The sequence below is a fragment of the Microtus oregoni genome, unplaced genomic scaffold (assembly GCF_018167655.1).
Source record: "Microtus oregoni isolate MIOR12 unplaced genomic scaffold, Mior012 000005F_ref0000423, whole genome shotgun sequence".
Classification (NCBI taxonomy): domain Eukaryota; kingdom Metazoa; phylum Chordata; class Mammalia; order Rodentia; family Cricetidae; genus Microtus; species Microtus oregoni.
The window spans coordinates 63,125,352-63,197,440 of record NW_024543064.1 but is presented as its reverse complement, the minus strand read 5'-3'; the positions used below and the strand labels follow the sequence as shown (position 1 = coordinate 63,197,440).

The 72,089-nt window shown below is 44.9% G+C and overlaps 1 non-coding gene across 1 annotated transcript; it reads right to left on the bottom strand.

Moving 5' to 3' along the window:
• Positions 1-65,327: 65,327 nt before the first annotated feature.
• Positions 65,328-65,498, bottom strand: LOC121448969. Its single transcript, XR_005974437.1, has one exon. It is a non-coding gene; the product is annotated as a U1 spliceosomal RNA (small nuclear RNA).
• Positions 65,499-72,089: the final 6,591 nt, after the last annotated feature.

The window sequence follows — 72,089 nt, the reverse complement described above, 5'->3', positions numbered from 1 at the left end:
ACAGTAGTGGCTTGTGCACAATGAATCTGTCTTCCTGGGAGCTGCAGATGGCCAGGCTTCCTCTCAGACTTCCCTGAGAAAGTAGCAGATCCCACAGAACAGGCCTGCTCTGGCAGGGAGACTGTTTTCCCTTTCTGGGAAGCCCACAGCCCTCAGAAGCCTTGCCACACTGGCCTCTGTCACGGAAAGCCATCAAAGCTTAGAGAGAGGCTTTGGAGACTGATGGGACTGGGTATAGATTTCTGCTCTTCCACTTACCAACCATGGTACCTAATCCATGAACCTGCAAACCTCAACTTCCTTATCTCTGCGTGTAGACAGTTGTGGTGTCTCCTTATATTAGGCAGGGTGAGCAATACTGGCACCCAGCGCCAACAAACAAGTCTCATCGTCTCATGGTGAGGAAAACTCACTTCTCCTTCATTCACAGTTGAACAAAGGGACTCCGATCAGCAGCTCTTCTGGGGACGTCCCCCAGGAGGAGTGATTCCTCTAGGGTCTATACTCCCATCGTCTGGGGACCTGGACACTATATTTTCTATTTTGAATGTGATGGGGGCAGACTTTGACCAACAGTCTGGAACAGTAGCTGTTGGACCCTTTGCTCACAAGACGTAAATAAATCTAAGAGACTAAGGAAAAATTGTCCCCAAAGATTCGGCAGCTGTGGAAGTATTTACACTACAGACATTGGCAAACACAAGTCAGTCGTCAAGTCCCCTCAAAATACTGTTGTTTAGCATTTTCAAAACTGGTGTCACTGGGATTCTCTGGATCTGGGATAGCTGTCCCTGCAGTTGTATTGGCTCCTTAGCCCCTCTGTGAGAGATGGATGGGAGAAGAAAGTAGCCATTTTATCTCTGACCCTCTCCAGAGAAGCCCTCAGGTCAGAGGAGGAAGCTGCATGAGTTCAGTGACTCTGCCGGGATTCCTAGTCAGCTCTGCAGCCGTAGAGGCTGGGTAAGCTGCACTGTCTCCTTGTCCCACCTTCTCACACCACAGTGAATCGGTAGATCAGAGGTGCTCTCATCCGGTCCGCCTTCCCCTAAGCTCTCCCAAACCATTGATCTCCTTCCCGGTTGTACTTTTGACAGAGAACCGGGGGCTTTCATGGAGCTGCGAGAGCTTGACTCCAAGAGGCTCTCCCTCACAGGAGCCCCATGTAGAAGAGCTGGCGCCTGGGGCCATTAATCCTCACACACAGAGTGCACTCACCCACGTTCATGCCCAGTTTCCTAATATTTACACATCTGACTTCTGCCATTTCCTTTTCTGGGGCCTCTGGGAACTGTTAACAGGCTTTTCCTGCAATGTGGAATTTGCAGGGAAAGGCAGATGGGCCCAGAGTGGCCCAGGCCCAAGTGACATTTGGAAGGATGTAGCAGAATTTGCTACTGGAACCTCTGCTTTTCTTACCTGCAGCAGGCATTTGTCACCATTTCCCCCAATCTTAGAACCAGAACAAAGGCTCTGCTGCCTCGGCTGGACTCCTGTGCACTAGAGGAGTGTGGGCTGGCAGTGGGTGAGGCTCACCTTGCTCGTCATTCCTGTGGAGGAAGGGCACACTCAGTGCATCTCTGTTTGTTTTTACAAATTCGGCGGGACCACCTCCACACCACCACCACCACCACCTCCCAATTTGCAATCAGACCTTTGCCAGACTCTGGAGCACAGCCCGGCATGGCCACAAGCTCCAAACAGCAGTCCATGAATGGCGAAGCCTGCAATGATGTCAACAGCTTGTGCAGGAGCCAAGGAAAATACGTGGGGGCCCTCAGTGGCTTCATCCCCACGCTTGTAGCCGTGCAGCTGCGAGTCTTAAGTTTTCCTTCTGAAAAGACCACAGGGCATCTGGAAGGATTCAGAACCCAGCTCTGCTTGTCACACCTCGGGATGTCCTCCCCTGCCCTCCACCCTCCTTGAAGAGCCAACGTTTTTAAGCAGGGCCAAGAGAGACATGGGCTACAAAAATGTGGGGAGAACCAGCATGTTTGACAAGTATTTAAGTAAGAGCTTAACTCGCAGGGTGGTAGGCATGGGGAGGGAAGAATGGGCAGACAGAAATATCAGGGATGTCAGAGAGGGAGTACCATAGCCACAGTGGTTCTGGAAGCAAAGAACTTCCATCACTCAAGTCCCGGGCCTGCTGTCTCCTGACTCACAGAGGTCCCTCCATCCTGCTCCGTGCCTTCCAGAAGTCAGAGCTTAAGTTGCCAGCACTCATCCTTCCAAAATTCCACTTGATCCCACCCGTGGAAACGCAGCGAGAGCCTCCTCACACTCCTGCCCAAGGCTGCAGACCTCAGGGATCCCGAGGACCCAGTTCATCCGGCGGGCTCTTTGATGGTGTGGCCACCTCCATGGTCAGTAACTGTGCTTTTGAATCTGCAGTGCACAGATGCCGCCCCAGGGGAAGTCTTAAGTGCCCCCACAGTACATTTTATGGGTCAGATGACAAGTCAGGGGAAGGAGTATTATTTTTCTGAGTCTAGCAAGGCTTTGCAGCCTGGAAGAGGGAGCGGCTAAGCATAACTCCCTAGCCACCGCTGCTGCCTCTACCTCCTCCTCCTCCTGCCCCTCCTCCCCACTGCCTTTTTTTCCTTGACCCTTTCTAAATTGCTCCAGCCAAGTGAATGTGGGGGAAGGAGGGTCTGTGCATCCTGACAACATGATGGGACACAGGGCCTCTCCTCTTTCACATTGACCCCTGGGCTAGGCTGGGTGCAACCGGCCATCCCTGACACTTGGCTTTCATTTTACAATTGTGTTTATACAGAAAATATACTTTAGGAAAAGAACTCTCCCATGGCTGCTGGCCATACCACTTTGTGATTGTAGAAGCCAAGTAGGGCTGGATCTGTTTGCTAGGATCAGAGCCCACCCAAAGAATGGACACTCTACTCTGAGCCCATCTGGATGCTTACATCCTGGCATTTCCTCTTCTGAGTCCCCTTTGTGAGGAGAGGGGACATCGGGTCACCAGAGAAGAGGTAAAGTTGACCCTGAAGTCCATAACAGAGTGCACATTTGCCCCCCTTCTCCAGGAATAGAAAACAAAATATGCTCATAGCTACCAGCTTCTGAGCTTGTGGTCAGGGGATGCTTCCCAGACTCTGAGCCTCCTTATCACTGCACTTCTAGGTACTGTGTGGTTGTTCTGCTTCTCCCCAATTCTTAGACCAACCAAATGAGAAAGGTACCACCTCCCTATCTTATAAAGGTCTGGCTCAGAGAAGCAACTGGCTTAACATCATAAAACAGAGGCACTGCCACCGTGCTTGAGGCCGTCTAACTTCAGACTGAAAGCCCTTTGTAAGAAACCCCAGTTTCTCGTCCTTATCATCATCCCCATTTTATTTTATTGTTTGTTCCAATGGACTGTATTGGGACCAAACACAATAGTGCTAAGTCTTCGGGTGCCCTGGACCTTTGGCCTTTTTGAAAGAGATGCTTGTTCCTTCTCTCTCCTCTCAGCCATTGGGCCTCTGTGACTCTATAGAGAACCCCTATGTGACTGAGCAAGTTCTGTGAGGAGCAGTAGTAACCCTTTGGCAGCGCGTCTTCCAAATGCTCCTTCTGGAATTGTTGACGTATCAGTCACGGGTGGGGCTGGCTTCCTCTACAGAATGTGACCTTTTGGGAGTGGCCTTCCCACCCAGCTACATCTTCCAGTCTCTCCCACCTACACTGGGTAGTGGGTCCCCAGGGCTCAGTAGGCTAAGTTCACACAGCTGTGGCTCTTGGGGAGGTCATGAGGAGTGAGGGTAAGAGGGGAAGCAGGACGATGTTTGCTCACCCAGAGAGAAAGGGAAGAATGAAGAAACAAGATGACTATATACATACATACATATATGCATACATACATACATATATGCATATAAAATAAAATGCTACTCCGTCTTAGAAAAGAAGGAAAACCCATCATTTGCAATAACATGGATGAACATGACAGACATGTTAAACAAAGCCAGGCACAGAAAGACTTTCAGATTCATCCACAAAATAAAATTTATGAAACCATGAATTAAAACTAATAAATTTTTAAAAAATTTAAATAGATTATGTCAAGTGTCCTGTCACAATGCCAGAATGTCTAAAACATAGCTATTCTCCTTTTCCTTCTAAGAGTTTGACTTTGAAGTCTTTTAAATTTCAGTCCGCGTAGCTGGCTCCTGTTGCTGCTGAGGCTCGAACGAGGCAGGGGCATGAGGCAGGGACATGAGGCAGGGGCATGAGGCAGGGGCATGAGGCAGAAGTTGGAGTGTGGGTGAGGTGGGGCAAAGCTGTGGTTTAAATACATTGTACTCACATAGGAAGTTATCAAAGAATAAATCAGACATCTTTAAAGGGAACAAAGTTTCATTGAGTTCATATTGTGACCAGAAGTGGGCTTACTCGGTATTGTATCTGCTGTATTCGAACCGCAGAACCTATGGGGCTCTCCAGGTAGGTGGAGAAAGAGAAAGACTAATTTTAAGAAGTGGTTCACAAGACCACAAGAATGGCAAGTTCTACGTCTGGCAAGGTAGAGACCTACGGAAATGCCGCTGGTGTCTCGTCTCAAGACCACAGGACGCTGCATTTTTTCCTCACTGTAGAACTACAATCTTTTCTCCTAAGGCCTTCAACTGACTAGATGTGGCCAGCTTAGATTATAAAAGGTTATCTGCATTGCTCAAATATACTGGTCTAAATATTTATTTTATCTACAACATATCTTACAGTGATATCTAAACTGGTGATTAACCAAAAAAGCTGAGATCAACCTTCAGCCAAGTGAGCGCATAAAATCAGCCATCACACTCACTTTGTCCCTTTTAATCCTCACAACAGCCCTGTGAAGTAGTATAATCCTTAGACTGGGGCTAGAGAACTGAGAATAAAGAGCATTAACAAGTTGCCAAATATAACACAGCCAGTTAATTGGCCGAGCTGGGCCTTGGGTTTGAGATTGTTTGTTTCTGAAGCCCAACCCCAGCGTTGCGTTCCTGTCTCCCTGGCTTTCATGCTGGAGCCTCTGTTAAAAACACAGAGGCTTGGGAGGGGCAGGGCACTGGCGAATCCTCAGTCGGCCCTTTGCTCATGCCTTCTGCAGGACCCTGGAGAGTCTGTGGTGACAAGCTGTCAAGGCCAGTGAAGCCCTGCAACCAAGCCTCTTATGAAAACACTCCCTCCCGTGCCCTGGTCAGGGGTTTTCAGCGCTTCCTGTCTTGGAGCACCACCTCTGACTGGTGGTAGTGGGCACACTCTGCATTAGGGACAGTGCCCCCCACACTGTGGTTTCTCTACTCTTCCTTTCTGCGCTCGCTCCAAAAGCACTTCCCTTCTCAGAGTACAGCCTTTCTGAGACCCCTTCCCAGAAGCCTACTCACTCAGAAGTCTCCAGAGGCCATCAAATTGAATTTGGAGTTTCTGCTTTCTCCAACCAATCACCATGGCTGTCTGAGAATCTGTTGCTCAGCCTTTGGGACAGCGCTGAGCCTGTCCACTTCCAGAGGACCATGCACCTGCCTTCACCGTTGTCAGGAGCTAGGGCTTTATCCGGGGACCAGCTTGGACTTGGAAACATACTGTCAAAGGCAAAGAGAGATAAGGAAGAAATGTATGAATTCTCATTAAGGAATTTAAGGGAGGATGAACATGAATAGGAAAGGGGATGTTTTCTTAGCCTCAAGCTTCGGAGAGAAAGATGGAGATCCAAGGAAGTGATGCAGGGAAGAAAGACTCGTAGGATTCAGGGACTTGTGGCCATGGCCGCTCCTGAGGCAACAGTCCTCCCCTCTCCTTTCCCTCTCCCTCTCCTTTCCCACTCCCAGCCCGTCCTCTGACCCTACTTTTGTGAGAAGCCAAGAGAGAAAGGTCAGGAAAATGAGTCTGTCTCTTATTCACCAACATCCCTCAGACTGCACATAGCAGGACACGGCAAACCTCCGCCATCCCTGCTGCGGAGGAATGGATCTGCCTTCCACTGTGTGAGAGGGGAAAGTTCCAAGCTTGCCCATGAATCCCACAGGCTGAGAATCTGGTGTTTGCCTCCTTGCTCGCTCTCTATGACACAGGCAGAAGTGGCCACCAGGCTCAGTGCTGCTCCCTAGCAGTGCCACAGCTGGAAGGAAGGGAGGAAGGCAGGTCGATTTTGCTTCTCTGCTTTCAGAGTTCAAAGAATGATGAAGATCATGAGGTTTAACTACCGTAGGTATTGCATGGAGCCCAGAGGGTCAAGTTACATGGGAGACAGAACCTTATTATATGAAGAGACCAGAGGCGCTGTGTGAGTGTTTGTCACTTGGGTCTGAATAAGTCAGATGACTCTTTTCTCGGAAAAGACATCTGTCATTATTTTATCAGAGAACTGATTAGCACAGCATGGTACCCCAATTATAATGTGCCCACATCTTCCCCTCTGAACTGCTTTCATTTGCAGGATGATGTCACCACTCTTAAATATTCTGGTTTGCATTCTTTGTGTGTGACTTTAAGAATCAGAATTTAAAGCCAAAGTGATCATAGATAATTTGTATAGACTAATCTCCTCTGTCTCTCTCCCCACCTCTCCCTCTCTTCCTCTCTCTCTGATCAAACCCATAGCTTTTTCACATACTAGGCAACCACCATGACCTGAGCTATATTCCCAGCCCTTTGGCTTTTTAAAGACAGGGTTTACTATGTACCCCAGGCTGGCCTGGAATTCATTATCCTTTTGCCGTTGCCTCTTGAGCACTGGGATCAAAGACTTGGCTCTCCAAGTCAGACCCAATCTCCCTCCTTTTTAACAAATGAAAAAAGCCCAAGTCAGAGAAGCATAGATTGTTTAAAACCATCATGTAGAGAAGGCAGTTCCCAAACTCTGGGTCTGGGAAAGTCCAGCTGCAACTTGTGACTGGGGAGAAGGTTTTCGTTTTCCTTGGAGAGCATAAAAGGCTTGCAGAGGTCACCACCATTTCCAGGGCCTCCCTTCCTTTCACGTCTCTTCCTGGGTCTCTCTCCTGTCACCTCTTGCTCTAAAGACAAAGCTCTGAAGGTATTCTGGACTTGATAGAAGACTCAAACGTGTGTCTATGTTGGGGGAAATGTTCTAGAAAGTTCTTAGAAGAAAAACTTTCCCTGGGAGAAAGAGAGAGCCTTCATAAAAAATTTTATCTTTCCTTTGAAAATGGCTTGGCATCAACTCAAACGGGCAAGGAACCAAAGCACCCAAAGACTCACCTTTAGTTAGTGCTCAAGAATGAGGATGCGACAGAGGTCCTTTGTCATCATTTTCTAGAGCATTTAGGGTAGAGATACTGGAGAATGATATTGTCATCCACACTTCTCCATGGAGCCCAGGAATTCCTACACATATTCCCAGCTGCTTTTGGAACCATCTTTGATAACCTGGTTCTTGGATTTTATTGTGGCGTTTCTGTGGTGAGGGTTTGAGACAAATGGTGGTCACATAACAGCAAGGCTCTAGGTGAGAATTGAGTGTTCCGGACCACAGCGATCGCTTTTCAATAAAATGAAAGTCCATCTATTGTCTCAAGCATGAAGGACAGAGTGTATATAACTAGGAATACCGGGCCCTGGAAAGTCACTGTCCATCCCAAATTAGCCATGATTCTCCATCCCAAAGTGAGGATTTGTTTTAAATTTTTGTTCAAAATTTAATCCTGAACACACCATCCTCATGCTCAAAGTGGCTTTCATTCCTTTTGAACAAAGTCCTCTCCGTGGATGGCATCCAAGACCCTCATGACCTGACCCCTACCTACCTTCACAGTTTTATCTCCCAACATTCCTCATCCTTTATTTTACTCTAACTGCTTGAGAATTCTTGTTTGTCTAATACTCCAAACAGTCTTTGCCTCCTGGCCTTTGAGCATTCTGTTTCTTCTTTCTAGAATGTTCTCTATCCAATTGATTCATCTAGATGTCTCCCCAAAAAGACGATCTCTGATGTTCCCATCCTTAGCCTCCCATTTCCTTGTGTTACTTTCCTCTATAGCATTGCTCTACATATTTGTTATTTGTTTTCTGTCTCCTGCATTTAAATATGGATGCCACGAGGCTGGCGGTTTTGTCTGTAGCTCTAGACAAGTTCATAACACATAGTAGACACTTAATAACTATGTTTGGAAGAATGAGTGCATTCATATTTAATGTACAAATCTTTTTCTTTTTTTTCATAATACACGTATCTACCCCCACTTAATCTATGCAAGCCCCAAATACAGCACATCTACTATTACAGTGTAATCAAACTTTCAGTATATCGGGGTTAAATTCATCAAACACAAGCTCATTAATCGTTAACTGAACACCTTTTTCTCATGCAGAGCCCTCTTCCAGGCTCAGATGCAAGAGAAGAGTCCTAGAAAAAGAATAATGGTTGGCACTTCCAGCAGAATTCCCCATTTGCACCAACTTTTAGCTAAATCTGTTTTATGTTTTATAATTTCAACAAAAGTTGTCAGAAATTATTTGTTTACATGTGCATATGTTATAAAATCATGTGGCATTTAAACATGCCATTTCTTTCATATTTTTTTTCATTTTTTAAGTCATTGTATCTTTGGGATTATAATTATCCTTTTACACTGAATTGCAATTTTGGAATTCTTGATGAGGAATAATCCCAGTACTAAGATCACACGATTAACTCTTCAAAATGAGATTAAAAACCGTGCATTCTGGAAGAGACCCCATGTCTGGTGGTTAGTTGCCTGGAAGAGCTTGTTACAAGCCCAAGAGGAGCTGTCATCCTCTTGACGGTTTCCAGGGACCAAGGCTCCAGGACCTGCAGTAATTTCATTTGTCATCATTGCAAAACCAGATGGTCACGTGAGCTGCCAAAGCCTGCATCCGAGGAGGTTCACTTGCCAACTGTCCTTAGCAATCAGAACGCGAGGTAGACAAGGCAGCTGTTGGAAAGGAATTACTTCTAGCAGTTGCATTATCATCATGAAAAACAGAGGCAACACAATTGGTTATACTTGTACAAAGTCCCAATCTCTAGGCAAAACCTGTAGTGATGAAAACACTTCTCGAAATCACGATGATAACCATGCCCACGGATATCGTGAAGGTGCTCCAAAAGAGTTTTGACCAGATAGGGTAGCAACCCTGTGCATGAGGAAAAAACAGTGTGACTCTGGATGTCCTTGTGTGAGCTGAGGGGATGCACCCAGCAGGGAGACACAGCTCTTCAGCTGGACACGCTTTCCGAAGGGTGTCAAGACACACGCGACACTGAATCCGGAAAGACTGCCAGAAAATACGAGAGAATCATGACCTAGGACAAGGAGGGTTGTGCTTAACTTTGCTCGGTCTGTTAGTCTGTGGGCCATAGAAATGTCTCTAACATGGGTTCTAACATGGGACCTGCGTGTTCGAGTCACTCAGGAGCACAGGCAGATGTGACAGGCGCCATCTCAGATATTGCCAGCTACCCTGTCTGAAAGAAGAGAACTTCCTAGGTCTTATTTCAGCAATTAAATGTTCCATCTAACAAGTGACCCACATAAATTCCATTCACCGCGCGATTCCTGGGGCTAGCTAGAAAGCATAATCTTACCAAGTGGGTGGGAAGGATGGCGGTGAGCTGGAGAGTCATGGTGAACAGCATTAAGGGCAGGAACCATGCCTCTCCGCCCTACAGGGGATCCCTGGCTCTGACAAGAACATTACCCAAGCTAGAGCTGAGATCAAGGGTGTTGAAGGAAATGGTCGGGATGATGAGAACTTGAGAGCCAAGGACCAAGCTCCAAACCTGAGGCTCCGTCCTAAAAGTAAAGCAGAGGAGGCGAATACAGTTTTGACAGGCAGGTTTCAGGTTAGGGTCCTTTTATGGCCGCCATTCAACGGTTGACTACTTAACTCCAGAGACATCCTCTCCCAGGGGGTCAGTGAGGTCACAAAATGACTGCTCCAGGGCCCCAGGAGTTTTTCCATCAGAAAACCAGCTAAAGAAACTGGGGCCTGGAATGCGAGGGTGAAGGGAGTGGGCTGTCTGACACCTGGCTCTCTTCCTCCTCGGCTTTAGATGCTTTTGTTTTATTGTTAAGCAATGTTCTAGTGAGTCTCAAATATCCTCAGGAATAGATGGAACGCAGAATGTTGTGCTGAAATTCCTGGACGTGTTCCTTAGGGAGGTGAAGGACTTTTGTTTGCTTAAGACTCTGAAGCCGTTTCACAGAGTGTAGTTCAAGGCCACCTGCTCTGAATCATGGGGGAGCTTGTCAAACATGGAGTTCCTGGGCTTCTCCCCAGGTTTGTTAAATAAGAACTTCTGAGGTTGGAGCTCATAAATTTGCATATTTGACGAGTTTCCCTGATGCAAATTAAGGTTCGAACACCATTGCCTTACATGGCGTAAGATGGCCCTTGGCGAGATGCAGTTTGACCCTCCCTAGAAAGAGAAAGGCAAGCCCTTCTGGCTTTGCCGCCTCCTACTCCAGGGCAGCAGTTTAAAGATTCCAGTGGGTGGCATTAATTGGTCCTGTTTTTCTCATGGTTCATCACCCCACTCTGCCTCCAACCTCTGTACTTCCCAGCTTTCGCTCGTGTTTGTCTGAGCTACCGGTTGCTGAGATGGGAAAGGCAGGTGGCTGAGCCACAGGGTAGGGGGTCTGCTCTCCCCGGGAGACAATTACATGCTCCGAAAAGGACAACCATGGCTTGTCCTAGGCAACAGAGGGGAACTCTTGTCAACATTTTGAAAGGCTGGCGCCATGCTTGAAAGAGGCTGACGGGAACCACTGATGGGTCTGGCTGCAAAACAATTGTTTATGAGGAGGATCAGTGTCATTCCTGAAGTGAGCCATGCTCGGATTAGCACCACTGTGCTAACAAGCAGGATGAGCAGGGCTGGGATGACATATCTAGTCAGGAAGGGGCCGCTGTTTAAGGAAAAGACTCTCAGAGAGTTGTGCAGGGGACTTGGATGAGAAATCATGGGCGCCTTGTTTGCCTGGCTTATTAAAAACTCGCCAAAGTTGATGTTTAGTTGAATAGCTCATTTTCTGAGTTGCTTGTGGGGTTTCCATGATCCCACAGTAGGTGGAGCACTTCAGGCTGGATTGCTAGACTGTGTCTGTCGTTCACCTGCGTCCAGGGTGTGCGCAGCCTTCATATGCTCCACAGCTTCCAAAGGTGTTTTTCCTGCTGAACTGCAATTTCAGGTCTTACAGACCTTGGGGCTCTCTTAGCCTTGAGGGATCATCTGCCCCCAGCACGTCTGCTGCCCCACTGGTGTCAGTGGTGTGATAGTGGGTAGTAGGAGCAGTTGAGGGAAGGGTAGTGTTCTGTCTCTTACCCACTCTTACTCTTTTCCACCCTATTCTGTTTGGATCTTCCATGAGATCAAAGGCTCTTCGGGAGTTACATCAGCTGTAAATTTCTGTAAATTTCTTGATTAACATAGCTGCTCCTACCTCTTCACAGAGGGGAAGCTTGAAATGAAGCTTTTGTATTGGGTCTCCTATGACTGCCTCAATCTGGGCGGGTGGGTGGGTGATGGACATGGGGCAAGAGGTTGACCATGCTACTGATCATCCCCTCCTAAGCCTGTATTTGCTTCTCTTCCTCCTGTAGATACTAAGGAATCGATAGCTCCTTTAAGGACGAAATAGAATCTCTAAAAAGCCCATATCAGTGCCTGCCCCTCTCCCCAAATCATCAGCATGTAACACGGGTTTCTGGAACTTAATTGGACAATTTTTATTAATATTGAAAATGATACTATTATGATATTTGCCTTATATTTTGAAGTTGCATCAATTCAACTTCTACATCAGTCACATTACAGATGCCACAAAAGGCAGCCTTTTTATTCTCTGTGGCGTACGGAACAAGCAGCTATATACTTGTCTTAATTTAGGAGAAAAGTAGTTCTGCCTCTTTTCTCTTGAAAGCATTCTTTAATAGAACCCAGAGTGCGCAGCTGGAATACGCTGTCGGGTCTGTAAATGGAAGAGGGGGCTGCCGCTAGCTTGCCACATGAGTGTGCCCACTAGAGAGGTCATCTTCTTCACCTTTGACCCATGAAATGGGGACAGTGTCCATCTTCCCTATGTTTCTTTGTCGCTCTGCTATAAAGATGAGTGAGAGAAGATCATCAAATGTTTCCAAGCCCTCAGGAGGAAATGGTTGCTTCAGTAATCCAAAGATTTTGAGGAGAAAGACGAGTGAAAATCGTCCATTTAAGTGGTGCTTGGAGCTTGCACAGAAAGCAGGAATCACTTCCAGAAGGCTGTGCAGGGTGTGGTGGAGAGGGAAAGCTGAGCACAGCTTCTCAAGGCTCGGCCATCTGGCCTCCCTCCTCCCTCACCATCCTTCTGTTGCCCACCTGGTGGAGGTCCTGCTTGTCCACCGTGGTGGGGTTGGGGGGCAGGGGAGGTGCTCTAACACCACACTGGTGCTGCCACAGCAATCCAGCCAAGAGACACGAGAGCCCATTAATTGGCTAATTTTGCTTATAATGTCTGGTCACTGCTTGGCAGGAGCAGCTGTCTGTCGGGCCATATTTGTTGGGGCTCATGTGGAGATCTGGCCTAGCTAGAAATGATTCTTTTTGTTGAGTGGCCCTATGCTCCTTCTATCTGCTCCACTCTCAGAACAACTTGTGGTCCCCTGTAAATCTGGACAAGCCTGAATAGAAGAGAACGTTTGCGAAGCTCAAACATGCCGCTTCTGTCTGACTTCTGAGTCTTCCCTGGGAGGGGGAGGGAGCAGAAGGTAGCTGGAACACTTAATGCCACAGGCTGCCTGGAGAATTTTCCGGAAACTAGACCCTTCAGCCAAGCATGCCCCTCCTGATGGACATCTCATGGTCTGAAGTCACCCTGGTCCTCGAGTGGAAAAGGAAATGAAGCACTCTGAGTGTGCTATAATCTGAACATTTCCCCTGAGCTCTGTGTGTGTGTTCCTAAATTATTTGGCTCTTAGTGGAAATTTACTAGGAATTGGTGACTTAATGCTACACTGCTCATTTCTACTTTTTATCTGTGCTTTTAGCTCACTGACAGTTTGTTATAGATGTTTTTCTTTTGTTACAGTGTCGCCTTTCTTTTGTTACTTCCTGCAGTCCCTGGATACCATTTTCATGGTTCACCTTTAGACTGAGAGACAGATCAATTTACTATCAACATCACGATCTTTAAGAATGTTCTATCCTTCTCCTTCCTTACATCTCCCCTCAAGAAAATGCTGTCACCCCAATCCCGTATCTGAACCAGCTTTGAACCCCCAGTTTGCCTAGCTCTCACCTGCATTTGTCAATGACTTTCTGAACTCCGTGTCCTTTCAAGGACACTCTCCCCATGGAAAGAGTGCTGCTTGCTTGGTGCTCACACAGGAAAGTTCTCTCATCTTTCTGCGTGCTCGATACTTGATTGCAACTTTTTGTGGCATCTCAGCCTCTTGGGTATCCAGGGAGTACGGACCTCAACATCAGATGTTTTCTTTGCCTAACTCCCTTGGATCTCAGCTATGGCTGCAGGTACTTGGGATAATTTAATTTTCTTGCCTGATGATGAGAGCTCTGGCTTGCAAAGGGGGAAATGAGGTGCAGATAGATTCCTCGGAACAGATTAGTGGGTTGATTGGACATGGAGTTCATCTTGCTGCGCGGGAGCCGTTTGGCCGCATCCTCTAGAGCCCTCATTCCTCTCAGCTCCCACGTGTGCACGAGGCAAGAGGCCATTCTTTAGTCTATGCTCCATTTCTCCTAGACTTTGAGGACATTTTGCAAATGATACTTGATAAAAATGAAAAACATTGTGTTACAAAGAGCAACAACCTTTATCTTATTTTTCAATTTCTAATAAGGTCTCAGAATGTGGCTTGTTTTTCTTGGGAAAATAATTCCGTCAACAGTTACGCTTCTCAAGGATGAGGTAGAGCTGTTGAAATCTAATTCCTGTTGACTTTTTAAAAAACTGAAATTATGACTCAAGGGTTGGTGTGTGTGTGTGTGTGTGTGTGTGTGTGCGTGCGTGCATGTATGTGTGCATGTATGTGTGTGTACATGTGTGTGCATGCGTGTGTGCATGTATGTGTGTGTACATGTGTGTGCGTGCGCATGTGCGTGTGTGGGATTCTGGTAAAAAGAGCAAAGCTGCAAGTATCTTGGAGGAATGTCCACGGCAAAACTTGAGGTTAAGAGCAACTTTCTGGAGCTCAAGTTTCGCTGTACACCCTGAGTCCCGGCCAGATTCAGTAACAGGCTGATTTGCGGTTGTGACCCTTGAGGACTGGCAAATTTGATAGTTCGTCTGGATTGGTTTCTTAGGGACCCCAGCTAGTTTGTGGGAGAGAATCTGTGTCCAATTTGGATGCGGTACACAAGGAGGTCTTACTTTTGCCCTCCAGAGAAATCTAGGATTCCTCTGCAGGAAGCCATGCACGGGCTCACGCACAGGACAGATCCCACGCATTCGCTGCCGTAGCTGGGCTTTATGAGGGTTGAGTGGAGAGACTTTTCCGGCTGCCCTGTAGTTCAGTCTGATGTCTTTATTGTGCGTTGATTCGTGCTTAACAAAAAGGAGGACATGGTCTGAGGAAAGAATCTTAAAGTCTTCAAACGAGGGAGAGAGCGCTCTGCACCCTCCAGAGTGGGCGGCAGCCCACCTTCACCTTTTCACCAGCCGTGCCCTCCCTTCCTCGGGCGCGGGGTGGGGGGTGGGAGGCAGTGCCGATCACCAGACCTCCCTCTGGACCCGAACTTGAAAGAATCATTTCTGATGCATGATTAATTTGCAAACACCAGAGCTGGAAAAGCTGGGGTAGCTACCCACTTATTAAGCCCCATCCGACACTTCCGTTGCTTTCTTCCCCGGGGATCCTCGCACATAAAATAATTATATCTGCCTATGTATCTTGTCACCAATCAAGTCATTGCTCTCTGTTAAAGCAAGACAAATACAAGCCTACGGTTTCTTCTGGAGGGAAACAGCATAAGTGAATTATTTTGAAAATTCGATTGTGAGATATGCCTGTTTTCTGTAGGGGGAGGTGCACGAAAGCACAGCCTTGTTCTATGGAACCCCAACTCGGCTGCAGTGGAATAAACTTTTCGTGTGTGCTGATGAACGATGGTAGAAGAGAAATAACACCCAAACAAAACAGGTCAGCAGGAGAACGGAATAGAATCTGTTTCCAGATAGTACCTGGGGGAGGAATGCAAGCACTTCCTCTTTCTCCCGGGTGCCCGCTGGAGTTTCCTCTTTGTTTCTGTCCAACCTTAGTTTCTCTGCCCCTGGCCTGGCAGCAAGAGAAGCTCCCACCACAATGCTGATATCATGTACACAGCATGAGTTCAGAGGGCCTTTCTGCTGTGCTGGAGGGGTGATAAGCAGGGACAGAGCAAACATTTTGTGTGTTTGCTCATCACATTTTTTTTTATTTAAAAACAAAAATCCTGTATGTTTGGAAACAATCGAAACCCCTGCATAGTATTTAAATCAATAAATGAAAATACACAGACAACCCAAAGGGCAACCAAAAAGCACATTAACATAAGATAGTATAACCAGTGACTCATTGGCTTCTGCTTTCTTCCCAGGTAGGGAAGACACGTGTGTATAGTGTGGTTTCCAGGGCCGTCTCTTTGTAATGTCTTCAAAAAACCTTATCTTATCTCTGGCAACTCCAGCCTCTACCCTGTGTCCCACGTCTCCAGGATAAGAACGGTGAATGCGTCTGAGCCCAAGAAAGCAGTGTGTTAACTGCTGGGTGGAGGGAGACATGGGTGAGCGTGCATTCTGCATCAGAGCCGCGGAGCGGCAGGATGGATGGGTGCCTTTATGTTGTCTGATAATGCGGCTCTTTGAAACGTTGCTGGCGGACTCTCTTCACATCCTGTCACACAGGACGGGAAATGGGACAGGCCCTTTTGCTTCTCGATTCATCGACCTGCCGTACAATACAACAAACCAGCTTTTTTCAAGACCCCTGAATGAAGGCCTGTGCCTGCAAGGGGAATTTAATTGGATTTCTTTATGGGTTGCAACAATCCAATGAAACATTATGTAAGAAAGGCATGATTCCGTTTCAGCATGCACTTGAATAATAATTTTTTTTTTATTTATAACAAGAATTCTTTAAAAATAATAGGCATTTTTTTTTAATGGAAACACCCTGTAACAGCACTTTTCGGCTCAACTCAACCAGGAAGCCCAGCCTTATCCACAGCAGCTTGTGTTCCATGGACGTCTGTGTCATTGTCCCCGCTTAGAAGATGGTTTTAAATGTATAGATTGCAAAATGTTCAGCATGAAGCCAGAGGCTTTCAGAAGCACTTGCTGTGCTTTCTGGAAGAGCGATGCTGTTTTTAACAATGCCCCCTGCTTTGAGCCAAAGTGCATTCATGCTCCCTGGAAAGTAGGAAGATGGCCTCCACCCCCTCCGCTCTTTCGAACTTTGTCATTGAGGAAGATTAAGTTCTCCGTGGCATTTTGACATGTCCGACTTGGTCGGGACGACATTGGAACTGCTTTCTTATCGTCCTCTTGGAAGTGCACAAGTGGTAGTTTGTGCCTGAAATCGTTCGTGATGCCCGCTCGCTAAGAGTCTTCCCCTTATTTCCATACTTTCAGGTGTTATTTCTGGCGTCCTGGGCAGCAGATGGAGTTAAAACATGGCTCAAGACAGCCACCTCCACCCAGGATTATCCATATACCCGAAACCTAAGGTGGCAGAACTTCCGCTTATTTCTTTGTGACCTCAGCCACCCCATTCATTTGCTTTCTGTTTTTATCCTTAAGATCTGAATATATCTTTTTCATCAAGTTCAACTCAAAAGTCCACATTTATCCATCGTGTGTTCAACAGCCGTCTGCTCTGAAAGGCTTCCTGCAACACTGCATGCATTCAAAGTGAGAGGCCCGAGCTTGCTCCCTGGATTTGTGCTGCCTCTGACATGTGTGACCTCTCTGTTATTGCTCATGTGATGTTGTCATGGCTGCTCCCTAAATAGACGGGTAGGGGAAAACAGAATCCCTGACCCTGCTTGTCGTTGTGCCCCCAGCACCCATGACAGTGCCTGCCATGCATAGGAATTTAATTAAACGTCCATAAATATGTGAATAAATTGACAATATAGGCATCTCTCATATACACAGTCCTAAAAAATTGACAATTTCGAATTTTTCCAAAGAAGCAATTTTGCGACATTTTGAAGACATTTTTCAATATTTTTCAACCATTTATTTATGGGGTGGAACATGCACATACGAGTGCAGGTTACTTCAGAATCTGGAAGAGGGTATCAGATGCCCTGGGCTGGAGTTCCAGGTGGTTTCAATCTGCCCGATGAGGGTTTGGGGAAGTGAACTTAGGTCTCTTGGAAGAGCACCGACTGTGATCAACTGAGCCCCCGCCCCCACATGCAGAATTTTAAACTTCTAGGTCAGGAGTCCATGCAGAATTTCCATAGACATGGACTAGAACCAATAATACCCACTCTTAAGAAACAACATGCCTCCTGCCCTATCTGCACAATGGAAAACTTTCAAATACATCAAGAAATTGGTCGAGCAGGACAAACCAGCAATCCAGTCCCTGGTGTTTACACGCTGTCTTATAATATTACTAGCTAACACTAAAATGTGCTTTGCAGTTTTCAACTTTTTACCTCTTGTTTTGTATTCACTCAGCAAACACCCCAAGTCTAATGTTGTAATCAGGCTGTGCCACATAGTCAGTCCGATGGAGGAGGCAAATTCTACATCGATTATCATGCAGATGACTATAACCGCAAACACAGGTGCTACACACGAAAGCACTGGTGACCAGGGAGGTGTGGGCGTCATTTAATCGTACTTGACCTTTATAGCTTTGTGGAGGCTGTGGACAAGTGTCTGTGATCCCCTGTTGAAGCTGGGATAGACATTTACAATGGCTAGCAAGAATGGAGGAAGGAGAGAACCCACCTCTTCTAAGTGAGAATGGCTCAGCGTTGAATGGCTTGAGCTGTTGGCCCGAAGGCCTGGAGTTTCCTGACAGGAGATGGTGGTAAAAGCGTCCAATTTTGTGAATGAGAAGGACTTGAAAGCCAGTTAGCAGGCTTTTATCAGAGTATATGCTACCTCAGGGTCTTGTTGGTTCTATGCAGCACATGTGTGTGTGTGTGAATGTGTGGGCATGGGTGCGGGAGCGTGGTGATGGCAAGTAAAAGTCAAATGACGTCCTCCAGCCTCCTGTTCCTGAGATTGCGAGCGCTGCTGCTGGAGCGTCCATAGCTTCCCAGACATGACGGAGCTCTCTCTACAGACGACCGAATGTGTGCTGTCTTGACAGGCGGTGCTTCGCTTGACTAAGAAAAGTTGTCCAAGAGCATGGAGCTAGGAGGCAGCAAGGCTTGTATTTAAATATGATTTCGTTTTGCTTGTCCCAAAACTTGTATGTTGGCAACATGTTACCTGCTGTGCTTTCTCCCGGCTGACCTGTAGTCCTCATGCTTTTATGAACTTGGTGTTTGCTGCTGCATGGCTTCCCTGTTCCCTTCACTCACACTTGTGCATAGGCAATGGAGGGTTCAAAGAGCAATCAGACCATCTGTGTTTATGCCATGTAGCCTCAAAAAAAAAAAAAAAAATTTCAAGCCTTGGTTAGTGCTTCCTGCCAGCACACACACAGACACAGAGATGTTTGCACAGTGGTTCTCAACCTGTGGGTCATGACCCCTTGGGTTGTATATTAGATATTTTCATTACGATTCATAATAGTAGAAAAATAATAATTTTTATGGTTAGGGGTCACCACACTATGAGGGACTGTATTAAAGGGAAGGTTGAGAATCCCTGCTCCGCAGCTTGACTTAACTCTATTTTCTTGCCACCAAAAGAGACTTCAAATGTGTCCAAGCCTCTCCGACTTCAGTGGGTCCCACATGTGCACATCTGGAGACAGCATTTGGCTGGAGGAGGAGAAGTGGATTGTCATTTTCAGTGACCATAAGAGAACACTTGATGGAACAACCCCTTTTACCATGGGAAGCAGCTTCGTTGGTAACAATCCTAATCTCCCTTTGTGGCGGGTGAACAGGATAAGGATGCTGGCTGCCAAGGGTCATGGGGAAGGGTGGCGCATGGGGAATCACTGAGCATTCATGGGAGGAAATACAATCACAGAGCTGTAAAATCGCTGCCATTCAACCCCACTCCCGACAGCTCCAACCCCTCACATTTAAGCCGCTCATAACTTTACGACACATTCTCCTTTTGGGATAAAACTTTCCAAGTTCAGTGTCGGCTCCCCAGAGGCCAGCTCTTTATGGGAAATTTGTGCTAAATCAGCAAAGCTGCGTTCAAGTTGGAGAAATTCAAGACAATTTCTCCCTGCCTGCTTGAGAGAGACAGGGAACGGGGAGCCTCCCCCGAGGTGGCTGTCTCGGGTTGACTCTGGTTTCTCAGCGTTCCAGGCTCAGATGTGATCAGAGTGAAGATGAGAACGGTTTCAGAGCTGTCTGGATCAATGACAGAGCCAATAAATGGATATTGTCAGTGAGTGGAGACAAGCGAGAGAGGGCTGAGAGGAAGCAATGAACAGACAGAGATATTATGAAAGGAAAATAATGGCCAAAAACTTCTTTGATTGTGGGGAAAACCAAAATAATTTCCGGATTTAAATAGGAAAGCATTCTTCTAGAGAGCATCTCTCTGTACCCAGGAAATCTTGAGGCAATCTCTTAAACGGTATTGCTAACATCTATGGGCGATCCACTGAAAGACATGACACAAAGCCATTGGTGTCTTTTTCTCCTTATTCTCCCTCAAGACAGATGTGCAAGAGAAGCATGTTTATTCATTCTGCCAATTGCTTATTTCCCCTAGAAAGTACTATGTGTTTAAGATGGAAAACAAGACCACAATGCCCCTTCCCTGGGAACATCACATCCTTGAGGGTCATGGAAAGGGCAGGCAGCAAACAAATTGGCAGAAAAGACAATAAAACAAGTCTGAGATAGAATCTGCTGACCAGAGAAGGCCCTCCAGAAAAGGTGACATCTAAACAAGCCTTTGGGAATTTGTGAATCTGGGGAAGAAGATCGAGGACAAAACCAAGTGCAGGAGCCACTCAATAGCAAGGCCGTGTAGCGTTTGAGCCTCGAGGAGGCTTTAGAGCTTTTGTTCTAATGGTAGAGGCAAGGCATTGGCAGGTGCATCTTTAAGCACACCAACTTCCATGACTCTTGAGTGAAGTGGAATTCTAGTTCTCTTCCATGGACCATCCAGAGTTGCGATTACAGACTTGTGAGGGTGTTTCTGCTGCTTCCTTCCCTGAGGTGTGATGGTGAGCAATGACCCATTAGGAAGAAAGGGAGGAAGACAGTTTTCCCTTCATTCAGTACAAGATTAGGATACTATAAATAACACTCCTGTTTGTAACCCGTGTGCCCCAGCCAGTTCTGTCCACATCAACTGCAAGAGGGGCTGGAAAACAGAGTCATTATTAGTCATTAGCAGAGAAGGGCCTGGGGTCTGGCATTAAAGGAACAAAGGGGGCAGACACTGAGGAATAACTAGGGATTCGTCTCAGAAACCTTTGAATGAAGGAGCAACACAGCCTGCCATATGTTTTAAAGACTCGGATAGAGAGGATAACAGCACCAAAAGATATTGGTACTGTTAGTAACCCTGGGGATGGGATGGGTTTAGGTGAGGGGAACAGGGATGATATGAAGTGGAGAAATAGAGATGGGTTTAAAGGCAAAGCTGGAGAGATTTCTTGAAGATAAAAAAAAATGTGAAGTATGAGAGAGAAATAGATACCAGGCACAGCTTTTCAAAGAATGAAAGGAATGGACTTGCCATCTGACCACGATGGGGAAGACTGGAGAGAAGCAGGTTTAGGAATGAACTTCAGAGCCAGTTTTTCTTTTTCTGTTCTCTTTTCTTTTTTTGTTTTGTCGAGTCAGGGTTCCTCTGTGTTGCTTTGGAGCCTGTCCTGGAACTAGCTCGGTAGACCAGGCTGGCCTCGAACTCACAGAGATCCACCTGCCTCTGCCTCCCAAGTGCTGGGATTAAAGGTGTGCACCACCACGGCCAGGCTCAGAGCCAGCTTTTCAGGTATGGAGTATGAGGTGCCGGCCAACATTCAAATAGAAATTTCCAGACGGAATCTGGAGTCGAACCCTTCGCTGTAGGAGGAGGGCTCCGGAGCTGTACCCACTGGAAGTTGCTGGTGTTGAGATGATTTTACAACTACGCAGAAACTCAGTGGACAAGGGGCCAATCCGGTCTAGACGAGATGCGTGGGAGGGTCCCGTGTGGACGAGATGCGTGGGCCAGTCCAGTGTGGGTGAGATGACCAAGTCCATTCACCTATGACAAAGCCTGTACTTCCCTCACAATGCACACAGGTAGAGGCTTTCTTTCACTCAGGAACTGCTGGTCTGACCTTGTAAACCCATCGGGACTTCATCTCCTCTTCCTCTCCCTCTGCACCATTTCGCCTTTAATTGTGCCCTGATCACTTTAGTCGATGCAGACCAGGCGTGACCTTCCCTAAGTCACTCCAGATTGTGTAAAACCGCTTTCTGCCTGGCTGTGCCTGGCTCTGAGACACTCCATTCTCTTCACAAGTCACATCTGACTCCATTTTGAGAGTGGAGGATGACTCTGCACCTCGGCGGAAATGTGTTACCACCGTCTGTTGGTACCACCTATTAGGCACAGACTGATAAATAACTTATTCCTAAAATAGGAAGGTAAAATCAAAGCAAATATCAAAGTAAATTGGGAATATAGGTGCATGGAATGTATTAATATTGAATCAGGAAAGCCAGCTGAAAAAACAGACAACTCAGACTGAGGAAAAGACAGCTACTTCACCTGGGCCCTATAAAGAGGAGGGCACCTAACACGGTTATGGTGTTGGTCCCACTGTCCTGTCACTTTTAACACTCAGTGTGTTTATCAGAGATCAATAGGCAGAGAACTCCCAAGTGCCTTCGCTGTTGGGCTTGACTCAATCCCAGCTTTGACTCAGTCTACTGGAGACGCCATCCCTCCCCTCATCTGCTTAGCTCCACAGAGCTGACACCAGTCCATCTGCCCATTCATTTCCTAGACTTGGGCCTGTACTTCACCTCTCCAGTCTCCACCACATCTCACTTTGCAGCAGTAGCAGCAGCAGCAGCAACAACAGCAGCAGCAGCATCAACAACAGCAGCAACAACAACAACAGCAGCAGCAGCAACAACAGCACAGCAACAGAGCAGCAGCAGCAGCAGCAGCAGCATCTCCATCAGATCTCCAGCCTGGCTTTAGCATCTACCCCTGCAGGTATTCTTGGCGTGTCATTCAGATTCCTTACCTCCTAGGTTTCTTTGAAAGTCCGTGAACTCTGCTGTGGCCTCTTTAACCTTTTGTATATGTTCTGTAACCTACACATGTACATTTATAGAGATTGATTTACTGTGTGATGTATAATGTGTGATCTGAGGGTCAACATTAGTGATTAAGATTGGAATAAAAGAACTTATGTTTGCTTCAGCCAGGCTATCAAGAAAAGTGGAGCAACTTGGTGAATGGCTGCCCATGAAGCCACTATACTTTGAGAGTTTAGTCTCATTCAATAAAGTCTGACATCATGGAAAGAAACAAACATGTTTGTTTATCTGTGCTTCTAGCATAGCATGCTCATGACACTTAAAATAGATTTTAATCTCGCAGAGAGGCTGTGCAAAAAAAGCGATGTCCTAGGAGCTAGACACCCTAAAGATACCCCTCAGGATATAAGATTGGGTTCCAGTGGGGTGGGAAAGGCAGTTGTGGGTCCCAGAGCAGTGGGGAAAGTGCCTGAGGTTGCTGGGGAAGAGGGGAATGACCCTACAGCAATTCCGAGGATCCTGAGCTTGGTCAGGAAGCTCTGGGACATCTCTGAGCACAGGTCAGCAAAGACATGGCCGCTACAGAAAGGGGTTGTTTACAGTGCAGCCATTTTAGAACAAGTCTTTACAAAGACAGGGCAGCATTGTGCGACTTCCACCAGGTCTTTTCAATGTGAGCGTCTGCTTGTTTTTACCAGGTCTGACTTACCAGGCAAAGAACACATCCCGGAGTGGAGACCACCGGGAATGCTCCGACAGGCTGCCTTCACTGACTCATATTCACTACCGTCTATTTTTGATTGATTCATGGAGACAAGAGATTTTTGTAACCCCCACACCTTCGTAAAACTTGAATTATGTTTTTCTCGAGACTCATAGCTGTAGCCTGACCCTCTGATCTCAGAATGTGACCTTACTTGAAGAGCAGAGCATTGCGACTGCACTAGTCAAGATGAAGGCATCAGGGTGGCCCCAATTCTATATTACTAGTATACCATGCAAAGGAGAAACTTGGACACAGAGCGACCCTGAGAAAGAATGTGACGTAAAGAGACGAAGGAAGTAGATGGTGTCTCTAAGGCATGGAGAGAGGCCTGGGACATACCCTTCCCTCACAGGAAGCTGGTGGAGGGCAACTGTGGCAAGAGCAGTGGCGTTGTTGGTGGTGACGTTCACATAGACACTGCACTGTGTGGCATGGGTCGGAGTGAGGCAAAGCAGATGAAGCAGAAGGCACAGCACAGACAACCTATAAACATCCTGCATCTCTCACTCAAATCAGCTAGGAGGCTGCAATGGTTGGAATGAGATGAGAGATCAATTAAGGTTAGTGGGTTTGTTTTTTTTTTTCTTTTTTCTAAGCAACAGACAGTTTTATTCAATGCGAGCAAAAAGCAGATGCAGCTCCCTGCAGCCTTCAGCCATCTAGTCAGACCCCTGAGGGCTGGCAGGTCACTCACTAAGTGAAGTGGGAGAGGTCTGATCCTGTAACCTCAGGGGAAGAATGGGTCTGGGTAAAGAAGGGGAAGGCACGAAATGGCTTCCTGTTTGCAAGGGCGGAGCCCATGTTCCTGTGTTCCTCCTAGCCTCAGTGGGATCCCAGGCAGATACTGGTAAGAAAGTAAGAGAAAATGATACAGGCCAAGAGAAAAGACTTTCTAAGATACCTTTAATACAGAACTCAAGAATAATATATATGAGGAACTCACCAATAAGAAAACAAACTCAAACAAATGAGAAATAGGCAAAATATCTGAATAGACACCTCATTAAAGAAGACATTAGCATGAACGATATGAATGAGACAGAGATGTGGTTTGAAAAAGAAATGTCCCCATGAGCACATGTGTTTGAATATTAGGTCCCCCAACTGGTGGCTCTCCTCCAGAAGGTTACAGAGCCTTTAGGAGGTGGAGCCTTGGCAGAGGAGTGCAACCCCAGGCTGGGTTCTGAAGTCTTATAGCTTGCTGTTGCTGTTTTGTTTTCCTGTGTGTCGTGAGGCTTGACCAATTCTTCCTGCTCCTGCATCCATGCCTTCCCTGCCTTTGCCACATCTTCCTTGCCAAGTCGGACTCTGTCCCTTTGGAATTGTAAGGCAAAACAAGCTCTTTCTCTCCAGAGTGGCGCTTTGTCAGAGTATTTTATCACAGCAACAGAAAATAAACTAATCCAAGAGACTTAGCATGATGTAACTCTTGATAACTGCCAATCCAATTTATGTAGATAGAAACCCCTTGCTCACAGTATTCACAGCTGCTTTCCTTACAGCTGACAACATTTGTAAGATCTGGGATGTCCTCTAGCAGGTGAATACTAGAAATATTATTTCCCAAACACACACACACACACACACACACACACACACACACACACACCATGACAGACTGGAGGAAACTTAAATACCTGTTTCTAAGTAAAAAGCCAATCTGGCCTTTAATCCCAGCACTCAGGAGGCAGAGGCAGGCGGATCTCTGTGAGTTCGAGGCCAGCCTGGTCTACAAGAGCTAGTTCCAGGACAGGAACCAAAAGCTACGGAGAAACCCTGTCTCGAAAAATAAAAAAAAAAAAAAAGCCAATCTGCAAATGCTTCATACTTAATTCAACTACACGGCATTCTGGAAGACAGAAAAGTGAAGACAATGAAAGCCCTTGATTTCCCGTCTCGGGTAGCAGGGCACAGAGGGCTTGTTTGAGACACGAAAGCTGTTCTGGGTGATGTGGCAGGGGTAGGCACATAGTGCTGCTTTCAAAACTGACAGGATGCCCAACACAATGACCCCTAATGCAAAGTGTGGACTTTGGACTAATCTGCTAACATGCGTTCACTGATTATAATAAGATAGCACACCCATGCAAGATGCTAATGAGAGAGAAGAGATGAAGAAGCAGAGAGGAAATACCCGGGAAGTCTCTACTGTCTGCTCAATTCCACTCAGAACCTAAAATAACTATAAAGATAAAATCTAAATTTTGGAGTGGTATTATATTCAAGGTAAGCACCCATCCTTTGAGTTACATCCCCAGCTCTATAAAAATTTGATTCTATTAGTTTAAATACCCCACTTTGAAATTTTAGCTATCTCTTTGTTTCTGAAAAAAAAACTACTCTATACACCAATTAAAGCTCTCAGTAAGATGACCATGAGCTACTTGATATTTCTGCTATCCCAGTCCAGTGTGCCTGTTAAGCGTTGCTGCGGCCACTAGTCTTAGCGGAACACATTATGAAGACCACAGTGCTGTTTGTCTCCCCTTTTGAAAGAGGAGGGAATTGAGGCTCAAAGAGGTAGAGAGACTTGCCCCAGGGTGATCTGGTTCAATGGAGGCTGAGCTCAGGTGGAGGTTCCAGACCTCAATACTCTGTTTTGGATTTCCTTCCCACAATGTTTTCCCAAGGCCTCAGGGCTTTGACTTTGTTTCCCTCCACTCTTTGGTAGAAGAGAAATGGCCAACTGGGTTTACTTTTGTAGGTGCAAACTCTGAATTGTTGATGATTAGACTTCAAAAAAGAAGAGGGAGAAAGACGGAGTGATAATCCAGTCAATCAAGAAAAGCTACCACGAGAAAAGTGCCAAGACTATCATCAAACCAGCTTATCTTGAGACATACTGTCTCTTAGGGACCCCATATCCACCACATTTGGTTGGGACTCAGGTAGGTTACTTGTGCCCTCCTTCTCCTCCCCCATTCTGGTTCTCTAGATACTCCTAAACCTGCCACTGGCTCCCATCAGCCAGTCCTGCCAGCCCACTCTATCCCCTTGGGACTCAGCTTCTACTCCTGGTACCCAGGCTCCTCTAGTTCTTCCTTTGCTACCTTCCTTAGTCATTCTTCCTAGTCCATCTCTATCCTATTGTGACTCCCACTGACCCAGGTCTGTTCTCTTCCAGGAACGCCACAGCCACCTGGGTTGGTGGGATCTCGGGCAGGCTACCTAGTCCCTTTTTCCCCTCTCTAGAGTACCCCTAGGTCTGCCTCTGCTGCCCTCTATGGATTCAGACTCTGATCCCACCAGAGAGACCCCCAGGATCAAGTCCCTCAGGTCTGGTAGCCTATCACTCACCCCATCACTACATTGATCTAAGACTTCTTGGAGCCTGAACCCAGAATGACCACAAGACTGAAAAACAAGCATCATTCTTCTGGTTTACAACTTGTCAGTTGAGGAAACAGCCATCAAAGAACAAAACACCCACCCAACAAAGGTGAGACCAGATATCCACACCAAAAACCATCACGAATGTGCCAACTCCAGATGCCTAGTTCCAAGGATGGAACCACAAACAAGAATAACCAATGCAATATGCTTCCTTCAGAAAACAGCATTGTAATATGCCCCGAGAAAACCAATTTAGCTGAAGTGCAAGTCAAGGACAGCAATTATGAATATGTTCAAAGGCCTTAAGAAGATATGAATAGCTGTTTAAGGAAGAGGATGAAAAGACAGCTGAATGAAATAATGAAAACCATACAAGATATGAGAAATGGCCAAACCCTCAGCTCCTGGTCAGACTCACACATAGACAGCCCTACAGAAAACTACAGAACAGTTTGCCTGTGACTGTCCCGGACTGGTAAGTGGTCCTTCTTTCCTGAAATTTGGCCTGGCTTTGCCATTCGTTTCTTTTAAAGATGTAAAAAAAATAGACCTAAAATATCATACCCAAAGCTTGGTTCTTATTCTGAGAACCCGCTGTTCTCAGCAATCTGCAGCAAGCCCTGGTCTCTCCACAGGCTTCTGTTGGTATGGAAACACTTCTGACTCAGAAAAGCTGCAGGACCCTGGCCACACAGCCCTCTAGATTAACTTCATGGAGGTTAGAAGAAGAAGAGAAAGAGCATCTGCTGGGAAAAGATTTCAAGGTTCCATGGTGTGCTGCTGGTCTGGCTTGTGGAGGCAGTGCTGAGATAGGAACAGAGAGCCTAGAGCTGAGGAGAGAAGCCCAAGCAGAACACACCGTGAAGACCACAGCTGGCTTCCAACTCTGTCCACTTCCAGTTTGGATCATGTTACCATCCAGCATCAAAGAGGCCCTTGAAGGACGCTCTGTCCCTGGCCTTTATATGAATTCATTGAGGCTGTGTGTTGACTTGGACAGCAAAGCTAGAATCCTAGCTCCTTCCCACTTTCCAATGCTGTCTCTTGATCAGACGAGATAAATTCTCTCAGCAGGGTTCTTCCCAAAGACCATGATGGTGGAGGGTGACACGCTGGACACGCCTGTAGGACTAGGTGATATTTGATGCACAGGTTTTATGGAGCATCTGTTAACATCAGTTGCCATTACTGAGCATTGGCTGTGCCAGCCACTTGTCTAAGCACCGTGCTGTAAGCATTTTAGCTTCATTGTCTCCTTACAAAGTGTGCCCTGTGAACGTCACCAGCTTACCAAGAGGTAACTGAAGCTCACCTAGTCACGTCTTTGGACCAAAGTCATGTAGAGACTAAGGATAAACCTGGGATTTAAGTCAAGGGGCATGTTGCCAACCCTCTTCCATAATGCCTTTTTGGTAGTCGGCAGAGGTCTGGGATGGTATTTCCCCACTTTGATGAGCTGTCAAGTACCCATCCAATGTACTATTGGGCATTAACATTGTAGACATTTACACGGCTTCATCACATGAGAATTTACTGTTTTGGGGCACATTTCTTGGCCTCTCGGCGCCTGTTCCCCACCTATGAAACAGGCTTGGTAACAGTCCTAAGCACGCAGGGCTACCGTAAAGGTCAAAGGAAGTAATATGTATAAGGCACCTAGTACTCTTTCAACTTGATAAACAAGAAGAGGCGTTTCAGAGAGATTAAGTCACTTGCCAAAGATCACACAGCTGGTGGCTCTATTGCCTTCTTGGACAGCAGAGAGAAGGGAGTTGGGGGCTGTTTCTGAAATGAATGTAATTCACTATAAAATGAGTGTAATTTGGACATCAAATACAGTGGAGAGTATCAGCCGCTAATAGAGAAAATATGATTTAGTGGTTGGTTTTTAAACTAAACAAATTTACTGTGGTCTCTAAATGAGTCTCATGACAAGACCAAAGCATTTCTTTTTTGCCCCGGATTACCAATATCATATGTTAAGGAGAGAAACCAGATGGCTCTCTAGCTGGTGTCTGTGGAAATATATAGAGTGGACTGTTTCTTTATAGCTGTTGGCATATAAAATGAGTCATTATTCTAAATAGAAAAATATTGATGATGTCATCGAGGCCATCGAAAGACACATCAACCTGATCTGATGAGCTGGAAAATCAATAGACGCTTTCCAAACAAGATGACATGCCCTTTTAATTGGTTGTGTGAATGTGATATACGGTGCCCCGCGAAGGTCCAAAGTTAATTCTCCTTGGTTTGGGGGTTTGATTGTTGTTTCTGCCTGCAATCACTTTTGCATCTACTTAATATATTATTAATAGCAATAATAGTACCTGCCGTGTGTGCCCCTCAAGAGAGGACAGGCACATGGGTTATGTGCGAGTGCACCACAAGAAGACTGGCGTTTCCACCTGTCTCCCAGACGGCCGAGGGATACTGCTGTGGATTGTGTTGGTGGTAGACAGGATACGAGCCAAAGACTACACTTCCCATGAGACGTCAACTCAAAGAAAGATGACTCACTTGACGAAACCAGTCAATTCTGGTTGAAGAACAATGTGCCAAAAGACAAGAGACAGAAGTCACCAAGAAATATCCCAGCTACACAGCAGGTTCTGAAATACTACCAGTTGCTCTGTCTCCCAATGAGAGCTCCTGACCTTTTGTAATGTACAAAGTCACCCTTGCTGATAAGTCCTTGAAGCTTTTGAGAACAAGGAGGTGGCTCCGCGTAGTCTTTCTGTGTGACTTCATTTTCCCCAGAAGCAGGCTCAGGTAAACATTAAAGGGCTTGCTTCCGAAGGACTTGACCTCCTTTGTGTATGTCTTGGTACCTTTCCTTGATTTTGTATTTTTGGTGTAAATTTCCCGTTAAGAAATTGACTGCAAGTCCAGAGAGGCCAAGTGTGAGGACAGGAGTGAGTAGAGTCTCCGTCCCTGGAAAGGTGGAATTGTAGGGAACTTGACACTCACTTAACCAGTCCTTTCTTTGGACCAACTTGTTAGAAAGTGACTGTTTTTATTTAGTTAGTATGGGTTGGCTTGGATGACAACAGATAAAATAAGAACAGAGCCTTTTCTGTAAGAGCCATGCTTTGTGGAAGACATGTCAGAGACATAATCAGAGCGAAGCAGGAGGCCAAAAAGAGGGGTGAGAGACAGAGGCCAGAGTGACAGGGAACACTGACATCTTCGCCTCACCTCAACTGCCTCCCAGGCAATGCACAGCTCTGTTTTGGCCCTGGGAAGTCCCCACTGCACCAGCTGCTATGTGGTTCCCTTCAGTCCAAATAGCGGAATAACTGGAGTTTCCAGGCACCACTGTGTATCCTTGGCTTCTGAGTGTGATAGGGAAGCTGAAATGGTAATACCCAATTGTTGTTATGAAAGGAGAGCCAACACTGTCTAACAGCCAGGAGGTGGGAAGAAGTGTGATGCTCACACTGCTTCAGAGGGTTCTAAGCTGGCTAATGGCATCTGTCATGGTGTTACAGAACTTGGGAGGCTGAGACAGGGGATCAGGAAAGAGTTCCAGACCATCATGGATGAAGTAAGGTCCTGCTTCAAAATACAAAAATACAAAAATACAAAAATAAATAAATAAATAAGAGTTCAAGAGAGTTCTTTAGCCTTTACCGACCTTTCCGAGGGTCCTTGTACACTTGTGCGTAGATAACCCCCATCTATGAAATAGCTGTCTTGCTCTAGAACACCCCTATATTTACAATGACTGCCCTAGTTAGGTTTCGATTGCTATGATAGATGCCATGACTAAAGCAACTTGGGGAGGAAGGGTTTACTTCAGCTTACAGTTTTAGTTCATCACAAAGGGAATCCACGCAGGAACTCCAGGCAGCAAGAAACCTGGAGGCAGAAACTTAAGCAGAGGCCACCGAGGAGCACTGCTTACTCGCCTGCTTAGGTGGTTTCTTATACAACCCAGAACCCCGGGCTCAGGGAGAGCACCGCTCTCTGTGGGCCAGCCCCCTCCCCCCTATATCAATCATTAATTGAAAAAAAAATGCTCCACAAACTACTCTACAACTAAATGGAGTTTTCTCAGCTGAGTTTCCGTCTTCTCAGATTGACTCTAACTTTTATCAACTTGACAAAAACAAAACAAAAAGATCAAGCAAACACCAACAACAAAACCAACAAAAACAAGGAAACCCTATCACAATGACCAGTGCCACCTGCCTACTCCTTGTGAGGGAGGCCCCAAGTACACATTCCAGGCTGAGCGCAGAGGTGACTCAGCTCCTTATACTGTGCCATCTTTTGCTATCAGAACAATGGGTTTGTAGTTTTCTTCCCAGCACAGGGATTCAATCAGAGTGACTTTTCTTTGGAGGCCGGTTTTAGAAGGCATGCACAAAAGCCACTCCAGTGACCGCTCAGTAGACATCTGGGAAAGAAAGACAATGGTGGTCCCCAGCTTTTCATCTTTGTTAAAAAAAAAAAACAAAACATTATTTTATGTGTAGCTGGATATTTTGCCTGCATGTGTGTGTGTGCACACATTGCCCAAAGAGGCCAGAAGAGGGCAATGGATCTCTGGGAGTGGCAGTTAGAGATGGTTGTCAGGCATTTTGTGGGTGCTAGGAATTGAACCTGGGTCCTCTGGAAAGCAGTAAGTGCCCTATCTTTCCAGTCCTGGGGGATGGGATGCCTCTCCATCCAGCACTATGAGCCTCTGTGTGACCACTTCAACCTAGTGAGTCCTCGGTTTCCTGTTTGTTGTCTCCTCTGATCGTGCCTCCCTTTTTTCTTTATAAGCAGTGGTTAGAGCACAGAGAGAAGTTTCTTCTCACTGAGTCCAAGCAAATTCTACTCAGCAAAACATTGCTCATATTTCCCAGCTTAAGGAAAGACACTTGGTTGGGTTCTTTTTGTAAAAAAAAAAAAAAAAAAAAAAAAAAACATAACTCTTTAATAAAGATTTAATATTTACTCAGAATTGCTTCAACTAAAGAAGATTAGTTAGATGGTTATGAAAGGATGCCAGATCTCCTTTTATTCATTCCCTCACCGTTTATGAGCAATACATATTTATAGTACATGCACTTTATAATTTTGGAATCTACCTGATTAGTTTGCATACTGGGTTTAATTTCATCAGGTTTACCAAAAATCCTGCTGCTAAAGCGAGCCTAAATCTATTAAATATTGATGTGGGCTTTGCCAGGTAGGAGTCTTGTTAATATCGTAGCTTCATAAGGCGCTCTGACATGAGGTGACTTAACTCCTCAGCTCGAGTGGCTCTGTTTACTTTCAGAGAGGAGGACTGAGAGGGGTTTTTGAACTTGATATTAGCCAGTTTCTTGTACCACGGGGATGCTCGTGAAAGGAAAAAAATGGGCCAAATTAAAACTGGCCTGTGGGTTTTATTTTTTATTTCCTGTAGCTAAAAGTGTATAAGTTGAACTGCACTAAATAAAACACAATAATTTGTTCTTGAAATTAGCAAGCCCACGTTCCATCCATAAAACCGCTGTTCTGTGATGTAAGACTGGGTTTCATTTCAGTGGTCTTGATTTATTGTTTGGTTTGTTTTATTTTGAGGGGGGGTGTGGGGATAAGACGTGTGCAGGACAGATCTATTAAAATGGCCGACAAGAACAGATTTGCAAAGGTTTATTAATCCTTAAGACGTCTGAGTCAGTGAGTTGAGAACATTTAAATGCTGGGAAAAAAATTTAGAGGTCTTAAAAATGTATATGTGTAGCTTGAACCAAAATGTTCAGTGAGAGTTCAGAAAGGCCTTCTCCCTTCCCCTATCTGTTTTACTGTCTGCTGTAAAGCCATTCTGCAGGTGCTTGCCTTTAGTACTAAAGGGACAGCCTTTTCGCCTCACCAGATAGAACATGGTGAATTAGGGAATGTGAGCTGGCCTTGGCAGAGCCTAGACACTGCCCAACAGCCCTCATTCACCAGGTTCCTCTGTACAGCTGTGCGAAGCTCTGACAGCAATGGGTATCCCTGGAAAAAGTGGAAAGCAAACAGTTTGGTTGGAAAGAGGAGCCAGGGACCTTCTGGGGAAGTTTTAAATTCTTTGGAAAGACAGTGTGAAGACAAAAGCTGTCAGAACAGCTCAAAAGAAACTTGGTGAATATGGAAACAAAGATATCTTACTAGTGGTGATTCTATTCCATTTGAGTAAACACGGAAGATAGATTTCTGGGTCATGTGGTAGTAGTAAATATATAGATGGAATCTGAATGACCCCTGATGACTGGGGAAACTGTCAGAGAGCCGGAGCGAGGAAGAGAGGGAGACAGGGAGGGCTGGTATATTGGTAGACATAAGCTTCAAACTGTTTTCAGACCCAGACACCACCTCACTGGCCTGTCAATCAAATAATTCCATTCTTTGTTGTAGTGAGAACTTGACAGATGTCAAGGGCTTACGACTAAAAGGCTGAAGAGCAGACCAGTTTTAGCTTTAATATTGTTGCAGGAATCCAGTTGACATCACAGTCACTCTTCTTTGGATCCACTTTTCATGACTTGATTTTACATGGCATCAAAATGTCTGCCAGTAACTCAGGCCCAGTGGAGAGGATGCTAACTTCTTCCCCCAGGATGCTCAGTAAAAATACCATTGTATCTTGTCCTTGGTTGGATCACTTTACCATCTTGAACCAATCAAATGGTCCCAGAAATGAGTGGACTGAAGTTCAGGCCCAGGTCCCAGACTTTCTTTTGAAGTCAGGAGAAGCATAAGATCTCCCTAAGTATGAGGATTGGGAGGAAAAGATCCCCTGGGGAAGAAGATTATGGAAAATGCCTGGAAGAAACGAGAAGTCGGCTGGCCGTTCTCTACAAAGCAAGATCGAAGAGCAGAAAGTCCCAGGGCCAACTCTTTGAGCCACAGTTGCTGCCCCAGGTTGGGACACAGAAGTCAAGCCTTTGGAGAACTCCCAGAAACAACTGAAGAACACTGTGAAGGCTGGGAGATTTAAACTGCTGGCGTTTGTGTTTAAGAGTGGAGTGTTGATTTGCCTTCCAAAACAAGTCCTACTGGGGCATTTGATTATGCTTGAAGCTCTCTAGAAGACTCATGTCACTTATGACAGAGTTTTATAAACTTATGCAATAAGTTCCCCACATTGATCTATTTAAACTCACTGTGGTTTGCTCTACTGAAGTTGTAAAAGATTTCATTCCAGAAGAAATACAAATTTACAGACTTACTCTTAGGGCAGTGAACTTGAAATTTCCCAAGACTGTAGCAATAGCTGAGGTCCGAGGGCATCCGTCTTTCTCACTAATGTCCTCAGCACCTGCCACCTCTCTTCTCGATTTTTCCTGACCATGGCTTGGTTCCTTCTCTGCTCCTAACACTGCCAGAGATTGGCCAGTTCTATCTATATTTTTAAAATCCTACTTTGGTTTTACAAGTTATTTTTAGTGTCATATAAATTTGCAAGATCAACTAATTTTGACTTTGCTTTTTATATAATTTCCAATCCAACATTTTAGTTGATTTTATATGTATTTTTCTATTTCCTTAAGCTGTATGTTGAACTTCCTTCTTTTTTTGGGGGGAGGGGGGTTCGAGACAGGGTTTCTCTGTAGCTTTGGAGCCTGTCCTGGAACTCCCTTGGTAGACCAGGCTGGCCTCGAACTCACAGAGATCTGCCTGTCTCTGCCTCCCAAGTGCTGGGATTACAGGCGTGCGCCACCACCGCCCGGCAACTTCCTTCTTTTTTAAAAAAATAAAATTTTCATTACATTTGTGTGTGTGTATGTATGTGTGTGTGTGTACCCATGTATATGTATGTAGCTCACATGTGGAGGTCGGACTATGACCTCCAGAAGTAAGTTCTCTCCTTTCACCATGCAGGTCCTCTGAGGTTCACGCTCACACTCATCAGACTTGGCAGCAGGTGTCTTTACATGCTGAGCCATCACACTACCTAGCTCACTGATTTTCTTCTTTTAAAAAGTCCTATTTTATTTATTCTGTGTTCGTGGAGAATATGAGGATACAGGGGTGTGGGGTGTACATGCCATGACACACTCAGGTGGAGGTCAGAAGACAATTTGCAGGAGTCAATTCTCCCCTTACCTCTTGGGTCTCAGGGATTGAACTCGGATCTTCAATCTTGACAGCAGGTGCTGTCACCACCTCACAGCCCCTTGCTCATTTCCTTCTTAAGGAAACTATATTTTCATTGGAATATGAAATGTTTGTCTTCAGGAGTCACTTTCTGTTCATTTCTAGGCTACTGTTCATTCAATTCTACTGTTTTCTTTGTTGGAAATAATAGGAAATGTGTTTGATATTTTTCCTTTGCATTACCAAAGTAAATATCATTCTTTATCTTCTTGTTTATAGGCTTTTCTCACTATTCTAAGAAACTATAACCTATCTGGGTTGACATTTTGCATTTTTGCCTTGTATTTTGGCCAAAAAGCCAAGTTTTTATAAATAAGTAATGAGATTAAGAGAAGAACAAACTTTGTGGCCCATTTTATAGAAGCGCATACTCTGATATACATGGGAATGTCATACACTGTGTGCTTGAGAGAATACACTTCTCCCATCGACCCTTCTATCATGATTTCTCTTCTGCTAAAGTTGATTTGTGGAATCACAGTGAGCTAAAATTCCTCACTATAGTTATTGAATTTTATAAAACTATTCTCACATGGATAGGAGGTTTTTTTTTTTTTTTTCAAGACAGGGTTTCTCTGTGGCTTTGGAGCCTATCCTGGAACTGGCTCTGTAGACCAGGCTGGTCTCGAACTCCCAGAGATCCGACTGCCTCTGCCTCCCGAGTGCTGGGATTAAAGACGTGCACCACCATCACCCGGCTGGATAGGAGTTTTGTATTATGTTATTTTACTGATTAAAAAAAAACTCAAAGCACACCATTTTACCTATGATCATGCTTTGGTCGCACTTTGTACCACTTTATCTGACATTAATTTTGTTAGTCTAACAACAGCAAGATTCAATTTTTTCTGTATTTAACCTATATAACAATAGCGATCATTTATTTATGTATCTATTTATTTATCCTAGGTATATCTTTTATAAATGGCACCCAGCATGATTTTGAGATTTTGTGTTAGATTGTTTTTCCTTCTTTAACTGATCTTTGTTTTTAAAATCTTATTTTTAATTTTAAAAGTTTATTTTGTTTGCCTTTTTATTGAAAAACAGTAATTCATACAATATATTCTGATCATACTTTTCCTCTCCCCTCATTTTTTACATTTCTCCCTACCTCTCTACCCACCTAACTCCATGCCCTTTTCTCTCTTTAAAAAGAAACACACACACACACACACACACACACACACACACACACACACCTCACTCAGAAAAAAAATATACTAGCAAAAAAGACCAATAAGAAAAAAAATGCCTAAAAAGCAATATGAGACAAAAAGAATACAAATGTACCATTGAGTTTGTTTTGTGTTGACCCCACTTCTGGGGATGAGGCCTACCCTGACGTGTGGTTGAGTCTCCAATGGGACCCCACTGGAGAAAATGAATGCTTTCCCTTGCAAGTGGATACGAATCAGAGATAGCTTCTTGGTTAGGGGTGTGAAGCCATGTCCACTTCTTCCTCTCGATGCTGCGAACCCACCTGACTTAAACCTGTGTAAACCCTTGCACGCTTGCACAGTCTCTGTCTCTTAGTCCTATTGTATCTGTAGGACACTGTTTAGAGTCATCCATAACCTCTGGCCCTTACAACATTTTTGCTTCCTTTTCCACATAGGTTCCTGAGTCTTAAGGGAGAGGTTTAACGAAGACTCATTTAGAACTGAGTGTTCCAAACTCTCTTACTCTGCACATTTTTCCATTCTGGATCCTTGTTATTCTCATCTACTCCAGGAAGAAGTTTCTCTGATGATAACTGAGTGAGATATTGGTCTATGGGTAAAGCAGAATATCATCAGGAGTTATTTTATTGTTATGTTCCTTTAGCAGAGCAATAGTATTTGGTTTTTCACTAGGTCCATGGCCTATTTAGTCTCAGATTCTTGGCCACCAAAGAGCACTGTCAGGTATAGGTTCCATTTGCTGGAGTGGGCCCTAAACCCAATCAGAGTGGTTGGTTACTCGTACAATGTCTGTGCCACTATTGCACCAGCAGTTTTCTCAGACAGGACATTGTTTTTGGTCACAGGTTTGTAGCTGAGTTGATTCTATCTTCTCTGATAGCATGCAGAGTACCTTCTAGTAACACGAATGCTAGCTAGTCTATAAGGGTGAGCCTGTAGGAATGCATCAGCTTGACTTTTCTGTGCCCAGTTTCATATATAAGTATTGTCTTTTCCATCCATTTGCATGCAAAATTCGAGAAGTCATTGTTTTTTACTGCAGCGTAGTACTCTAATGTGTATATATTCCATACTTTCTTCATCCATTCTTCCATTGAAGGGCATCTAGGTTGTTTCCAGGTTCTGGCTATTACAAATAATACTGCTATGAACATAGTTGAACAAATGCTTTTGTCATATGATAGGGCATCTCTTGGGTATATTCCCAAGAGTGGTATTGCTGGGTTCAGGGGAAGGTTGATTCCGAATTTCCTGAGAAACCGAAACACTGACTTCCACAGTGGTTGCACAAGATTGCATTTTCCTCCACAGCCTCTATCCTGAGTGAGGTATCCCAGACCCAAAAAGATGAACATGGGATGTACTCATGCATAATTGGTTTCTAGCCTTAAATAAGGGTCACGGAGTCTACAATAGGTGAACCTAAAGAAGCTAAGTAAGAAGGTGAACCCAAGGAAAAACATATAGATATCCTCTTGGCTAAGGGAAGTAGACAAAATTGCTGGGGAGAAAATTGGGATCTTGGGGGTGGGGTGGGATGGGGGTAAGGGGAGATGGGGAGAGAAAAGTTAGAAGGGAAGGAGGGGGGGACTTGGGGAAACAGGAGGATTGGGATAAAGGAAGATTGGACAGGGGAGCACGGAACCACAATTCTTAGTTAAGGGAGCCACTTTAGGGTGGGCCAGAGACTTGACCCTAGAGGGGCTCCCAGGTACCCAAGCTGAGGTCCCCAGTTAGTTCCTTGGGCAGCTGAGGATGGGGAACCTGAAATGACCCTATCCTAGAGCAATACTGACGAATATCTTGCATATCATCATAGAACCTTTATCTGGTGATGGATGGAGATAGAGACAGAGACCCACACTGGAGCACTGGACTGAGCTCCCAAGGTCCCAATAGAAGCAGAAGGAGAGAGAACATGAGCAAAGAAGTCGGGACCACGAGGGGTGCACCCACCCACTGAGACAGTGGAGCTGATCTACTGGGAGCTCACCAAGGCCAGCTGGACTGTGACTGAAAAAGCATGGGATAAAACTGGACTCTCTGAACATGGCGAACAATGAGGGCTGATGAGCCGCCAAGGACAATGGCACGGGGTTTTGATCATACTTAATGTGCTGGCTTTGTGGGAGCCTAGCCAGCTTGGATGTTCACCTTCCTAGATATGGACGGAGTGGGGAGGACCTAGGACTTACCACCGGGCAGGGAACCCTGACTGCTCTTTGGACTGGAGAGGGAGGGGGAAAGGAGTGGGTGGAGGGGGAGAAAGGTGGGAGGAGGGGGAGGGAAATGGGAGGCTGGGAGGAGGTGGAAACTTGTTTTTTTTTTCTCCTATTCTCAATTAAAAAAAAAATTGTCTTCAGCAATAGGGCCTTACCATTAGTTTGTAGAGAGCACCAATAGCCATGGCAGTAGCCTGAGATGTTTGGGGTTGCCCATGGGGTCCCTTTTGCCAATGACTCATTAAGATGTTTCTCGTTGCTGGCACTGGAAGTTTCCTTGGTGGGATAATATGTTTATTTGGGGCATTGTCTATGCTGATATTGGTGACTTCTTTTAGATTTCTTTCATATATTTATATATTTTAGGAAGTTTCTTCAATAGCAGGTTCCTATATGGCGCCCAAATGGCCCTTAGTGTTAGTTGTTCCTATCCGTATTTATTCTTTGTCCCTCTCTTTGTCTATTACTAAGAAAATAATTCATATTAATTATGATTTATGGTATGTTTGACATGATATCTTTTATATTTTTATAAATTCCCCCTTTAAGATTCTTACTTAAAATATTTCTCTAAGTTCAGTATTTTAAATATTTCTTTCTATTTCTTTGATAGAAAAATTCTTCTGTGTATCATATATAATCATATATATATGTATATATATATACATATATATATATATATGTGTGTGTGTGCCATGGTCACAGATAATTTTCTGTAGAAATATGTACGTAGTATTATGTATGTGTGTATGTATGTATGTATATACACATATGTTGGGTGTCATCCCTCCTCAGGAGCTGTCCACTTTGATTTTGAGACAGGTTCTCTCACTATGACCTGGATTCACAGGTCAGGCAAGATGAGATGGCCACAGTCCTCGAGACTCTTCTGTCACTGCCTTCCAAATGCTAGCCTTTGGATTACAACTGTGTCCTACTACATCTAGCTTGGAAAGTGGATTCTGGGGATCCAACAAGGGTCTTCATGCTATTGTCTACATAAGGAAGTCATTTTCACTACAAAGAACTTAATTTCAGAAACGTTAGCCAGGTGTGTTTAGCCATGCGTCTGCTCTCTGCTAAAGAGAAGAATCGCTTTATAACCTGGTAGGCACTTAGCCCTTTCAACCTCCAAGTGCAAACGAACTTTAACAAGTAAGCAGATTTCTTCCTGTATTCCTTCTCTCGGACTGTGCCTCTGTTTTCCCAGCCACCGTTTCCCTGCAAGGCTTCCTGGATTTATCTTCCATAACACTCTTTCTCTCTTTTTTTTTCTCATTTTGTCATGTATGCTCTCTCTGTCTTGGGATACATTTTGTCCATCTCATTTTCCACATCAGTAGCTGAGTGTTCACCATGTTCCAGCCCACTATTCATTTTTTTCTGTTTTATTTCAACATTTAGAAATTATATATTTAATTTCAAAAGCATTTATGTCCTTTGATTGTTCCATTTAATTATCATTTTATATCATTTAATTTTTTTTTCATTTTTCCCTCCAGGAATATGTTGTCCCCAAGTCAATGTCTTGTTCATTCCAGGTTGTAACTGATCTAGGAGGCAGCCAGCAACTGTGGAAGGCTAAGCTCAGCATACAGGCCGGGTTAGATCCTGGGCCAGGGGTGAAGACACTCAGTTTCAGATAGCCAGTCTTGCTCAAAGAGTCAAAAGAAGAGCGGTCTTTGTCCCCGGGTTCTGCAGACCAACCATCTGAGCCATAACCTCAGTATGGGCCAATAATATCAATAGAAGGCCTCATAAAAGCCATCCGTGGTTGGCCTTTGATTTGAACCACTTCTTGCATCTCCATTGTCTATAGACTCTTGGAGCTAGCAACAGATCTCTCGCCCTTGCTAGAGGGTGTATACAGAATCCCAAAGCAAGATCCTTTCATGTATAATTGGTTTGGAATTATGGGAACTCCTGAGTCACTGTTTAGTGCTAAGGCTCTTCTATTGGGAAGGGAAATGTTTTCTTTTTTCTGTAAAGAGGAGTGTAACAGGATTCCTTTCTGACTTAAGAGTTGTAGTGAGAGAGAATTCCAAAGAGACAGGAAAAGTAACATTTCCTATCTCGGTGATTTCAAACTGAATGCAGACGATAGATATTATTTTCCTCTAGATAGTCCCATATGTTCATTCCCCATTAACCAACTCCAGGAGATGAGTCATGACCAGTCTAAGTCGGGCATGGAAACTCCATTCCTGTCTGCCAGGACATGCATTCCAGCCACTCTGTGACTAGGGAGGGTCATAACAAATCCTGGCCAAAAGGATGAAATGTATATGTGTTGGAGGGGTTCTCCCTTGCTGTTCATTTTTTGGGGGATAATTATATGAGAGATGATGTCTGGAGCAGCGGAAGTCATCCTGTGATCATGAATCAAAGGAGACCATCATAGAAAGCCAATATATTTAAGACGGTGGATCAGTGTCAGACAGGAAGAATCGGGTTCCTGGCGATAGGGATGAGCCACTAACATATGTTAAGTGATAACGGAGGCATTGATGGCTTAATTCACTGGAGCCGAGCACTCTGACCCTTGCTTCTGAAGCCATTTCTAACTCAAACGGATGTTTCAGTTAGTGTGCTCAGATCATGGAAGGCAAAGACGAATACTATTTTATTTCACAATAAATACAAATAAAGACTTTAAATTCCATACACATTATAATTTTGAAATCAGGGCACCCAATGCAAATTCCTATTTGCAGGAATCTCCATAGGCCCAAGCTGATGGACCGTGACACTCTTATGCCCCTTGGGAATGGATTGGGAAAGAGTTCCAGAAAGGGGCTGGGAAGGCAAACCAATCCTTACCCGTAATAAGGATCAATAGTCAAGCAGGTTATTGCGGCTTCTATAGCTGCTGTTGGGCTATTATTTTTCCACCAGTAGCTGCAAAGGAGCAAGTTGCTGACATGTGAGACGTTTGGCTGCCCAATATGCCATCCTGGGAAACCTCCGGTGTCTACCATTCAGATTCAGGGAGAATAGTAAATATATTTTTCATCTGAATTAAAGTAAAATGAAGCTGTGATTAATAACAGCTGGAGGGTTGTGTTATTTATTATATTTTGAATTCTACCTCTGAGATATGCTTCTCTTTAAGTGCTTTTCCCTTCCAAAAGGAAAAACAGGTAAAATAATAACACATGACTCATGCCGGGTGGTTATTGTGTGCCAGGAACTGTGCTAAGTATATCACAGGCCTTGTCTAGCTAAATCCTTCCAAAAGTTCCAGACTAAGTTGTCTTACGTATAGACAAACTAAGACTGAGAGCTGTTACATCGCTGACAGAAGAAATCTTGACTTTTATTTAGAATTGTCTTATTTCATGAGTGTGAGTGTCCTGCCTGCATGTAGTAGCTGCACCGCATGTGTGCCTGGTGCTGGAGGTCAGAAGAGAACATTGGATTGCCTGGAACTGGAGCTGGCAATGGATGGAAGCCACTATGTGGGTACTGGGAACTGAGCCCAGGCCCTCTGCTGTAGCAGCCAGTGCTCTTAACCACTAAGCCATCTCTCCAGTCCCAACAACCAAAAAACTGTAGGAACCAAGGAATGCAAGGAGCGGGAGGAAAAAAAGTCTTCCTCGGGAAAGAGCACAGCAACTGGTTATCCAATATCAAATATTTAGCCCTGAAGATATAAATATACATGTACCATACAGACCGAACAGGTTGTATTTATATATTTAGGAAAACACACACACACACACACACACCAATTATTAAAGAAAAAGAGGCCATGAATGTGAATGACAGAAACGGGGTGTACATGGTTACGGGGAGGAAAGGGGATGGGGAAATGATGTAATTAAAATCTTAGCAAAATTTTAAAATGATATAAAATGAGATACAGATGTTTTAGTATTGTTCGCTTTAAAGAGCAATCCTAACAATCTTTGAAATTGTCATTCAGCGTATTTTGATCATATTCAATACACTCCCCCATCTCTTCTCAGATCCACTCTCATCTCCCTACCCTACCCAACTTTATGCCCTTAAAAAAAAGTCATGGACTCCAATTTGTGCTGCCCAAGCACTGCTGGGAATAGGGTCGACCCTAAGGAGTGGCCAATCTACCAGGAACCACGCTCTTAAAGAAAAACCACTCTCTGTGTCCCAGCAGCATCCATGGCCAAGCTCCTGAGTGAAGGGCAGGGCTTCGTGCTCCTCTCCCAGTGAAGCCCTATGCGATCTTCTAATCGTGTAGTTTTATACCACTTTGCCCAACAAGCCTACAATTCAACATGATAGTCTGGGTCTTTTGGCTGAGGTGCCTCTCTCATAGTGGCATGTTTGGAACTTTAAATTTAATTTTCCAATATTTCCTATGACTTTGAGGTGGAATTGGCAGAATTAAATCAATCGATGGCCAACAGAATACGCGATGTAATTTATTTCTCCATTATTAGTCAATTCAGTGTTTATTAATGGTCACATGTACACTTCAATTCTATTAGATTCTTTAATCAAGTTCAACACAATGCTGAAGGTTAAGTGAGAAGAAACATCAAGGGTGTAGTGGGGCACAGCGCAGATAATTTGGACATAAGACATTACATGTGGTCTCTGGCTCCCGCCGCATATTGACAGAATATAATTCCAATTTTCACACTGTCACAGCACAAATGAAAGTGTGACTTACGTCTCACAATTTGCATAGCTGATTTCCTTTGACCGGTCCATCATCTGTCGGACAGTTCTAAAATTGCCTTTCTTTGTGACATCATTCCTGTATGCTAAGGCTTCAAGGAGTTTCCAAACTAAAGCATGACCCTATCATCTGATACACAAAAAACCCACTCCCAAATGGTGTGTCCGGCTCAGCAAATCCATAGATCATGTCGCGCTGACTGGCAGGCCCGCAGCTGCTATCTTGGAAAGTTCTTTTGTTGTTCTGGGTCCTGGGCACTCCTGTGGTCATGAATGCTAAATACATCCCAAGGGCTTGGTGTTACCCAGCACAGACTTCCAGTTTGCTGTGTTCGACCTTGATATAATAGCATGGCTCAATGAAAAGCCAAATTTAGGAAAGTTTAAGTCTTCTTTAAAAAAAAATATGATGATAACGAAGGGAACTGAAATGCCTTTGGCTTGAGGCCACCTGCCTCAGCTTGTGTAGTGGCTAGTTTATGTGAACTTGGCATAAGCTAGAGTTGTTAGAGAGGAGGGAGCCTTGACTGAGAAAAGGCCTCTGTAAGATTGGGTTGTAGGCAAGCCTATAGGACCTTTTCCTCATTAGTAATTGATGTGGGAGGGCCCAGTCATTTGTGGGTGGGGCCTCCTCTGGGCTGACAGTCCTGGGTTTTATAATAAAGCAGGTTGAGAAAGCAACGAGGAGCAAGCCAGTAAGCAGCACTCCTCCATGGCCTCTGAATCAGCAGCTTCCGCCTCCAGGTTCCTGCCCTAATTTCCTTTGATGATGAACTGTGATTTGGAAGTGTAAGACAAATAAACCCCCTTTCCCCCCCAAGTTGCTTTGGTCACAGTGTCTCATCACAGCAATAGTAACCCTGACTAACACCCCTTGGTTATGTTTGGGCAGCACTAAGACTACCCAATCTATGTGCATACCCCTTCTTGAAGAAGTTTCTTTGCCTACTGCTCCTGCTTGAAAGATATTCTTAAACAATATTTTACAAAATATCATATGGTTTGTCTCAGGCTAGCTGGTTAGACACAGGACCTGCACTGATCTAATGAAGCCAGGGCACACAATATGACATGAGCCATAAAATATGAGCTGAGTTAACCTAGATCTCAAAGGGCCAAGAGAGGAGAATGAGCTATCAAGGAGAACTGAAGTGGGAGATGACAGACAGCCAAATAGGGCCAGGCAAGAGTCTAAGGAAGTGAATTATGAGTTATATGAAGGAGCAGGAGATACAGGAAGATGGGTAAATGTGGTGCTTGGGGTAACTGGAGGCCATTGGCAGAGAAGCGGAAGGAGGAGAAGATGTAGGAAGATAAGGGGAAGATGTACTTAGAGTAAGTGGGAGTCATTGATGGAGAAGAGAGGAGAGGAGGAGAGGGGAGAGGAGAAGACTGGAGAAGAGAGGAGAGGGAAAAGGAGGGGAGACTCCAATAGTCTAACTATGCTGTTTCTCAGTTCTTGTAATGACCTTGTATATATTTACAATAGATGCCCCCCAACACATACACAGAGTGGTAATCTCTTCCCAGAAATCCAATGGGTCTCAATCACAACATGGAAAATGGGAGAGAAGATCATCCTATCCTGGTATATCTTGAGAATGGGTACAAGTGCACACAAACACTAAGTGTTTCTGAGCTGTTCGCTTAGGGTTCAAGGCTTCATGATACACTCTCGCCCTAGAAACTGCCATGCTCTAAACCTCATCCTTCAGAGGGTCTAAGAGGCTATAATCTTGCAAGGCTTTCTCTGGATGTGACCCAGAAGTCTGGAAATTGAAGCTGTACCTATCTGGTCCCACCTTAACTCTGCTCTAAAAATGGTTACTCATAGTCGTTAACCATGAAGCAGGAAACTTCCTAAATGATGAGGTGGATGCAGACAGGTGGGCGCTCTGGGTCTTTAGACATTTCAGAAGAGACTCATAGCTGACTTGAGTGCGAATCCACAGTATCTAGGAACAGAACCCAGAGAGGAACCCCCATGTATGCCCTAGGGAAATCAGCATTCAGTTCAATAGGGCTTGTCCCACTGTAGCTCAAAGCTTTGGCAAGTGGGAAGGGACAGGCGGAACTATCAAAATAGCTCTCTCTCTCTCTCTCTCTCTCTCTCTCTCTTTCTGTGTGTGTATCTGCATGTGTGTGAGAGAGACAGACAGACAGACAGACAGAGACAGATGGGTGTGGGGACTGTATTTTCTGGAAAGAAACTGAAATTGTTTTAACTTTAACTTGTCTCAACTTCCTGGCAGCTATGAGTCTCAAACCACGTTTCAGTATTTCTGGGTTTTGTCTGACAAAGCAGAATCATGTAACTAGGGAGGTAGGGAGCAAGTGGGAGAGAGTGTAGTGAGGACAAAAATCAAGAAACTGAAAGGAATCTCAGCCATAGAGAGTCTGGAGAAGCAGAATCTTCCTACTTCAATGGGCAGCAAGAGGAGGTCTCAGAGTTTAAACACTCCCTCCACTTGTCTTCCTTGTGTCAACAAAGGCTGAAAAGAAACGGCCTCGTAGTGGCCTGTCTGAAAGACTGTCTTCCTTTCTCCAAATCTCCTTTCCATCGCTGTCTAAAATATCCTAAACTGAGAGTCATTTGTTCCAACTACAAATCGTCAGACATTCTCTTCAGATCTGTGTACATGCGCACAGATGACGTTCAGATCTGTATACACACCCACAGAAGACATTCTCTGTAGCAGTAGGAGGTTTCTGAGCACACAGGAAATGTTGGGCATTTGTGGGAGCTGTGGGAGAGCAAAGCAAAACCCCGAGGTATCCACAGGAGCACAGATCTACAGCCTGTGAAATTCTTCATCTGTTGTTTCGTTTTGTCCTTCAAAGCAACACAAAAGGAGGCTATGTGTGTTGTTCCCTCCAGTAGTTAAGAAAATCATCGAGGCTTTGGGACAGTTTATGGCGTCCTCCAGGTAAGGATGTAGAGCAGAGTCCAGATGTGAGCAGATCCTTAGCGGAGTGACCTCTTCTGCCCTATGCGCTGGAGAAAGTCACAAACTGCCTTAGGTCAACTTAGCAGGCAAGTCATGGGGAGTATTAGACAATGTCCATCCTGCCCTCTGAAGACCAAGTCTTCTCTGTGATGGGAGGCTCCAGGAGGGGATAAGCGAGCCCACTGTACTGAGACATGGCATGAATTCCTGTCCCCCTAAACATAAAAATTTAAAGGAAACTACAAACGTCCGTTCTTGTTCTTGGCTTTTTTTCTCTATCCATGTTGCTTTTACATAGAAATCTGACCCAAGATATAATGCAGATAGAGTCATCCTCTGTACCTAACGAACCACCCCAAATTGGTAGTTTAAGATAATAAGCATCAATTGTCTCCATTTTATTGGGTCAGAAAATTCAGGAGCAGCTTAGCTCATGCCTTGGGATCAGGGTCTCTGAGAGGCCACCTCATCTGATGGTGTGTTGGACAGCGGGCAGGACGTGATTACCCAGCAGGCAGAGAAGACCTCACTTTCTTGAAGGCTGTTGGAAAGAAGTCTCAGTTCTTGGTCAAGGGACCTCCTGTGAGGATGCTGAATTTATGATAGCAGATGTCTTTAGAGATCAAGGGCAGGGGCATGATGAAGAAACCATAACATTTTGGGTATCCTACTACCAGAGGAAGCCCCTGCTGTCACTTCTGACCCTCTTCCACTAACTAAAAACAAGTCCCCTCCCACTTAGGGGTGCTAATCAGGTGTACTTCTGGAGGTAAAAGATATCATACATTGTTACGTATTTAAAAACCATGCCAGAGGGCCAGTAGAGTACTGAGCGATTGTGATGATGTGTAAGAAGTCTGGGACTCTTTAACAACTTTCAGTTAATGCAACTGCTGGGTAGGTTCCTTACAGGGACATACCTACAAGAGTCAGACAGTAAAGCCGCTCCGATGGAATACTAAAGGGAATTGCAAAAGAGTACATGGTCTCAGAGGCAACAGGCAGACACTTGCAGCAGCACATTACACCCAGAGCCCAAGCCAGCACAGCCAAGAGCTGCTGAGTGCACACTGCATGCTCGCGAGGCTCCGCTTTCATCTCACAACACTGGGAGACTGGACATGGATCGTGTCCTATCTCACACACAAGGAGAGAGGGTAATGGTGGAGCTGGAATGGGAGAGGCATGAATGGGGAGCTGGGATGGCCAGCACAGGGTCTCTTCTTACCTGGGTGGTCGTGAGACTCATGAAAATCATCCTGAAGGAGGAGGGTGGGACTCTGAACTGTGAACTGAAGTTCTCCAAACAGTTGAGGTGGAAGAGATGCGCGAACACCTTATGGACGAGGTACAATGAAGACTGCGCTTAGATGCACACAGCTACTGCGTTTTCACACAAATCTCTTAGCGCTCTTGGGAAATGGGGATTTATGGAATATTTCTGTCTGAGTTTTGCACAGCTCATGCCAAGAGTCAGATTTTGGTCCTTCACAGATGGAAATTCCTGAAGAAACTGACCTTTGAGGGATAGTAGTGGGGAGGGCAGGGAGAAATGCCCATGGCTTCTCTGGGCCTAGCCCCAGAGAAGGTGGATGGCCCACATGGTCTGACTTGCTTCTTCTGATGCCTGCTGAAGTGACCACCTCCAGTCTCCTGCCCCACAGGTATGTCTAGCTAGTCACTCTCTAGATAGTAAACTCTGTCTTCTTTACTGGGGATAAGGGGCACAAGTCTTTCAAATAATAAAACATGGTACTTTTTGAGAGTTTTATACCCGCATACAATGCATTTCGATCATACTAACTTCCATTCTTCTCCCTAACTCTGTGCAGAGACAGCTCTCAACCTTTACCTCCAATCAACCTCCAGTCCTCCTCCCACCTCACAATCTCGTAGGTGACGGGACATCCACTGGAGCATGGTGGACCTATCAAAGACCATGCCCTTAAAGAATTATGACTGTTCCTCCTCCAGAAGCCGCAATCTGTCAATCATTTGCCGGCTAGCTGTGGGGTTTCTGAGGCCCTCCTCCCTCTCCGCTGAGATGTTGACCGGCTCAATCATGTGTAGGCACCCACAACTGCTGTGTGTCCAGGAGCGCGGGGGCTGCGTCCTGCCCAGAAAGCTCCAGTGCACTCTCCTCCACGACCTCTGGCTCCTGGACTCTTAGAGGTGGAGGCGTGCTGGTTCTGGTTGTGGCTAAGCTTTTCACAGATACTCTCTGCACTTTTATCAGCTAGCTATAAAGCACATATCTTAGCAACAGGGGCCATTCTCTATGGAGGAGTCACCTCAGGGCCACAGAAAATCTCTATGTAGATTGTTGAGATTAAGTAAATTGGTGGTGGGTCATTGGATATTTTAGTTAATTAGCACTTAATATTGGAGGTAATACATTTCTTATAGTTTTCAAATAATTACCATCTAGTAAGGAAGACTTTGGTTCTAGAATAAATGTGTGCTTGTGTTAATGTTTTCACAAAGACCCGGAAGTGATTGCAGGTTTCAGCAATGAGGCAAGGTCTTAAGGGCCATAGTAAGAGTAGTTCAGAGGCATGAGGTTAAGAATGAAAACAAAGAAAAAAACGTTTTTCTGTGGAAACCCCAGGCTCACTCTGGGGGTGGGGGTGATGTCAACTTTCTATGTTCTGTGTCTTCAAAGAAGGATAAGTCTGGTTGGTTACAGGATTTTGTTTTTGAAAATAGTATGCAAATTTAGGGCGGAGCAGAATTGTCCAGAGACCAAGGAGAAGACCGGTGCCTTTATTAGCCATCTACTTCCCCTCCTACAGGCCTCTCAAGAATATCAAGCAGATGGATTAGAGTATTCAAGCTGGAAAGAGACTGTTATTGGGCTTCCCAAGCAGACTGCCATCCAGTGGCCTGACTTCTCTCTTCATGCAATGGTTGTTTATAACTTGCTGGCCAATTTAGCTCACCATGCCCTTTGACCTACTTACTTCTATTTCTCTTTGGGGTTACCTCCATAAGAAAAGGATTTTTAAAAAAACTACATTGGTCAAGAGTTTGGCCTTTTTTTTACAATTCTATTTGTTAAAAAGGGGCAAAAATAGATTTATTTATTAATTTGAAATTGCCCTTTCAAATGCAAGTGAATGTTGCCTCTGTGTGACTTTAAAAATGGAGCATAATTCAATGAGATCTTGGAAATCATGTAAGGGCAATGCAGGTGAAGCCTGCTATCCAAGCTGACTTTCCAAAGGCTAAGTCTCTTATGAGTGTGACATCCAGCAAGTCCTTGTCAATGCGACACAGGAAGGGACTTCTAAGACCACAGGAGGAGGGACCACGTGCACATCTTATCATTCCTCTCTACCTCGTGAGGGATGTGAGAAGAGGCCCCCAGGATTATTGGTGAGAATTACCCAACCAACCTGGACCGTGTACTTTTACTTGACAAATATTCACATAGTGGCTATCATGTCCAATACAATTCTAGAAGTTGCTGAACCATTAACCCACCTTTATGACTCTAAGAACTATGAGGCAGAAACTGTTGTCAATGTTATTTTGCAAGTGAAGAGATGGAAGCCCACCCCACTACTAGCACTTGAGTTGAGGCCCTCCCCTCCCCAGGCTTGTTGACTCAGAACCCATGTTGCTGTCCACCAAGTTTGGCAGACTTCTGTAGTGTTCATCTTAAGCTTCCCGAGAAGTTTCTTTTTAATCCCCTGTGATCTGTGCCTACTCCTCAATGCACAAGTGTCCCTGAGAACATAGGAACTTTGCTGGCTGGGAAGCCACATCTGGCTGGGCCTCCAGGGTTGAACAATGGGGTCCCTTTCAGATACTCTGGGGATTTCCTACTTCAAAACACCGCCAGCTTTGTCGGGACTGAGGAAGAAGACCCTTAAGGGCGGAGGCTAAGAAGCAAGCTGCCATTTGTGTGGGATTGTGTTAAGACACGCTGGTGTTTGGAAGTCTGTAGCCATGTGGTTCTGGTTGTGTCCCTATGTGTGAAAAGTGTTCATTCATTTATTTATGCTTTTATGACCACTGTGTGTATGTGTGCGCTTGCCTGGGCTTTCTAACATAAACAGAGGATGCGAGGATAAACTTCCAATGGACCTGGTTTCTGCTTGCTGTGTATGTTCAAACCCTCCAAAGCAAGAGTTTAAAATCAACAGTTTTCTTTCTGAGAGAGGGCCATTATTTGTTCAGAAGTGTCCAAGCTGACAAACACACCAGGCGTTTCTGTTCTCTTCATGAAGCTGAAGCCCAGGCAGAGATCAGAGCTGTCTGGTATGTGGGTCTCCTAGGTCACAGCGTCACGCCTGCAGGTGGCCAGGATATGGTCCCTAGGTGGGTGCCATGAAGCCCTAAAAGCTGGAGACTTCGCAGCCCCACCTACCATTTCCTCAGCCCTTAAAATGTCAGGACCCATCAAACTCTGCCCAGTGGTTTCCAGGAATGCTTCATGCAGAGGCTTTACCTGAATCTTCAAGGACTCCTGCAGCTGTAGCCGACAGCTTTTGTGTGTCTGCAGAGGTACCAGTCAAGGCTTCTCCCCGGAAAGCGATGTCTGCCGGGATATTCTTAAGCAAGCTAAGGGCAGAAGTGTAAAAAGGGTACAGAATAGCTTGGCATACTGGTTTTGAGCCGTGGGCCTCTAAGGCTGGGAGGATGAACATACCCAGCAGAGGGCGCCACCGCGCCGGCGCTCACCAAGCTGTGCAAACCAAGCAGGGGGATGCTAAAAACCACTGAAGAGGGATGATTCCTGACTATGCCTCTACCCGCCTCGACCTCCCTCTTCCTCTTCCTCATCTCCTCCCAGCCCCCTCCTCTCTCCCTTCTTTCCTACACTGCCTCAGTCTTTCTTTCTATCCATCTCTAACTCCTAACCCCTCCCTAACGTGAGCAGGACACTCCAGGGAGCCTGAAGTCTAGTAACTGAGTGTTAATTATGTCTGAGTGGATTCTAGAGAAAAAGAAAACCATATACTGTATCAGCAGAGAAATGGTTTCACTATGAGGAAACTAATGATGCTTTTATCAGGAACAATATAAAGATTGCTTTTTTACCAGTGTGTGTCCCGTAGGGTTCAGGGCTATGAGATATTTCTGTATCTGGCTTGAGGTTCCTCTGAGCTTTTACATAATCAAATCAATATAGCCATGATTCACCCTCTGGCAACAACGGCTCGCTGCAAGTTTGCTGTTGCTCCTTTAGTGGCTAAAGGGAAAATAAATAAATATATAGAGAGGAACTTATTATGAATCGGTAGCCATTGATTTGTTCAGTCTCCCGACTTCCTTTTTAATTGCACAGCACACACACGTTCTCACACACGGGCAGTAGGATCCCGTAAGTTCACGGTCAGTCAGAAATGAGGTGGCCAGGATTGCCTGAGGGCTTGCCACTGTCCTTTCGGAAGAGGAGGCTTCCTGTGCCGAGTGAATAAGGCAGAGATGGGGACAGGAGCCGGCCCGCTCCATCTGTCTGTACATTGTCTGCGCCCCTCTTTCTCATCCCTGTGAATTCCCTACATTCCGGGCATGATTTTGGCTCTTGCCTTTCTCTTTTAGTTATCTTGGTTTTATATCAGGAATTTCCCTCCCCTCCCCTGGCAGAAACCATCTGCCTAGGACCTAGATCTGCCCCCAAGGCTGTCAACAAGGCCCCAACCTTCTCCTCCCATCCTGAGGACAGTTGGTCTGGACCTAAAGAGAGAAAAAGCTTGAGAACAGGAAGTTAAGAGAGAGCACAGGAGGCATGGGGAGCAAGCCACCTAACCATCTCCTGGGGACCTGTGTCTTCCCTTCTGTGTCCTGAGCAAGTCACGGGAGGGGAGCTACTCCAACAGAGCCGGAAGCATTCACAACACACCCAGTTTGCTGTTTCTCTCGCCATTCTCTCCCTCAAAGTAAACAAACACAGCACTCCTCCAGACTAACCCAGTGAGAGGAGTCAGGACCACACAACTGTGTCATCTGCTTTTCCTTGGCAAACTGGGATGACCACAAAATACAGCTTTTCTAGTGCCTTGTGCGGCTTAGAATCAACAAAATCAGCTGATGAAATAAGTGTGTTATTCCGACTGGGGAGAAGCCGCGGTGGATCCTTCCAGACAATCGGCTGGCCCCCTCGTAGGGAGGAGTGCTGTGTGCTTTGTACGCTGGCCTCTAACGAGGAGGTCTTATTCATAGGTGTGCTTCGTTTACCCCACCCCCGCATGAGGAAAAACATGAGAAATAATAGCAGAAACAAGACAGGAAAGAGAGCCCATTCGTGTAATCAGGTGCACTAAGCCCCTGGGAAAATAGTATCACAAAAATGAACAAGTTCCCTAATTATGAGGGAATCTTGTAACCGAGCACAGTTCCTTGACAATAACACCATACTCCGGGGAGACAGCGGAAGACAAATTCTGAAAAGCTCTCTCTCTCTGGCTGGTGAAGTAAAAATTTGCCCCCAAAGAACATCATTTGCAGTTTCTCAGCGATGTTTACAGTTATCAGGACAGACAGGATCCAGCTGGGCTGTGGGGGAAGGGAGGGACTTTCAGGCAGACTTACATACGGTGATAGCAGCCCATGGCTTGTTAACATACAGAAATTCCCCACTGGCGGGCCCTTTACTAAGCATCTACTATGCACCAAAGACCCCCAAGGTACTTTGTTTATATTATTGCAGTATAGGAACTTTGACCCTCGAGATAGTACTGTATTTTTCCAGTAGGTGGTGATGAATAGAGTTCTACAACTGGTCAACCTACAGAGAGTAGCAGACCGTAGACTTTTCAGTCCTAAATGAGGTTTCTACCCCACGCCACTCTTGCTAAGGCTCGGGGTGATGGAAGCAGAGGGATGGAGAGATGATAAGAAAGAGCACAGCTGTGTATGACAACAGGCACAGACTGTGCAAGATCGAGTCACACAGCATCCCGGCGTGGAGCGGGAAGGAACTGGGAGGTGAGCATGGAGCCCTGCCCCAGCCCACTACTGTCAATTAACAGCTACTAGGAGAAGGGAATTTAAGTATGAGGTCCCTGGTAGGTCAACCACATTCCAGTGGATGGGCCCACACCTAGGAGTATTTGGGCAGCATAAACTGGCTTCAGGTTTAATTGTGTTTGTTTTGTTTTGTTTTTATAAAGACACAGTTAGGAGGGTAGGGAGGTGGAGAAGGAACTGGGAGGAGATAGAGGGAGGAAAAGGGGTAAATATTAGTTCTGAAAAATTTTCAAAAAAATAGTAATTTAAAAATGATACTGCAAAGGAAGTCTTAATAGTCCCATTTTATGAAATTCAAAAAGTTTACATAATTTACCCAAGGACGTAGACCTGGCATAGGATCCAGCGGGGGTCCAGCCAAGACTCTTTAATCTCCAAATCTCTGTTTTGCTGCCATGCCCATCACACAGCAAGCTTAGAAAACCCGCCAACATGACTGCGAGGGGCTCCCAGACAAACACATACTATATCATTGTATGCACTTTTCTAGAACCAGTGTTCAAAATCTTACTGTTGCTAAATTCAAACCACTATTTTATAGACACTGCTCTCACAAAAGGGCCAAACCTTAGCTCAAATGAAAAGGAATTGCTGTAAATCAATTTCACAAAATAGAGTGAGGAAGAGAGATCAGATGTGGTAAAGGACACCAAGGATACAAACGGGAGGGTGTGGTCTTCTGTGCTGCACTGAAGACCAGGAAAGTAAGAGTGATGGATATTAAGAGCTGCCTGGAACTGGGAGTTGAAAAGGATTCTGTGGTTCATGCGTTATGTCTGCCTTGGAACACTAGGCAGAGTTGTAGAGACGGGAGGCTGTAACAACTTGTGAAGTTACTTTGTTCTTCTTAAGCAACCCCACGCTCCTGTCCCACAGGAGGAAGACCCTGAGAGATGAACAGTTATTCTAATGCTTGAGCCAATGACTCTCCAACTATAGCCTCTTTGCAACAGGTCAAAGCATTTCTCATGGTTCTCCATCAATATATTTGCCTTTCTGGGGAGAGGCTGAAGATTCTATAGACTGTCTTACAGTTTAGATTATTCCCAGGCGGGAAGAGTTGCAGGAGGAGACTCCTGCCCTCATCTGAGGGTGCCAGAGGCAATGTGCCCTCTGCACAATAGTTTCCTCCTGTCTTTACCACGCGGTTGTGAGAACGGAAGGAAATGGACGTAAAAAGCAGCGATTGCAATGCTCACAGAAGTCAATAATGGTGTCCCATGGTCCATTCGGTGCCATCACTCTCTTATCCATGCAACAGATGCCCCTCAAAGCTTGGGAGACAGCACCAAGTTTCCCTCCGACAACAAGGGGCAATTCACTGCTCAGGACGCGCTCAGAAGGCTTAGGGGCCATTGTGGACATCACGGCTCTGGCGTGCTGCCCTCCACCCCACCAACGCACAGGCACACAGACTTTGACCACACGCTCTCACACCAGAAGAATCAGAAAATACACGAAGAAAAATCTAATAATACTTACTTGAGGTTTTTTAAACTCCTTGGGGGTAGATAGATACAAGGCAGTAAACCAGCATAAGAAAAGAAAAACAGTTTTAAAAAAAACTAATAAAAAAAAATCCCATAGGAAGGAAATGGAAACCCCCACCCCCCAAAATGGAGCTAAATTGTGTGGTTGCCCTTAGCCGCCTTCCTGGAAGGGGGCGGAAGCTGAGAGTGTTCAGCACTTAACGCTGGGATTGTTTTCTAAACAGATTTTCTTAGCGTGTATTTTTCACATTTTTTTAACCTTTCTCAAAACACCCTGGCCAAAAATGCTGTGCTATTAAACTTAAATTAGGGGCTTGTGCAGGCTGAGGGACCCAGCTGGGTTTCCTCTGGCAATAGGGGAAAAAAAAACGGGGAGGGAAAAGCCACCGGGCTGTAATGCCCTCAGGTATTTCCCTGGTGCCCCTTGGGGAAGGCCCAGCTGAACCTGGCCGCTGGCTAATAAAGCAGAGGCAGGGGGATGGGAAGCAGTGATAGAAAATTTTATGAAAAATAATGAATTAAAATTTTTATTGTTATTTTGAAAAATGAAAGAAAACGCACGTGAAGTGGGAAAATAGTTACTTCTACATGTTTCGAAACCCGGGGACTGATGATGGGATCCGCTTTATTCTGTGCTTTCAGTGTCAAAGGGTGGGGTGAGGGACTGTTAGCGTTTGGCAAAGGGTACTCCGAGGTAGGGCATAGGAGTTTGGAGAGAGGCCCACGCTTTATTCAAAACAGTAGGTTTTTAGTTTACTCCCTGTTGGGAACAACAGACATGTTCACAAGTCATCACCAGTTATGGCCAAAGAAAAGCCATTTGCCATCCCGTACTTTTTCTTGGTCTTTGGGGACCAAACGCAAAGCGTCGCCTTTGTTTCTGGGTGAGCGTGAGGCCTGGAGGACACATGGAGCCACCTCCCGTTATGACTGCCCATACAGCCAGACAAGGCCAGAGGGTACCCCAGGAAGGCTGTCTGCGCGCAGAGTGGCAAAGTGGATTTATTGATCTCATTGGAAAGGGGGCACTTCCACTTCTCTCGGAGGTGATGGCCTGGGCGTGTCGGCAAGGCGTCCCTTTGGACCTATCGACCAGAGCTGAAAAATGAACTAGAACCTTTCATCTGGATGGATTTTGCCACCGCCACCGCCAGTGTCTGATGGGCCATCCAGGAAGAAAGGGAGGGAGAGAAGCAGCAGCCACATCCTACTGTGAATGGCTCTGGCCTGCCAGCACCCTGGGTGCCCCACATTGAGTGCCCGCACGCTGCTGCCGGTCTTCTGGTGAGGGAAGCTGACCAGGGCTTTCTAGATCCTTGGAACAAAGACAGCCGCAGTTGGCAAGGGCCTTTAGCTCCCAGGCATTTTACAGCAATAAACAGCCTGCTGTAGCCACCCGGCCTTGCGGCTCAAATCTGAGCTTAGGCTGTGGGGACATGACCAAAGGAAACACATGTTTGACCAGACATCTGAGAACGTCTGTTTATTTTGCTTGTGTGAATGCAGGCTGCCTGGCCTGAGGTGCAGGCCCCGGGTAAGCACAGGTCATGCCGAGTACAGGTGAAGCCTACCTTCGTAATTGTCCTCTTCCTTATTAGAATCGCTCAGGGTGATGGGTGTTTCTCCCTGTCCTGAGCAAACCTAAATTTTCAGTAGATGAAAATGTGGATACAAACAGAGCAAAGGTTTGGACACCCCCCTCTTTTTTTTTTTTTCTTGTTCCTTACTTAGCTCAGGAAACCAAAGGTCTCAAATAAGTATACAGCCCTCTTCCCTGGCCAGGCCAGAAAAGGTGATGCTTCAAGAAAGGGTGACTAATGGGCCTGTCCTGGAACAGCCTGGAAGCTAAACATATGGAAGGAAAAAAGATGGGAGGAAGGCGAGGAAAGAAGGAGAGGGAAGGGGAGGTTGGGATGGGGAGGGGGAACGGGGATGTTTCCACTGGCTTTTTATGAATGTCCAGGCGCTGGCCCAGAAGTGGCTGCTGTCTGTCGGTGTTGGTGCCGGGTTATTCTTAGCAAAGTGCTTAGGGGAGCTGAGCCTGAGGGGCTCTGGAATGGAAAAGCAACAACAAAACAAAACAAAGCTTATTCTGCCTGTCTTCCGGAGGTATTCAAAGCGAGGTGAGGAAGGCAGATCAGATGGGGGCCGAGAGATTGCAACATGGTGAATGCCCCAGCCCCCCAAATCATGATTGTTTTATGTGGTGTTTTCCCCTTGGTGAGGAAAATGGGATGCGGTGTCAATTACTGGGAAAAATATACAAAGTCCTAATGGCTAATCTATTCTTCTAAGTATGAGGAGGGCTAGTACACCTAAGAGACTCCATCTAATTGTATAATAAAACTCCAGTCGTTTCCAGCCAGCTCGGACATGCCAGTTCTGTTGGAGAACTTGCTGGCTGCTGCTGCTACTGCCGCCGCCCTAGGCAGGGAGTAGTGAGCTGACCTTGGCAATTGCTGGTGGGTAAAATCCGACAAGGATCTGAAGGGCATGGAGAATCTGGCTGCAGGGAGCGATGAGGCCGGTGAAGACTCTGGGCAGTAAATTGTACCTCCTTGTTTTATGCGTCCCCAAGGTGGCGGTTGTCTTCTCGGCTAGAAACATCTATGTCAAGGCCCTAATCGTGGGAGGCACCCCACAAAGCTGTTCCGAGGTGTCCCTTTCTTTCTTTCCCCTTTTCCTTGTGTGTAGATCAGATGGCCCCTTATGGAACTCAGAATATCAAGCATTTTCATATCATCTGCTTTAACTTCTTATTTCTAAGAACCCTCAGAGGAAAATCCGATGATCAGTTCATAGATGCTATTCCAAGACAGGCTAAGTTGTTCAAAGCCCCATGGCTAAGAAATGAAGGTTACCCTTGCTATCTGTTTCTGTTCTCCCATCTCCGTTGCTGACTGAGGCATGAGGTCCCATGAGGTCTCCCTGAACAGCAATCCCTGAGGTTGGGGCATGGTGGGGACCTAAGGTATGGGAGGCCTTTGGGTGCCATGCGAAATTGGTGGCGGCCATAGGCATCCTAAAATTAGATCTCTCCTTTCAAGTCTGTCTGATCTAAACACATGAAAGTACTTGAAACCCCATTGCATGTAAACCCAATGACAGCTTCTAACACCATCACAAACGGCAAAGTCTCTGTTTATTTAAGCATTGGGGATTTTTTTTAAAGGAAAAATACAACTGGGAGTAGAAGCCACTGGGTTATAAATGAGCTCTCACCCTACCAAGGAAAAAAATAATAATTATAATAAAAATAATGGCACCGTATTCGCTGATAAACCAGTGCCAGAAAAGCTCTTGGGGATCAAGTTTTGTCAGTCCCCAGCTTTTACCAATTTAAATTCTTGGCAGAGTATTAAAAAAAAAGTATAAGGTATTTGAAACTCCAGTCCCTCAGGTACTAAATCTAGGGTTTCCTGGCAAAAGATGAATGTTGCCAGAGCGAAAGCCTCGCGCCACAGGGCCGTATCTCCATGGCTGTTCGTATTTATACTTCATGGGCAAATATGTCATTCTTTCAGGATCCCTTTACAGGGCCAATTTTTCCCCCTCATATGTTACCCACCCCCTCTGGATAAAAATGAAAGCTGTCAAGATCAGGACACAGGCTTTGAGCTAGAAATGCCCTTTGGTACCAGAAGCCTTGCTTCCGCAAAGTCGCCCCAATTACTAAGGCACAAGGATGATGAACAGACGGGAACAGGACCTCTGCGGAGATGGTCAGCAAGTACAGGGTCCGTGTCGCCTGGGCCCATTCGTTCACTGCTCTCTTGTTTACAGTTTTCTTGCCCCTGTGAAGAGCAACTGTGAACCAGAAAGAATGAGAATGTTCAGTCTTCCAGACAATTCCGCCAGAAGGTAACGTGGGAAAGCGCTCATTCTCAGTGAACAGTGAGAGAAGGAATCCCTGTTAGCGGTGTCTGCGCTCCGTTCGTTCGTGAGCCACGGGCATGCTCTCCATCCTTGCCTTCTGGAGCTTGAGTCCAGGTTCCTGAATCTCTTTGTGACTCTTCCACTTTCAATTGTATTTATTTTCTCTCCTCTCCTAGCCTGTTGACAGAGTTTAACACAGCCCTGACATATTTCAGATGACTCAGTGCCCCTCCACCCCACATGTCTGTAGGCCACGTTTTGACCACTATCAATAATAAAGACGGCACATGTATTGAATATCTAGTATGTTTGGGGTACCACCCTCAGTCCTTGCCCAATTTTAGACTTAGAAGGTAAACCTCATGATTATCTCGGAGATGGGAAATTCTATTACTACTTAAGTATTTTTTTTAACCCTGGGAGTCACTGTATAACAAATTGCAGTTTGGCAATTCCATTCTTTGTCCGGTCTAGTGTTTCCTACTTTCACAAGTAAAAAACATATTCTATACATTTATAAAAATTAGTTTCCCATTAGTGTTGTGTTATATCAATCTTCTGTATTTCATACAATATTTATGTCATAACCTGAGGCACACAGGGATGGATGATAACTGGGGTAGGACTTTCAGGGAGTCATCACAGGAAGTCTCCATACTTTCTGTGAGGACCATGTATAGTTTATTCTACATAACAGTTTCCCCTTGGTTCAGGCTGTTAAGGTGTCACAAGATTGGTTGAGGCAACCTGAGAGCCTTGGCACCCTATTGCAAGAGCAGAGCTGTCTTGTTTGTACTGGTCCAGAAATCAGACAGCTGCCCAATGAGCATCTTATTCTCTGTCCTTTCTTCTTATTCTATTTCAAGAATTTCTGACCTAATCTCACAGTCTCAGAATCGAGTTCTCTGTGTCCCATGCTGGCCTGACCTTAGGACTTCAATCTCAGGTGTCCGGTTCTTGCCTATGGGAATTTAAACATAATGGCTTCACCCAGAATTCAACAGACCTCCAAACAAACATATCACCCACATGTGCAGTACCAGAGCCATTCTCAAGCATCCATCTTCCTCAGTGCCAACAATAGTAGCTTTGCAGTAATCATAACACTTCTGTTGGGCAGACACTTCATATACGCCGTGTGCTTTGATACATTTGGGTTCATAGTCAATAGAGTCCTTCTCACAATTTTTATTCGTATATATAATTATTATCAGTATATGTATATTTATAATTATATGTAATTATTAGCAGTCCCATTGTTTAGACAAGCTCAGAAGCCCAAGGAGGCTCACAGAGTATCAAGCTGTGGAGGGCGGGTATCCCTTCAGAACTTCATTTGTTCTTTTCTGTAGCTCACACCATAAGTTCTGCACTCTGTGTGACACTCAGTCCTAAGAAATGCCTGTTGAAGTCAGCCTGCCACTCGTTAGTTCATGTGGGCACCAGATCTCTTTTTCTGTAGCGCTTTAGAGTCATTACAGAGAAGCGTTTCTATGTCACAGTGAGGAGACAATGAGGACTCCTGACAGAAGAGCAGAATGTCTACACGCCTTTCTCATCAGCCTTCTCTGATGCCACCCAAGCCAGATTAATGTCCCTTGAGCGTCCATGATTCTTGGTATTTTTCTTGGGGATACCCCTGACTACTAGTCTATCTAGTGATGATATGTGTGGACATGGCCACGTGTGTCATGTCTACGACTGCCTACTACACAACAGAGTCGAATAAATGTTTGTTCAAAGAAGAAGTGTATAAACAATACGACATTCCTGGGTGAAATTCACATACAGAAAAGTCCCATCCATGATATTAATTAAAAGTCTCTTGTGTCTATACATTTGCATCTTCTTAGGGAAATTACCTTCTGGTACCTTTTCCTTTAAATCCTCGGACCTTTACTGCAGGTCAAAAGTTTAAGGAGCTCTGGAACTAACAACGACTTGGATTTGAATTCCCCACTCATTAGTATGTGAACTTGGACATTTTATTTAATTTCTCTGAGCTCATTTCCTGTCTACAGAATGGGGACTTTCAGGTGATTGAGAGGAATATTCCGATTTACATAAACTTTCAGTATAGACCCTGGAACCTTGTGGTACCATAAACAGTGGCGATGCTGCTGTTGCTGTTTTCGTGGGCTCATTTTCTTCCTTCTCTAAGAGCTTGCAGCCAGTAGAGGAGACAAAGAAGGGCTTTGCATTTTCTATCACATCTCATGTTCATGTCTAACCACCCCGACAATGTGGGCTTACCTCAGACCCTTCCCCAGGCCTGTTCATGTTCACTCACAAAAAGGAAGTGGTATTAGAATCCATTCGGCATGCACCCTTCAGAGCCCGCTCAGAATTGCAGCTCCAGCATGCAAGTCAGGTGAAGTCACCCTTCTGCTTGCAGCTGTCATATTTATGAAATGGTGCAGCTGATGCGTGTGTCATATAGGGGTGTAGTGAAGACGAAATTAAATTGTGTTATTCATAAAAAGGCCTTTTCAAAAGTGGGCCTATAAGAAACATTTGCTGCCTTCATGTCTTGTATACCTTCTCCTCTGGTCCATTCAGCCTGCTCCTTCTGTCAGCTTCCACATGCCTGAGGCAGGAGACCTTAGACTCAGAGACGATTCACTCTAGCCTGGAGCTCCACTGTCCCCAGAATACACTGTCCAAATACCCTTGTTAGTGTATTAGGGAAATGTGATAGTTCTTCCTGCATGGATTCTCTCATCTTTCTGGGCACCAGCATCATGGTCAAGCTCAGTCCTCCTTGTGCCTCAGTCCTGATCCCCTCTCTTACCTGTTAATCCCATGTGTCAGTCACCTAGCTCATCATGAACCAGTATGGCCCTCTCTCTCTTCCTAGACCTGCCTCTACCTCAAAAGCGACCCTACCCATCCTTGGAGAGTCCCTCCTCCACGAGAACCCGCCCACAATGGTCAAACTGGTGCACATTATCCATGTTCTAGGGCTTCTAAGTCTTGAATTCCAATTCTGCCACAGAACTTTTCCCCACACCTGCAATGCTTCTCACTTGGAGAAAAGGTAGAATTGTGTTTTGGTTTTTGTTTTATTTCAGCCTTTCTATTTCCTGTTTCTGTGGTGGTTTTTCAGCACTTATTGTGTCTTAAAGGCTATCAAGTACACAAAGGAACGGATGGTGAGGAAGAGGCTGTAGACAACTAACTGTAATGTATCTCCTTTCTATTCTCTCAGTCCTTTGTCTGAGGATGGACGGTTGCTGTGCTGTGGAACAGGCAAGGCAGACGGTTACTTGAGGCAAGAACCAGAAGAATGTGCTCCAAATAGAGGCCGCTTGGGGGAAGTGTGGGGAGGAGCTCCAGTTTCCCCAGGTGAGAGAGCAGGAGAGAGATGAGAACTATGGAGGCAGGCTCTGATTAGTCCCCCCACCAAATCTCCAGGGATGTCTGCCTGCACACTAAAGTATTGTGTAAATCTCCAGGGATGTCTGCCTGCACACTAAAGTATTGTGTAAATGGGTTACTTTTCAAGGTTTCCTATAGGGTATGAAGTCCGCAAGCAGGTTGAAGCAGGATGACAGTAAAGAGAGCTGGAGACACCATAGAGCTGGAGGACAAGGGGACCACCCAGATTACAGTGATGACAATATCCTCAGTAGTAAGGGGAGAGGCCAGATATGCAGCAACTCCTTTATGAACAACTTTCTAAGGCCTGTTGTCGTAGAACAGATAATCTCATGATGATACAGTTATGTAGACATCCATCTTGTAACCAGACCCAAACCTCAACCCAACACTTTGTGGTATCATCAGCTCTTATCCAAGGAATTAGACACAGCTTCAGGGACCCTAAGTAACCAAGGAAGGGAAGGGCATTATGAAGTTATAAAAAGCACGCTAGTGCTTAAGGAAGAGAACTCAAATAATATCATGAGCTTCATGGGGCCACGCCATGGGAAGTCTTGCAAATACAAAATGTAGTTTGGATTTTATTATCCAGGATGACACAGATAGTCTTTGAGGACACCTGGGACATGATCTGATTGACAGCCAACCAAGGATAGGTTTCAGGAGATATGTTTGAGTTCAGGTGCCAGTTAGGAAATTGCAGAGGTCATGGAAGAGGAAGCAGACCAAAGCATTGTGTACAGTGACTTTTCTTCTGGACATAGCCCAATGCTGTTTTGGACTTTGCCTGTGTAGCCATGGCAACTGGAGCAGAACAATACTGTGGTAGGTCTATGGTAATGGTAATGGGGCTGCTGACATTCCCTAGCGGTTGTCAAGACAGCGCTGCCCAGAAGCTTCCCCAGCTTCAAGAAATTTAAAGGAGCTACTAGCATCTATTAGAAGTAAAGGATTAATTGAAAATGGGATTCCATAATACAGCTTTCATGAGACCCATCAGCCATTCAGTGCAGCCATCCATGATGGGATGTGTCTTGGTGGTGATGTGGCTGTTTGGGGCGTCACTCATGTTCCTGTAAATAATACCTCACCCACGCTCTCTGAGAAAACCCCAATAAACTCCTTGGTTCCACCAAGTTGAACTTTGATAAAATTGTGCTTCAGCCTGTCCTAGGTGTCTATCTTTGCATGACTGGGCATGCAGTTTTATCTCCCAAGGAAAAGATAACACAACAGACACCAATGAGCGTTCTTCACCAGGCTCCTTCTTACATAGACAGATGGGGTTGGGGGGGGGGGGGACACACACCATCTCAGATCCACATGGGGAGGAAGTCTTCATTCCAGGTAGTCTATCAGAAGGACTGGGCTTGTGTATCCAATAATAAATTTGCCTTTGATTGTTCCCCAAACCCTGCTTTCTCCATTCCCAATATACTTATCAAGGAAATGAGCCAAGCAAGCTCCAGTAGAGTAGGTGGTTGGTGGGTTGGAAAAGATGCTGGCAGAGGGCATGCGGGTCTTCTACTGGGGGTTGGATGTTGTGGGGGGCAGGGGTGGGAATGTTGTGACGGCGGAACCTGGGTGATTCTGCTGTGTATTGATCAAGCCCCATTTGCCCGTGAACCTCATCATCAGCTCCTGCTTAAGCCCACACTTCCCGAGTAATTGACTCTCGCATATTGATTAAGATGTTGATGTGTCCCAGAATTTCTTGGTGGTGATGCAGGCACGCCTCCCGGCAGGCTGGCTTGGCAAGGCTCTCGCTGTAAGGCTGTCACCGCTTGCTCCTTAATGGATAAAGCTGTCATCCGAGAGCTGGAATGTCTTGCAGGCACAAAGACGAAATTAACTGTTCAATAATGTATGGGACATGGAAAAAAAAAAACTTTACCCAACAACTCGAATTGATTGCTGTAAGTGTTTTGACTGCATTCGCCTGCTTTGCATAAAGTCAGCGACTTTGGCTAGCCCGATGTTCACATACAGCCATTTCTCAGCCTCTTTTAGAGTAAGTGTCAAGAGACGGGTGGCTGCCAGGAAGCATCTGTCTGGGGGCAAGGAGGAGGTGGTGGGGTGGGGAGCAGGTGGGCACCACTGACACCTCTCTGGGGATCTCTGAGTGATCCCTGTTCTTTAAAGCAATGGGTTCCTGGCAGTTCGATGGCTTCTTGCTAGAATGGCATCTTGGGTGAGTTTGGGGAATCACTGGGTGTGGAATTCCTGGAGCTCTATGACCTCACTTGCTTCAGGCCCTCCTCTCCCTCTCTCTGAGTTAGGCTGATACCTCACAGAGAGCCTGTCAATCAGAGCTGGAGTGGAGTGGGGGCATTGGAGCACAGCATCTACATACACCAGCTTGGTAAACAGCTCACTCTCATGTCCACTCATTATTATCTGGTACTGGTTAAGCAAGTGCTGAGGGTCGCACGGGTTCCAGAAAGGGCGAAAGGTTTCTCTCTGTCCTCTTCCTTTCTGACCCGGAAGAAGAGGAACATATCAAGGCAGCCTGCTTATATGCTCCATCTTTTCTGCCCAGCCCAGTCTTTTAAAAACATAACAAGGTCCTTTGAACACAGCCCTGTTTTATCGCAGGCTCTTTATTGAACTTCTAATCAGCACAAGCAGCTGACAAAATAGGAGATTGCAGATTCGGCTGAGCGTTATGTATCCTCCTCCTCGTGAGTCTAAAAAAAAATCATAACATTAAAGGAAGAGAAAATAAACAGGCCCCTTCAAAAAACAAACGAATCCCACCAAACCAAGGAAATCCTCTCACACCCAGAGGAAAGCCTGCCGCGTGCCTTGCAGACTGCAGCTTGGTCTTTGGAGCCTCGTGGAGGTCATTTCCAAAAAAACAAATAGTCACCTCGTTTTTGTCACCCACTAGGAGTGAGGGCTAAGCTGCAGGCCCATGTCCAAGGATTCCTCCTTCATAGGCCCAGCCAACCACAGACATGTCTGGCCTCTTGCCTAAAAGGGAAGCGGGACGCAGTCCTTGTCCTGACCCTCTCTCTCGACCCTGCTCCCCATCTGATAGCTCTGGGTGTTGGTATATTGTCCTCTCTTGAGGCCTCCTTGACTCCATCTTACTTATTTACTTCTGTTATTCTTGAACAACAATGGAGGTGCGTGTGTGCCGGGCTCTACTTAGTCCTTAAGCGCTGCATGAGGAAGGAGGCACACTCCTCTTCTGTCTCACCTGACACTCAAGGACCAGGGCCCTGGGGCAGCAGCCAATGGACAAGAACCCTGCCTATCACACCAAAACCACTTCTCTCTTTGCAAAAGGCCACTTCGGAGTCAAGGCCAAGGTTGAAGGTAGAGAATTCTGGGAAGGCTTTCTAAGTGCACTAGGGGAGTTTACCACGTAGATTCCTCTGAGGTGTGATGGATAGTTGCCCCTCAATCTTAGATAAGAGTCATAAATTTAGTCAGAACTACAGTTTATTCTCATGAGTATCTGGGGGAATTGTCCTAGACCTTGGGTGACCAATAGTCAACTCCCCCTTTCGGGCTCAGGGCAATTACATTAAGTGACTCGAAATAAGAATAGAAATGATTTCTTCTGAGGTCTCTGTCAGTACCGCGTAAAAAATCATTTGTATCTCATTATGGGACACAAGTGTGCCAGACAGTCCCCAAATGACATTGGATGCTGTTTCCACCACTGGTTATTTCAGGTAACAATCGACAGGAAATGATTGTAGCTGCCTGGGTGGTCACTTTTCCAGGGGCTGCTGGGATTGAGTCTCCGTCCTCTCCCGTCTCTCATCTATGGCTGCGAAGGGAAATGAACCACTTTTGTACACAGCAAATCCTTTCCTCGGTTCTCCTTCCTTCCTGCTCTCCATTTGGCCAGTTGAGTTTGAGAAAGTGAAGGTAAGAGTTACACTTTGGGGTGTTATTTACAGTAAGCACATGGGTGCCCTCTACAACCCAAATTGGGAAGGAGAGTCTTAGAAAAGGAAAGAAAGAAAGAACAAACAATCAAAGCCAAACAACGTAACTTGTAGCATCTGTTTGCTTTTTCCTCTTTGTGATTCTACGCTTTTTTTGGGGGGGTGGGGGTTCGAACGCATTCCCCCACTACCACAAACCATGCAGTTGAGTTTCCCAAATTTGAGGAAGTCGCAGGGGTCAGCGCATCCTCGGAAGGGCAGTGGATAAGCCTGGCTCTGGGGAAGTCACCTGCGTGCTCATGGATGCTCCCGGGCCAGGTAAGTATTCTCTGTCTTGTTTCTGAGATGCTACACACAGGGTCCCCAGGTGGACTATTCACAGTGTTCCCGACACTGTCTGCATCATAACCCGCACCATTCATGCCTGGTGAAAGAACTCTGCTTTGGGTTCACAGAGCGGACACTTTGGTGAGCTCGAGGTAGCAGGCAGGGTGCAGCCCAGGCAGGCAGGATGGGAAGCAGTTTCTGTTGATGGTGTGTGGCTGTGAGCCTTTCTGCCGCTTCGACTAAGACAGCGAGCAGTGCCTGTTTGATGTTTGGTCTTTGGGAAGGAGACCCAAGAGAACATGAGCTGGGCTTGTCTGAAAATCAAAGTCCAAATTAAAAATTTATTCCAGTGTTTGAAAAACTCCTGGCCAAAACCTTCATATGGAAAAAAAAAAAAAAAGGTACAAAAACTCTCTGGTTTCTTCAGCATCTCCAGTTGAGGACTAGAAGATTTATTTTTAAAAATAATCAACTAAAAGCAAAGGGCAAATAGTTCTGTAAGCAGACCCAGGTCAGATAGCTTTGCTAAAGCTTCAAGGGAAGCTGTCTGTTTAACCACTTTGGGCAAGTGGGAAGCTACATGTAGTTTAGTAATCGGTTTTGAATCCTCTTCTCCTTGCCTGTTTGATCATTTGGTTCTTCTCTGAAACTGGAGGACAGAGAACAAGAAAAGGCTCCCATTACCCAGCCCCGCCCACTCCGCAGCCCCGCCCACTCCACAGCCCCACCCACTCTGCAGCTTCGCCCACTCTGCAGCCCCGCCCTCACTGTGTTCAGCAGAAAGTCGTAGGGGAGGATTATTTTTTTTTTGTATAAAATGATATTTTATTTAGCTAATATACATTTAATATTTAAAATGTAAATACAAATTCCAATGATACAGATTCCTACTTTCCAACATATAGCCGATATGACTAAAAGATAGTCGTATAAGACCTCTAATAAATAAAAACATTAATTTTATCTTTATTACTATGGAGACTCAGTAAATAGAATTACATTGAGGAAGGATTTTATATTAGTATAAATACCATAATTTCTTAATATTAATATTTTCATAATGGGCTTCAAATATCAAGGACAATGGCACTGGGTTTTGATCCTACTGCATGAACTGGCTTTGTGGGAGCCTAGCCTGTTTGGATGCTCACCTTCCTGGACCTGGATGGAGGGGGGAGGACCTTGGACTTCCCACAGGGCAGGGAATTCGGACTGCTCTTCAGAGGAGGGGGGGGGCGGATGGAGTGGGGGGAGGGGGAGAGGAATGGGAGGTGGGGAGGAGGCAGAACTTTTTTCAATAAAAATAAAGAAAGAAAGAAAGAAGAAAGAAAAAAGTTAAGAAAGTGATCAAAACAGGAAAAATTAAGAATAAATAATATTTTGAGTGAATCTATTCTGTTTAATTGATTCCTTCTTATATCTTGATATTTGGGGAGGATTTTTTTAAAGCTGTCAGTTGGGGAGGAAAATAAAGATGGCAGACCAAACCATTGACTAGTAATGATGAAACTATTAGTCATAATGGACATTTTATTATACAGCAATAGGTTAAAGAAAAAAGTGAAAAATAAACAATAAAATTCAATCAGGGCGTTAAGCAAATTATTTTAGGAAAAAATAGAATTAACCCAATATGAGAGCCTTTTTAGTGAGGTGTTGGAGAGAAGAAACCAAGTCTAAGGGCAAAGCAACCAGAGGAAGGGTTGGGACCAAGACTCATCATTCACAATGAAAGCAGAGAGTAGAAAGGGAGAACAGAGGAGCCAGGTCAACAGTCAAAGCCAAGGGCAGACAGCCCTGGCAGGACTAAGACGCAGCACCCTGCAGAACTGAACCCAGGCTCCCAGGTGAGTTTGCACAGGTCCTCTAGCACAAGAGCATTGCTAGTCTAGTGTGTAAGCTTTACATTTTAAGTTTAACTTGGGTACAGTTTCCTACTTAGTTTATAGTTTGATAGACTTTGTGTGAACCCACTCACTTCTCCACCACTCCAATCTGGTCATGAGATAGGGCCCTCAACGCAGAGCTGTGTTCCCCAACGTCATTCTCCAGAAGAAGGCCTCCTTTAGATATCTCTCATCATGGACTTGTTTTCTCTCCCCCACTTTTTGTGAAGGGCACTTAAGGTCATAAAATATTTTTATTGCGTCCTCCACTCATTTAATATTATATTTATGATTTGTATTTGTATTAGACAGGAAGAGGAAATTTGTTTATTCTCACTGATTTAGAACACGCCATGTTTCCATATGTAGTTTATAGAACTGTAGTGTAAATAGGCATTTATAGGCTTCCAGTCTTTTGCTAGTAAAGATGGCATTGCTATGAACATTCTTGTGTATATCTTTTGCTGTCTGTATGCATTTCTGTGGTTCTGTTCCTAGGGGAATGGCTGAGTCATATGGTGTACATATGTTAGCTTCAGTACACACCACAGAGTCTCTCTCAAAGTTGATGCACCTGGCAACCTTCACACTAACTGTGAGGGCTTCCTGCTGTCCACATCCTCAGTATTGTCAATTTACCTCCGATTTATAGCAAGTGGCTTCAACTGAATGGTGGCTTAAGTTTGGACTGATGAATTTGCCTATTTTCCAAAGTTTTTTTTTAAAGAAATAAATTGAGCTATTTTATTTTGTGAAGAGACGATTCAATTATTTTGTCCATTATTAATGTATTATCTATTTTTGCTTTATATAGGAGATCTTAAATATTCCAGACATAAGACATGTTTGTATGCTTACAAAAGAGTGTTATATGTGTGTTTGTGCAAGTGCAATGTGCATGCGTGTACAGCTGCAGAATGCATGTGTGTGCAGCTGCAGGGTTTGTGTCAGGTGTCTTCCTCAATTTCTCCCACCTTATATATTGAGGCAGTTTCTCTCTTTTTGAAAATAGTATATTTTTTATTAATTCTTTGAAAATTTGTATTTGATCATATTCACATCCCCCCCCCACTGTTTCCGAATCTAATCCCCCTCCCTACATACCCAACTGTGTAATTTTTTTTTCCTGAACCCATTGATTGTGGTTTGTATTATCCAAATACTTCTGAGTGTGGGCCCTACCCTGAAGCTTGGCTCACCTACCAGCAGTCACGCCCAAAAGGAAAATCTCCCCTCCTCCTCTAGCAATTGTCCATTGCCAATACCTCCTCAGCTAGGAATGGCATTTTGTTCCACCATCCCTCTCCATGCAGGGATTTTGTCTGTTTGAGCTTGCACAGGCCTTGTGCCTGCTGTCATAATCACTGTGAGTTCACGTCTGTGACGGCCCTATCGAATTCAGAGAACGTTTGCTCACTGTAGTCACTCACCACTTCTGGCCCTCATACTCTTTCCACTCCCTCTTCTGGAATGATCTATGAACCTTCAGAGCTGGGGTATGATATAAATGTCCACTTAGGACTGAATGAACATTCCACAGTCTCTTCTTCTGGAGGCATGGCGTCTGCAAACTTGGAGCTCTCCTGGACTTTACATGAGTTCTGGGGCTCCAAATCCTACTCCTCACACTTAGCAAGCACCTTACCTAGAGAGCTATCATCCCAGCACTAGAATATACACATTATCATACGCTTCTCCTTCTTGCTTTTTATTTTTTTAAACAATATTTTCATTAATTCTTTGAGAATTTCAAATACTTTGAGAATTTCACATTCACCCCTAGTGTCCCCCACTAGCTTCTCCTGGATCCACCCTCTCTTCCTAATCCCCATGCTTAATGTCAAATCTTCTCTCTCTCTCTTTTTCTCTCTCTGAGACTACCTTGCAATAGATAACCCCATCCTCTCACTCTTAACAATCTTTCCACCTCTTCTTCTGTGATGTTCTCTGAGCCTTACATATGGCGGTTCTGTTGTAAATGCATTAATTGGGGGAAGGTACCCTACAATCAATTGGTCTCTGCCTTTTGACCAGTGTTACGTTCATGTTTTCTCTTATTTGTGAATCTGTAGATGTAAGTAGATAACATGAAGTAACCACAGATACCAGGAAAGTGACATGAGTGACATGAGATACAGGAGCACGAGAAGGGGTGATAGCAGGACACAGTTGCTATGGAAGGCACAGTTGCTATGGAAGGCACAGTTGCTATGGAAAGTAAATGGGAAAACGAGTGGTTGAGTCTTACCAGGGAGGGAAGAGTGGGGAGGAAAGAAAGAAACAGAAAGACAGGGAAGGGGAGGTAATTGCACTAAGGATGTTTGAAAAATCCATTAGGAATTATATTACTTTATGGTTACTTAAAATTAATATATGCATACATACACATACATACACAAAATATTATTTATACTTATTTTAACTTTAACTAGTACACTAATTATTATATTAAAACATTATATTAATATATTTGTTAATAATATAATATATTAACATGTTTATTAATAATGAATATATTATTATATAATATATATTAATTAAAGCTTTATACCAGTTAGGATGACAATGCTACCCCCAAAACCATAGATTTATCTAACAAAATCTCAGTGCCAGGCATGGGAAACCTTTCTAGTTGTTGGCCAGAAGAGTGCAAGAGACTTCCCAGAACAATACAGGTTCCTGCCATTGCTCTCACAGTCTTCCAGAAGAGAATGTTAGGCTATTGCTAAAGACAACACACACTTAGGACACAATGTTTTGGGGAACTGATCTGAATCTGACCTGGAGGTCTCTTTACTAAGGACCACGTCTGGAAGTACTGGAAGGATCCTGGAAGCTGCCATGGAAGGAAAGAATCAATAGTTCTACCCAGCTGAGATGTCTATGAACACAATGACCAACATGGTAGAATATTCCCAAATACACAACAGTGGCATTTATATCCCGCATGTAACCAATCGGTGGCTAATCAGACTTAATGCCCACTCAAGAGGAAGGAATTGATACCTCTAACTATAAACCTATCCACTGCCTGTGGCTAGAGAGGTTATGGAACCTAGAGGAGAATCTATTACTGCCATTACCTAAGCCAAGGTCATCTCTAACTGAATTCTAAATACTTACCCTTAATTGCATATAAGTATAGCTCCCACTCCTTCTAAGTTTCTTAACCATATAGTTGGTTTTGTTTTTTTTTAATGAAATTTTATTAATTTCAAGAAGACTAATTTCTTAGTGTTTCGTTTTATGGTTAGTGAGTTTTATGTCTTGTTTTGATTGACCCACCCTAAGGTCATGAGGCTGTTGTTCTACTTCATGTTATACAAACTTTATTATTAAACTTTTCCTATTATATCTAAAATCCATGTGTAAACAACATTTAAAAAATAGTATAAGATAGGACCAAATTAATTTTTTCTTTTGGGAATTCAAATAACTGGACCATTTCTTTAAAAGACCGTTCTTTGAACACCACCCTCAGTACGTCCTTGTGCAGCAGATACAGGACATCTGCCCTGATGCTGGACTCTCAGCTCTGTCCTATGGCCCCAGTGTCTCTGATGACACCAGCCCCACGATGCCTTAAGGACCACTGAACTTTGTTGTTAGTTTTTTGTTGTTGTTTTTTTGTTTTTGTGTTTGTTTTTCGAGACAGGGTTTCTCTGTAGCCTTTGATGACTGTCCTGGAACTAGTTCTTGTAGACCAGGCTGGCCTCGAACTCCCAGAGATTCGCCTGCCTCTGCCTCCCAAGTGCTGGGATTAAAGGCGTGCGCCACCACTGCCTGGCTTGGACCATTGAACTTTGAACTCTCACCTTCCTTCTCCTTAGGTTTTGTCTCGACTATGTTGTATCTTTTGCATTTCATATAAAGCTTAGAATTAGCTTGCTAATTTTCATGAATAAAAAAGAAAAGGAAACAAAAAAGGAAGGGAAGGGGGGATAAGAAGGGAAGAAGGGGGGAGGAACATGCCAGGATTCTCGTGGATATTACTACTATGAAGCAATAGATCAATTTGAAAATCATTAATATCTTTACGATGTATGCTTTCCCAATACAATTTACATAGTAAATTGCTTACATCTTGAAAAATGTTCTCTGCAATGTTTGCATTTTTAGATAATAGGTACATAAAGTTGGCTAAATTTATTTATACCAAGTTATTTAATTTTAAAATACTATATAATTTATTTTAAATTATGAATATGAACAAAGTTTTATCAAATATTTTGCTTTGTCTTTTGAGATGGTCATGATTTTTCTTCTTTATTCTGTCACTCTGTTGAATTTTATTGACTAATTTCTGTGTTGAACCAGCCTTGCATTTCTGAGACAACGTTGCTTTGTGATATTTGATCCTTTAAATGTACCTATAGATCTGAGTTTTATATCTGTGACAACATTGCATGTTTCAGCGCTAGCACAGTATTAAGATGATGAAGTAAACTGCCCAGCCACCTATAATTCAGGTGGCAAGTATATTCGGAGGCTCCCTGATTTGAAATCATATCCAAACCCTGGTCCCCATGATATACTTATCTTTGGAGATGGAGAATCAGAAAGCAAAAATGACCACAACTCAGACCAAAGGGGAAAATCTATACTGTAACTAATTTTCCTTCAAAAGGACACAGAGAAGATGAACCTCCCAATAGTAGGTTGTAATGTTGGGAGACTGTGAAGGCCAGGATGGTGAACTGTAAT